Below are 72,089 nucleotides of genomic sequence, written 5' to 3'. Positions count from 1 at the left end.
CAAGAAAACCCAGCCCAAAGCCAATGTAATAGCTAAACTACCTCTCCACACATATGCTGTAGAGTAATAACTAACTTTATATTCAGTAATAACCTATCCACATGTTAACAAAGACACAAGCTAAGTGTTTAACCAAGAAACCCAACCCAATCCCAATTTAGAGAATCTGAAGAAGGGTCTTGACCTGAACGTCACCCATTCCCTCTCTCCTAGATGCTGCCTGACCTGCTGAGTTACTCCAGCATTTTGTGATACCTTAGAGAATCTAAAATGCCTTTACACAGTTAAACTATAGGACAACAACAACTAGGTGTAAAGGAGCTTGAATATCTTTGGGGTTATCAAGTGGGTACCTCCCTTCACTGGTGTTTCATTGAGATAGGCGCACGACACCTCGGGAAGGATCAACAGTTAGTTCTGGTGTCCCAGAACCAACCCCCTCAATATCTGCTCTCACCACCTATGCCACCAGTATGCACTACGAAGCAACTAACTGTGTAAATATCTACTAAGCAAAAGAAACTTAGATGATTGGTTCAACAATCAGGTCTCCCTGCAGTCTTTGTCATTCCAGAGGAAACAAGTTCACAAGTTACAGGAGTAAAATTAGGCCATTCAGCCCATCGAGTCTACTCCGCCATTCAGTCATGGCTGATCTCTGCCTCCTAATCCTATTTTCCTGCCTTCTCCCCATAACCCGTTCTAATCAAGAATTTGTCTATCTCTGTCTTAAAAATATCCACTGGCTTGACCTCCCCAGCCCTCTGTGGCAATGAGATTAACTACCCTCTGACGAAAGATGTTCCTCCTCACCTCCTTTCTAAAAGAGCTCCCATTAATTCTGAGGCTATGACCTCTGGTCCTAGACTCTCCTACCAGTGGAAACATCCTTTCCACACCCACTCTATCTATGCCTTTCATTGTTCTGTGCGTTTCAATGTCCCCCCTCAACCTTCTAAACTCCAGCGAGTAGAGGCCCAGTGCTGTCAAGTGCTGTCAAGAGCTCAATTCAAATTTGTGCATCCTCTCTTTATAGATTATACCCTCTAATCCAAGCAGTGTTCTGTAACCTACTTTGACAGTAAAGGTTTTCTTGCTGTCTGTAATGTTACAGTGCGTACAGTGTTCAATGTGACAGTGAGTTGCAAAGGTTCATGCATTGCACATCTCAGCAGAGGCAACTCGCAGGGATCCTTCCGTGCTGCATGGAATGGGGCACCAGTTTAGTTTAGTTAAGAAATACAGTGTGGAAACAGGCCCTTCGCCCCACCAAGTCCGTGCCGACCAGCAAACCCCAGACACCTGCCCCATCCTACACACTAAGGACAATTTACAATTTTTTGCCTAAGCCAATTAACCTCTAAACCTGTACTTTTTTGGAGTGTGGGAGAAAACTGGAGAACCCGGAGAAAACCTACAAATTCCGTGCGGGCAGCGCCCGTAGTCAGGATCAAACCCGGGTTTCTGACGCTGTAAGGCAGCAACTATAGCACTGCACCATCCTGCCACTGTCCAAGCATTAGGCAGGACCTCGAAAAGCTCAGTTAACTCATTTTCTCGTTTTCCCATTTGACTGGAAATATTGGTCACTGCCACTTGAGAAGAGAAATACGGGAAGTGATAATAAAAAGGATTCTCTGCACTGTGCAGACAGGTTCTATTCGGCTTGTAGATATGCGAGTTCCATAGACACACGATTACTGCTAAAATGCTTCAGGAGATGGAACATGAGAAAGGGAAAACGGAAGTTGAATATTTTAATGATAACATCTGTGTGCAATTTGGATATGGAGAATTTCAATTTTCTGTGCACAATAGTCTTGTCCAGACTGTCACAGAGTGATAGGTTTTGGATCTGCAGTCGCTATAAGAGGCTATCTAAAGTTATGCTGTAGATATCAAAGAGAAGGACAGCTCTTCATGTAAACAAATTATTTCAGAAGAGGATGGTTAGCAATTTTGTTGCCTTGCACCCAACAATATTCAGGAAGAGAATTTTCAATTTTCGACAACAATCTGTGAATGGAGGACTTTAATACAACCTTTTATATTGTACTTGAGAACATTCGCTGTTGTCCTTGAGTTGTTTGGAAGGTCACAGCTCCAAACTTTCACTTCTAAAATCCAGGCTCAAATTCTGATTCATTTGATGGGGATTATTTTTTTTAATTCCAGAGGAATTAGAGTCATAACAGCGTGGAATTAGGCCCTACATCCCGACTTGTGTGGGAAAGAAGTGCAGAAGCTGGTTTAATAACAAAGATAGACACAAAGTGCTGGAGTAACTCAGCAGGTCAGGCTGCGTCTATGGAGAAAAAGGATGATGTTTTGGGTCAGAACACTGCTTCAGGCCTCAGTCTACCTTCAGCCTAACTTGCCCATGTCAACCGGCATGCCCCAACTAGGCTAATCTCACCTGCCTGCGTTTGGCCAATATCCCTCTAAACCTATCCTATCCATGTACATATCCAAATGTTTTTTAAAGGTTGTGAGAGCACCTGCCTCAACTACCTCCTGTAGCAGCTCGTTCCATATACCTGCCGCCCTTTGTGTTAAAAAAAGTTGCCCCCCAGGTTCCTATTAAGTCTTTCCCACTCACCTAAAACCTTTATCTTTGATTTGATGAGGATTGTTGACAAACTGTAATTATGTTATGGAGTCATAGAGTGCAGATAAAGGCTCTTTGACCCACAATATCCACACCAAACCTTTTGCATATCTGTATGAATCCAATTTGCCACCTTAGGTTAAGGAAAACTGGAGCACCGGACGAAACGCACACGGTCACCGAGATAACATGCAAACTCCACACAGCCAGTACCAGAGGTCAGTATTAAACCCAGGTCCCCAGAGCTATGAGGCAGGTTCCCTAATATGTAATCAAAGTCAGTAGAGGCATGATAGATATGAGTAAGAAGCCTTGCCAAATGGCTACAGTGTGCTGATGTTGGGAGGGATAAATGTTTTGGGTGGAGAACAGGATCAGAATTATTTATAATCTCAATTTGTTCTTAGGTAACAAGAGGGTTCATCTTATTTTTTTTTGCTGAAAGAAATGGAGAAATCTTATCTGTTCAACCACTTTGTATCCAATCTAAAGGAACCTGAAAATGACAATATATTAATCATGCAGCATATAGAGATATGAAAATATGTTCCTCTCCCTCTCCCAATTCTGATGGAGGGTCTTCAACCTGAAACGTGAATTCTGTTTCTCTTTCCACAGATACTGCTTGACCTGCTGAATCAGAGGATCTATTCTCTACTATTCTTGTATATGTTTTATCCTACGTATAGTGCAGTTTTTCTCCAACCTACCTCGTGGTTGACATTTAACCTTTTCTCTGGAACTATTATGATATAATACCAAGAACTACATTCAATAGACAATAGACAATAGACAATAGGTGCAGGAGTAGGCCATTCAGCCCTTCGAGCCAGCACCGCCATTCAATGCGATCATGGCTGATCACTCTCAATCAGTACCCCGTTCCTGCCTTCTCCCCATACCCCCTCACTCCGCTATCCTTAAGAGCTCTATCCAGCTCTCTCTTGAAAGCATCCAACGAACTGGCTTCCACTGCCTTCTGAGTCAGAGAATTCCACACCTTCACCACTCTCTGACGGAAAAAGTTCTTCCTCATCTCCGTTCTAAATGGCCTACCCCTTATTCTTAAACTGTGGCCCCTTGTTCTGGACTCCCCCAACATTGGGAACATGTTTCCTGCCTCTAATGTGTCCAATCCCCTAATTATCTTATACATTTCAATAAGATCCCCCCTCATCCTTCTAAATTCCAGTGTATACAAGCCCAATCGCTCCAGCCTTTCAACATACGACAGTCCCGCCATTCCGGGAATTAACCTCGTGAACTTACGCTGCACGCCCTCCATAGCAAGAATATCCTTCCTCAAATTTGGAGACCAAAACTGCACACAGTACTCCAGGTGCGGTCTCACCAGGGCCCGGTACAACTGTAGAAGGACCTCTTTGCTCCGATACTCAACTCCTCTTGTTACGAAGGCCAACATTCCATTGGCTTTCTTCACTGCCTGCTGTACCTGCATGCTTCCTTTCATTGACTGATGCACTAGGACACCCAGATCTCGTTGAACTCCCCCCCCCTCCTAACCTGACACCATTCAGATAATAATCTGCCTTTCTATTCTTACTTCCAAAGTGAATAATCTCACACTTATCTACATTAAACTGCATCTGCCATGTATCCATCCGCCCACTCACACAACCTGTCCAAGTCACCCTGCAGCCTTATTGCATCTTCCTCACAATTCACACTACCCCCCAGCTTAGTATCATCTGCAAATTTGCTAATGGTACTTTTAATCCCTTCGTCTAAGTCATTAATGTATATCGTAAATAGCTGGGGTCCCAGCACCGAACCTTGCGGTACCCCACTGGTCACTGCCTGCCATTCCGAAAGGGACCCATTTATCCCCACTCTTTGCTTTCTGTCTGTCAACCAATTTTCTATCCATGTCAGTACCCTACCCCCAATACTATGTGCCCTAATTTTGCCCACTAATCTCCTATGTGGGACCTTGTCGAAGGCTTTCTGAAAGTCGAGGTACACCACATCCACTGACTCTCCCCTGTCAATTTTCCTAGTTACATCCTCAAAAAATTCCAGTAGATTTGTCAAGCATGATTTCCCCTTCGTAAATCCATGCTGACTCGGAATGATCCTGTTACTGCTATCCAAATGCTCAGCAATTTCGTCTTTTATAATTGACTCCAGCATCTTCCCCACCACTGATGTCAGACTAACTGGTCTATAATTACCCGTTTTCTCTCTCCCTCCTTTCTTAAAAAGTGGGATAACATTTGCTATCCTCCAATCCACAGGAACTGATCCTGAATCTATAGAACATTGAAAAATGATCTCCAATGCTTCCACTATTTCTAGAGCCACCTCCTTAAGTACCCTGGGATGCAGACCATCAGGCCCTGGGGATTTATCAGCCTTCAGTCCCATCAGTCTACCCAAAACCATTTCCTGCCTAATGTGGATTTCCTTCAGTTCCTCCATCACCCTAGGTTCTCCGGCCCCTAGAACATTTGGGAGATTGTGTGTATCTTCCTCAGTGAAGACAGATCCAAAGTAACGGTTTAACTCGTCTGCCATTTCTTTGTTCCCCATAATAAATTCCCCTGCTTCTGTCTTCAAGGGACCCACATTTGCCTTGACTATTTTTTTCCTCTTCACGTACCTAAAAAAACTTTTGCTATCCTCCTTTATATTATTGGCTAGTTTACCCTCGTACCTCATCTTTTCTCCCCGTATTGCCTTTTTAGTTAACTTTTGTTGCTCTTTATAAGAGTCCCAATCCTCTGTCTTCCCACTCTTCTTTGCTATGTTATACTTCCTCTCCTTAATTTTTATGCTGTCCCTGACTTCCCTTGTCAGCCACAGGTGTCTCTTACTCCCCTTAGAGTCTTTCCACCTCTTTGGAATAAATTGATCCTGCAACCTCTGCATTATTCCCAGGAATACCTGCCATTGCTGTTCTACCGTCTTCCCTGCTAGGGCCTCCTTCCAGTCAATTTTGGCCAGCTCCTGCCTCATGCCTCTGTAATCCCCTTTGCTATACTGCACACTGTATCTTTCTAGTTGCTCCACCTACTAGTTTAGTTTAGAGATACAGCGTGGAAACAGGCACATTGGCCCACTGAGTCCGCGCCGACCAATGATTACCCTTATACTAGTTCTATCATACACACTAGGGTCTATTTACAGAAGACAATTAATCCACAAACCTGCAAATCATTAGAACGTGGGAAGAAACCGGAGCATCTGGAGAAAGCCAGAGAGCTAGATAGAGCTCTTAAGGATAGCAGAGTCAAGTCAAGTCAAGTCAAGTCAATTTTATTTGTATAGCACATTTAAAAACAACCCACGTTGACCAAAGTGCTGTACATCTGATTAGGTACTAAGGAAAAAAATGAAACATACAGTAGCACGCAAACAGTTCACAGCGCCTCCTCAATGAGCCTCAAACGCTAGGGAGTAGAAATAGGTTTTGAGCCTGGACTTAAAGGAGTCGATGGAGGGGGCAGTTCTGATGGGGAGAGGGATGCTGTTCCACAGTCTAGGAGCTGCAACCGCAAAAGCGCGGTCACCCCTGAGCTTAAGCCTAGACCGCGGAATAGTGAGTAGCCCCAAGTCGGCCGACCTGAGGGACCTGGAGTTAGAGAGGGGGGTTAGAAGATTTTTGATGTAGGGGGGGAATGTCCATTTAGGGCTTTATACGTGAATAGGAGGAGCTTGAAGTTGATTCTGTACCGTACAGGGAGCCAGTGGAGAGAGGCCAGAATCGGGGTGATGTGGTCCCTTTTACGGGTACCCGTCAGGAGTCTCGCTGCGGCGTTTTGGACCAGTTGCAGGCGGGACAGGGAAGATTGGCTGATCCCAGTGTATAGGGAGTTGCAGTAGTCTAGGCGGGAGGAAATGAAAGCGTGAATGATTTTTTCTGTGTCGTCGAATTGGAGGAAAGGTTTGATTTTAGCTATGGTTCGAAGTTGGAAGAAACTGGCTTTTACCACAGCGTTGACTTGCTTATCAAATTTTAATGCAGAGTCAGGGGGTATGGGGAGAAGGCAGGAAAGGGGTACTGATTGAGAATGATCAGCCATGATCACATTGAATGGTGGTGCTGGCTCGAAGGGCCGAATGACCTACTCCTGCACCTATTGTCTATTGTCTATAAAGCCCACGTGGTCACAGAGAGAATGTACAAACTCCATGCAGATAGCACCCATAGTCAGGATCAAACCTGGGTCTTTGGCGCTTTAAGGCAGCAACTCTACCACTACACCAATGTGCTACCCCTTGATTATATATAGCTTGATTATATTCATGTATTATTTTATCTGGGTTGACTGGATAACATGCAAAATTCTCACTATACCTTGGTACACATAACATTAATACGCCTAAACCTATACCTAAACTAAACTCACACTTCATCACCTCACACTATTAGCACTAACCTCCATGTTCAATTGGCCTGCCCAATTTACCAACTGATCACTGTCATTCTATAATTTGGCACTATCCCCCTTAATATTAACAACACCACCTGTATCATCTTCAGATTCATCAATCATATCTCCGAAATTTACATCTAAGTCGTTAATGCATATAACAAACAACATGGGTCCCAGCACTGAACCCTGCAGTACATTGCTGGTCACAGATTTCCAATTACAAAAAAACTCCACCATCATCCTCTATCTCCTGTTACCAAGCACGTTTTGATCCTAATTTGCCAACTTGTCTTAGATTCCATAGGCTCTAACCTTTTGGACCAGCCTTCCATGAGCGACATTGAAATCAGCTACTGAAGTCCTTGTAAACCACATCATCAATAGGGCGACACAATGGCACAGCTGGCATTGCTGCTGACTCACAGCACCAGAGAGTCAGGTTCAATTCTGACCTTGGGTGCCGCCTGGATGGAGTCTGTACATTTTCCCTGTGCGTGGGTTTCCATCGGGTTCCTTTCACATCCCAAAGACGTTCAAGTTGGTAGGTTTGGTCACCTCCCTAAATTGCCCCTAGTACATAGGGAGGGAATGCAGTAAAGGGATGATATGGAACTAGTGTGAATGGTTGATTGATGATCGGAGTGGACTCTGTGTGCCACGGGAGATAGGTATAAAATGCTGAAGTGACTCAGCGAGTCAGGCACAATCTTTGGAGCAAAGGAACAGGTGACGCTTCGGGGCAAAACCCTTCTTTGGACTGAGGGCCACAGGGCCTGTTTCCATGCTGTATCTTTCAATCAATATCTTTTTTTAATCTTTTCAAAAAGTCAGGATCTTCCAACCAACAAATCCATGCTGACACTTCCTAATCAATATCTGTCTTTCCAAGCATAGAATTATTCCATCACTTAGACTTTTTCCCAGCAATTTCGTGGCCATTGATGTATAATTACCTTGCTTATTCTCTTTGAATAAAAGTACCGCATTTGCTCTTTTTCAGTCATCTGGCATTTTTCAGGCATCTTTTTCAGTCACCCATGACCAGAAAAGATTTAAATATCTAAATATCTACATCAGCAGATTCCAGCATTTTCTGTTTTTATTTCAGATTTCAGCGTTTTTTGATTTCCAATTCATTACTCGGTGGGAATTGGTCCAGAGGTTGAAATGAAAGACCTTTGGGTCATTTTCACTTATTATTTATGGCAACACACAGCTGAAACCATTGATCCTTGCCTGCATTGTGCTATTTTAAATGCAGCTTTGCTAATATTGGCTGGTTGGCGAATGATTGAAATCTTTTTTTAAATAATTGAGACTAGCTGTGAGATTTATGTGCTGACGGGGAGACTAAAAGGGCATGGATTTAAGGTGAGAGGGGAGAGATTTAAAGGGGGTCTGAGGGTAGGTTTTTCACACAGGGTGAAAAAGGTCTGTGGAAGGAGTTGTGAGAGGAAGTGGAAGGGCGGTATGATGGCGCAGCGGTGGAGTCGCCGCCTTACAGCGCCAGAGACCCGGGTTCGATCCTGACCACGGGTGCTGTCTGTACGGAGTGTGTACGTTCTCCCCGTGACCTGCATGGGTTTTCTCCAGGTGCTCTGGTTTCCACCCACGCTCCAAAGATGTACAGGTTTGGAGTCTAATTGGCTTGAAAATTTTGTAAATTGTCCGTAGTGTGCATAGGATAGTGTTAGTGTGCGGGGATCGCCAGTCGGTGCGAACTCGATGGCCGATGGGTCTGTTTCTGTGCTGTATCCCTAAATGGAACTAAACTAAATGGTGAACTTGGGAACAATTACAATGTTTAAAAGACATTTGGAGGAGTACACGGAAAGGAAAGGTTTATAGGAATAGGGGGCAAATACAGTCAAACTGGATTAGAATAGATAGGCATTTTAGTCAGCATGGATGATCTGGTATGAGGGACCTGTTTCTGTAAAACTCTATTTGTAACTCGGAAAAAAACTTTGCATTTATATCGTGATGCACAAATCACAAGGCAATTTCAGCTGTTGAAGTGCTTTTGAAGTGTAACGTTGGGGACTAGTATACGTCAAGCTCAAAGATCAGATAGAGTATAGAGTCATACAGTGCGGAAACAGGCTCTGTGCCCAACTTGTCCGCACCAACCAACATGTCCATCTACACTAGTCCAACTTACCTGTGTTGGCCCATATCCTATTTAGGTGATTAACACAACATTAGCCAAGGCTAGTTGATTAGACTCTCTGACATAATGATGATTGCCTGAAATTTTTGTGGTGCAAATTTTCTTGTTATTTCTCATTTTCTTGCCTGAAATCTGTTTGAGTTTTGGTGCATGCAGGCATGGGCTATTTCAATTAGTCACAGAGTCATGTCATACAGCATGGAAACAGGCCCTTTGGCCCAATGTACCCATGCCGAGCAACGTAGCCCATCTACACTGGTCCCACCTGCCTGCGTTCGGGCCATATCTTCTAAACCTATCCTACTCAGGTACATTAAACATTGTGATAGTGGCTACCATACTCTATCTAGTTGGTGACAGGATGGTTCAGTTGCCTGATAACAGCTAGGAAGAAACAGTACCTGAATCCGGAGGTGTGCGTTTTCAGATTTCTGTACCTCTTGCCTGATAAGAGAGGGGAGTAGACTGGGGCGAGACTCATCCTTGAATATGCTGATGGCCTAATCAAGGACGAGTCTCTAAGTTGCAGATAGAGTCACCATGTCTGATTGACAAAGTCATAGCTTTTCTTAAGGTTATCCTGATTGTATCTACTTTGTTCATGTACGGTCTTCTGTTCCTGCTCTTATTATCTCACATGACGTTAATAAATGAACGCATTTGACTTGATAATTGTGTTCTGCGCCTTCGTTATTTTGAGATTATTCAAGATAATTTCAATCATCCGCCATAAAAAGGTGATGTCCCTACCTTTTATCTCAAACCAGCTCTCAGGGACAAGAAGGCAGGTTTGCCAACGTTCCGTTGAAATTATGATTGTAAGTGTAGGTTTTCAAGAAAAATAGCAGCAATTTGAAGGCTTTGACAGTGACAGATCCCTTGTGCATTGGGATTAACATCTGGAAGGCCTTCACATCCCTGTTAACAGTAACCTAACTGGAAAAAATCTTTAGCGATAGTTTATCAGTGTAATGAACTGTGTGACAGGTAAAAGGTCACTGTCTATCAATAAAGATTACGGCGATGTATATTTACTGAGGAGGTTTTTCAAATTATCTTTCAAGGGTTTTTTGCCTTTGCTGAAAACTGTTCACGCACTGATGGTTGATCTACATACAGGCAAACGTTACTGTTGTCAACTTTACTGTATGTTTGCAATGAACATCCAAACATTGTTTGTTGTGGCACACATTAAAGTCACAAAATGAGATGACTTCCAAAGTTTTCAAAGAATAATCACAAATTCAGAAGATCCTTTCAAAAGCTTTTTTTGTTGTTCTTGTCAAAAAAAGACAAGACATGATTACATTCAAGTCGTCCACAGTGTACAGAAACAGGATAAAGGGTGTATCATTTCGTGCAAGGATAAATATAGTTCAAAGGTCTTCAAAGCATTAGATGGGATGTCAGGACCGCACACTTGCTGGTGAGAGGACGGTTCAGTCTCCTGATAAGACAGTCCATTTGACTCATCTGAATTTTTGCATTGAGAGTAAATCTACTCAACTCATTATTGCTCCTTGACTGAACATAGCAATGAAAAAAGCAATCAAGCCTTCAAAACCCATCCCTTCTCCAATTCTATGATTCTGTGATCAGAAACTACTTTCTCATACATTTGTTTACATGAAATCTGGAATTTATTCACCCAAAAATCTGTTGTAATATGAAAATAAAATACTAAATGGTTGTGGAAGCTAGATCATTGGGGATACTTAAAAGATAAAGAGTAATATTTGGAAGATCAAGCATAGTTCCAGATTTAGGGACAGTTTCTTTCCTGCTGACATCAGATCACTGAACCATCCTCTCACCAAATAGTGTGCAGCCCTGACCTCCATGCACCTCTTTGGAGATCGTTGAACTATCTTTAATTGGACTTTATCTTGCACTTGAATGATATACCCTTTATCCTGTACATGCATTCATTAGCAGTATCAGCAGCAATCAGCAGTAGCAGCAGCAATCAGCTGTAGCAGCAGCAGCAATCAGCAGTAGCAGCAATCAGCAGCAGCAGCAGCAGCAATCAGCAGTAGCAGCCAGCAGCAGCAGCACCAAGCAGCACCAAGCTGTGTTGCTTGGGAAGTAGTGTGTAGGGATTGTGTGGGGATAGTAAGGAATAAGACCTGTGTGATCTCCCGGACTAGTTTCGATCGCCTAGCTTGGGGTCAGAGAGGAATTTCCCGGATTTTTTCCCAAATTGGCCTGGGTTTTTTATCTGGTTTTTCGCCTCTCCCAGGAGATCACTCAGTACTTTTGGGTGGGCGGTTGGAGCGGTTGGAGTAGCGGCCGGGCGGTAGGTTTAGTAACCGAGCGCGGGGCTTTGTTTGGAGAGTATGACTGCCAGGGCAGTTTTCTGTTCTGGGTGTCGGATGTGGGGAATCTGGGAGTCTGATAGTCTTCCAGACATCCACATCTGCGCCAGGTGTGATGAGATGGGGCTCCTAAGGGACCGTATTAGGAACCTGGAGCGGCAGATTGATGACCTCCGTCTGATCAGGGAGAGTGAGGAGGTTATAGATAGGAGTTACAGAGAGGTGGTCACTCCTAGACCACGGGAGGTAGACAAGTGGGTCACTGTTAGGGGGGGCAAGGAACAGAGGCAGGGACTAGGGAGTACCCCGGTGGCTGTACCCCTTGGAAATAAGTACTCCTGTTTAAGTACTGTTGGGGGGGACAGCCTACCTGGGGGCAACGACGGTGCCCGGGCCTCTGGCAAGGAGTCCGACCCTGTTGCTCAGAAGGGTAGGGAAAGGAAGAGGAGAGCAGTAGTAATAGAGGACTCTATAGTGAGGGGGTCAGATAGGCGTTTCTGTGGACGCAGTCGGGAGACCCGGATGGTGGTTTGCCTCCCTGGTGCCGGTGTCCGGGATGTGTCTGAGCGTGTCCAGGATATCCTGAAAGGGGAGGGAGAGGAGCCAGAGGTCGTGGTACATATAGGTACCAACAATATAGGTAGGATAAGGGAAGAGGTCCTGAAAGGAGAATTCAGGGGGCTAGGAAGAGAGTTAAAAAAAAGGACTTCCAAAGTAATAATCTCAGGCTTACTGCCTGTGCCACACGATAGTGAGAATAGGAATGGAGTGAGGTGGAGGATAAATACGTGGCTGAGGAACTGGTGCAGGGAGCAGGGTTTCAAGTTTCTGGATCATTGGGACCTCTTCTGGGGGAAGTATGACCTGTACAAAAAGGACGGGTTGCATCTGAACCCGAAGGGAACCAATATCCTGGCGGGGAGATTTGCTAAAATAACTGCGGAGACTTTAAACTAGTACGGTTGGGGGGAGGGACTCAAACACAGATAGCTAATAGGCAGTGTGTGAGGCAGGAGGCAGAAAAGGGAAACACTCAGACCCAATATGTAGGAGAGAAAGAAGTGAAAAGAAATAAACTGAGAATAAGAAATGATGGGTCCCTTAAATGTGTATATTTTAATGCTAGGAGCATTGTAAGAAAGGTGGATGAGTTTAGAGCCTGGATTGACATCTGGAAGTATGATGTTGTGGCGATCAGTGAAACATGGTTGCAGGAGGGTTGCGATTGGCAATTAAATATTCCAGGATTTCATTGTTTCAGATGTGATAGAATCGGAGGGGCAAGAGGTGGGGGTGTTGCATTGCTTGTCAGGGAGGATATCACAGCAGTGCTTTGGCAGGACAGACTAGAAGGCTCGATTAAGGAGGCTGTTTGGGTGGAACTCAGAAATAAGAAAGGCTTAGCAACACTTATAGGGGTGTATTATAGACCGCCAAATAGGGAACGAGAATTGGAAGAGCAAATATGTAAGGAGATAGCAGATATTAGTAGTAAGCACAGAGTGGTGATTGTGGGTGATTTCAATTTTCCGTATATAGACTGGGAATCACATTCTGTTAAAGGGCTGGATGGTTTGGAGTTTGTAAAATGTGTGCAGGATAGTTTTTTGCAACAATACGTAGAGGTGCCTACCAGAGAAGGGGCAGTGTTGGACCTCCTGTTAGGAAATGAGATGGGTCAGGTGACGGAGGTATGTGTTGAGGAGCACTTTGGGTCTAGTGATCATAATGCCATTAGTTTCAATATCATTATGGAGAAGGTCAAATCTGGACCAAGGGTTGAGATTTTGGATTGGAGAAAGGCTAATTTTGAGGAGATGAGAAAGGATTTAAAAGGAGTGAAATGGAAATTGTTGTTTTATGAAAAGGATATAATAGAGAAATGGAGGATATTTAAAGGTGAAATTTTGAGAGTACAGAGTCTTTATGTCCCTGTTCGGTGGAAAGGAAAGAATAATAATTTGAAAGAGCCGTGGTTTTCCAGGGAAATTGGACACTTGGTTCGGAAAAAGAGGGAGATATACAATAAATATAAGCGGCAGGGAGTAAATGAGGTTCTTGAGGAATATAAAGAATGTAAAAGGGATCTTAAAAAGGAAATTAGAAAAGCGAAAAAAAGATATGAGGCTGCTTTGGCAAGTAATGTAAAAGTAAACCCCAAGAGGTTCTATAGATATGTCAATAGCAAAAGGATAGTGAGGGATAAAATTGGTCCATTAGAGAGTCAGAGTGGACAGCTATGTGCTGAGCCGGAAGAAATGGGGGAGATATTAAACAATTTCTTTTCTTCGGTATTTACCGAGGAGAAGGATATTGAATTATGTGAGGTAAGCGAAACAAGTAGAGTAGTGATGGAAATTAGGAAGATTAAAGAAGAGGAGGTACGGACACTTTTGAAGAATATAAAAGTGGATAAGTCTCCAGGTCCTGATAGGATATTCCCTAGGACATTGAGGGAAGTTAGTGCAGAAATAGCAGGGGCTATGACGGAAATATTTCAAACGTCATTAGAAACAGGGATGGTGCCGGAAGATTGGCGCATTGCGCATGTTGTGCCTTTGTTTAAAAAAGGTTCTAAAAGTAAACCTAGCAATTATAGACCTATTAGTTTGACGTCTGTGGTGGGAAAATTAATGGAAAAGATACTTAGGGACAATATATATAATTATTTGGATAATCAAGGCCTGATTAGAAACAGTCAACATGGATTTGTGCCTGGAAGGTCATGTTTGACTAATCTTCTTGAATTTTTTGAAGAGGTTACCAGGGAAATTGATCAGGGCAAGGCTGTGGATGTTGTCTATATGGACTTCAGTAAGGCATTTGACAAGGTTCCACATGGAAGGTTGATTAAGAAGGTTAAATCATTGGGTATTAATAGTGAGGTTGCAAGATGGATTCAACAATGGCTGAATGGGAGATACCAGAGGGTAACGGTTGACAATTGTATGTCAGGTTGGAGGCCAGTGTCTAGTGGAGTGCCCCAAGGATCTGTGTTGGGTCCACTGTTGTTTGTCATTTACATTAATGATCTGGATGATGGTGTGGCAAATTGGATTAGTAAATATGCAGATGATACTAAGATAGGTGGAGTAGTTGATAGTGAAGTAGATTTTCAAAGTCTACAGAGAGACTTGGGCCTTTTGGAAGGGTGGGCTGAAAGATGGCAGATGGAGTTTAATGCTGATAAGTGTGAGGTGCTGCATTTTGGTAGGACAAATCAAAATAGGACGTACAGGGTAAATGGTAGGGAATTGAGGAATGCAGTGGAACAGAGGGATCTGGGAATAACTGTGCATTGTTCCCTGAAGGTGGAATCTCATGTGGATAGGGTGGTGAAGAAGGCGTTTGGTATGCTTGCCTTTATAAATCAGAGCATCGAGTATAGAAGTTGGGATGTAATGTTGAAATTGTACAGGGCATTGGTGAGGCCGAATCTGGAGTATGGTGTGCAGTTCTGGTCGCCAAATTATAGGAAGGATGTCGACAAAATGGAGAGGGTACAGAGGAGATTTACTAGAATGTTGCCTCGGTTTCAGCACTTAGGCTACAGAGAGAGGTTGAACAGGTTGGGTCTTTATTCTTTGGAGCGTAGAAGTTTGAGGGGGGACTTGATAGAGGTTTTTAAAATTTTGAGAGGGACGGACAGAGTTGACGTGGGTAGGCTTTTCCCTTTGAGAGTGGGGAAGATTCCAACTAGGGGACATAGCTTCAGAATTGAGGGACAAAGGTTTAGGGGTAACATGAGGGGGAACTTCTTTACTCAGAGGGTTGTGGCTGTATGGAATGGGCTTCCGGTGGAAGTAGTGGAGGCTGGCTCGATTTTATTATTTAAGAGTAAATTGGATAGGTATATGGATGAGAGGGGATTAGAGGGTTATGGTCTGAGTGCAGGTAGATGAGATTAGGTCAGGGAGAATGGTCGGCGTGGACTGGTAGGGCCGGACAGGCCTGTTTCCATGCTGTAGTTGTTATATGTTTTGTTATATGTACACTGCAGATGGCTTGATTGTAATCATCTACTGTCTTTTTGTTGACAGGACAGCACGCAACAAAAGTTTTTCACTGTACCTCGGTACATGTGACAATAGTAAACTAAACTAAACTAAACTGAGTGCTATGGGGAACTGGTACAGAGGAAAAGAAACCCTAGGGCAGATCCGCTATGATCATATCGACTTATAGGGTGGGTTTGAGGGACGGAATGGCCTAATCCTGCTCCATTTACTTATGTATTATATCCTTTCATTAATACTTGATGAAGGTGTTAGAACTTGGTGTAGCTGATAGAGCAGCTACCTCACAGCTCCAGACACCTAGGTTTCATCCTGTCTCTGCGCAGTTTGTAAGTTCACCCTGTGATCGCGTGGGTCTCCTCCGGGTGCTCCGGATTTCTGCCACATCCCAAAGATGTGCGGATGTGTAGGTTAATTGACTTCTGTAAATAGCCTCTATAAGGTAGGGAGTGGATGAGAATGCAAAATAATATAGAACTGGCGTGAACAGGTGATTGATGGACGGCATGGACGGTGGGCCGAAGGGCACTGTTTCCATGCTGTATCTATAAACTATCCTTAAACTTATTCCCTGTGACCATGTGGGTTTCCTTTGGGTTCTGCAATTTCTTCCCACATACCAAAGGCGTGAGTGTTTGTAGGTTAATTGGCCTCTATAAAATTGCCCCGAGTGTGCAGGGAGTGAATGAGAATACATGGAACCTGTGTGAACAGGTGATCGATGGTCGGCATGGACTCGGTGGGCCAAAGGGGCTGTTTCCATGCTGTATGTTTCAAAAAAATCAATCAATCAATCAATCAAGGTGTGTAGGAAGGAACCTGCAGATGATGGTTTACACTGAAAATAGACACAAAATGCTGGAGGAACTCAGCGTTTAGGTGGCATTTTGGGTGGAGACCCTTCTTCAGAATCATGGTGATGGAAAAGGAATAAGCTGTTTTTGCTCCAGTATTTCTGGATGTGAGTTATGATGCCTGATTAAAGATCCACATTGTTTTTACTTTCCCACCCACAGTTTAAGGTCATTTAATCACCATGGTGAAACCATCGGAAGTGCTCAAAGCAGCTGTAAATGACTCACCATCGTCTATGATGGACGAGAGATGTTAATCATTAGCATCACAATAATAGATTCACACTTCCAGGCTGCATCAGGATATTCATCCTTCCGGCAAGCATTATTTTTGTGCATATTTTACATTATTAACAATTGCAACATGTATTAAGTAAATCTTTTTGACAGATACCACAGTGGCACAGCGGTAGAGCTGCTGCCTCACTGCGCCAAACGCCCAGGTTTGATCCCGAAGTTGGGTGCTGTGTGTGTGCAGAGTTTGCACCTTCTCCCTGTAACTGTGTGAGTTTTCTCCGGATGCTCCAGTTTCCTCCCACATCCTGACTTAGGGTGCTGTCTGTACAGAGTTTGTACATTTTACCTATGTTCACCTGGGTTTTCTCCGGGTGTTCTGGTTCCTAACACATCCCAAAGACGTACGAGTTTGTAGATTAATTGGCTTCTGTAAATTGTGCCTATTATGTGCAATAGAACGTGAATGGGTGATCGCTAGTTGGCGTGGACTCAGTGGGCCGAAGGGACTGTTTCCACACTGTATATTTAAGCTAAACTAGACAGGTTTAAAAGAGCAACAGAGAGTCCAGCAATGATCACCCAGCACCACTTTAATAGGAGGTCGCTCATTGATTTTAACTTTGAACCACAAATCTATATTTAAGTCCATAACTCTCAGTCTCCCAGAAGGAGGTCACAATGGTTTTACCTACTCCAAAATGCCAGAAAATGCACAATATCAATTATTATAAGCAAACCTGGTGGCCGAAGTGCCCGGCGAGAACGAGGATGGCCGGGACAAGAACCACTGAGAATAAATCATGGCTGATCTTTACTTCTCAACCCCATTCTCCTGCCTTCTCCTCATAACCCCTGACACCCATACTAATCAAGAATTTCTCCATCACCGCCTTAAATATACCCATTCACAGCCTCTGCAGCCTTCCGTGGCATTGAATTCCATAGATGCACCACCCTCTGACTAAAGAAATTCTTCCTCATCTCCTTTCTAAAGGTATGTACTTTTATTGTGAGGCCCTAGCCTCTGATCATAGACTCTCCCACTATGATATATCAGACAAAATATGAACATAAAGATGAGCTGATAAGCCATTAATTTATTGTTAGTTAGCGAGGATTGCTGCACATTATGAGCTGATAAGCCATTAATTTATTGTTAGTTAGCGAGGATTGCTGCTCATTGCTACCAGTGGGTCTGAAGTTTCAGGAACAGCTATTTTCTCTCATTCATCTGGTTCTTAAACAGACCAACACAACTGGCACAGTGGCGCAGCAATAGCGTTGCTGCCCTACAGTGCCAGAGACCCCGGTTTAGACCTCGGGTGCTGTCTGTGCAGAGTTTGTACATTCCCCCTGTGACCACATGGGTTTTCTCTGGGTGCTCCAGTTTCCTTCAAAGATGTGCACGTTTGTAGGTTAATTGGCCTCTGTCGGTTAATTGGCCCCTCGTGTTTTGGATTCAAAACTGGGTTAACATAAAACTAGTGTGAATGGATGATCGTTGGTCGACGTGGACTCTGTTGGCCAAAGTGCCTGTTTCCACACTGTATCTCTAAGCTAAATTAAACTAAACCCTAACCCTCAAGTAAACCCTAATCTTGGCCAAGGGACACTATGGACCACAATCCAGCTGCCATGGACTTGTTTTCTAATCGTGTTTTTGCAATAATGTCCCGTATTCTTTTTTTTTTCCACAGTATTTTTCTTGTCACTGTGTTGACAATTCATGATTTTGAGTGCTGTCTAAGTCTGTGTCCTTATGATGCTGCTGCAAGGAAGATTTTTATTGAACCTGCGCTTCATCGTACTTGTACAGATGACAAACAAAATGGCTGAAGGAGGCTCTCGACCCAAAAAACTTACCTATCCATGTTCTTCAGGGATATTCCACTTTTACTGTCCAATTATTTGTCTGCTTGCTTTGTAGGTGTGTGTGTGTGTGTGTGTGTGTGTGTGTGTGTGTGTGTGTGTGTGTGTGTGTGTGTGTATATATTATATATATATATATATATATATATATATATATGTTTACATATCTGTTGTGCTGCTGCAATTAATAATGGCACTTTTCCATTTCGGAACATATAACAATAAAACACTCTTGACTCACCTGACTCTTGACCTGCTGAGTCACTCCAGCACTTTGTGTCCTTTTGTGTTTTAACCAGCATCTGCAGTTCTTTATTTCTACAAAAGTCCTGAACCTAATAAATACTTGACTTGATTTTAAAAATGATTAGCCGTTCTCTCATTCAATAAGATCACATTGGATCTTATACCTCAGCACCTCTTTCCTGCATGAACACATCCTTTGATGTGCCTAATATCTAAAAATATAAAAGCACTGAGTGCAGTCAGTTCTGCATTTTCATATTATTGATTTTTACTGTAAATCTCCATCCTCCATTTGAATGGATTTTTGATTTCAATTTTTTCCTAGCTCTGATTTACCTCTTTGTCTTCATAATTGCCGCTGATTTCCTTTCAACACAAAGGTTTATTTTTCCCAACATGTCAGTGATATAGGATTTTAGACTTTACAGATACAGCACGTGAACAGGCCCTTCGGATCATCCACTAGTATTATACTACACACTGGGAACAATTTACTATTTTACCGACACCAATTAAACTACAAACATGTACGTCTTCGGAGTGTGGGAGGAAATCAGAGCAACCGGAGAAAACCAACACGGTCACAATCTCCACACAGACAGCACCTGAAGTCAGGATCGAACCCGGGTCTCTGGCGTTGTAAGGCAACAACTCTACCGCTGCGCCACTCTGCCGCCCTAATGACCCTCAGTCATAGGTCATAGTAAAACATTGATACTTGCTATCCAACCATTCAAAAATCACAATGGGTCCATGTGTGGTTCACCTGGTGCTTTTATCACTGGTTTGAAGTTAGAATATTACAAAGTACAGCACAGAAACAGCCCCTTCGGCATACAATGACTGCCGAACATAATGTCAAGATTAACTACGGTAAATTTCCTGCATACCATTTATCCATACACTCCATATCGATGAACCTATATAAAAGCCTGTTAAATTCTACTATCATATCTCCACCACTATTCCTGGAAGCCGTTCCAGGCACCCACCCCCCTCGATGTAAAAACTTGCCCTACACATAGAGTCATAAAGTAATACATCATGGAAACAGGCCCTTCAGCCCAACTTACCCATCTACGCTAGTCCCACCTGCCTGCGTTTGGCCCATATCCTTGTAAACCTTTCTTATTCATGTACCTGTCCAATTATCTTTTCATTGTTATAGTACCTGCCTCAACTACTTCCTCGAGCAGCTCGTTCCATTTACCCATCAGCCTCTGTGTGAAAGAAGTTGCCCCTCAGGTTCCTATTACATCTTTTCCCAATCACCTTAAAGATAGAAGAGTAGAGCATGGAACAGGTCCTTCAGCCCACAATGTCTGTGCCAATCATATTGCAAGATGAGCTAAACACATATGTCCTCACAAGGTCCATATCTCTCCATTGCTAAAAAGGGCGGCACATTGCAGCAGTAGAGTAGATCCTGACCACGGGCACTGTCTGTACAGAGGTTGAACATTCTCCCTGTGACCACGTGGAATTTCACCGCATGCTCCAGTTTCCTCCCACAATCCAAAGACGTGCAGGTTTGTAGGTTAATTGGCTTTGGTAAAATTTTAAACTGCCCCTGGTGTATAGGATTGTGTTAGTATATGGGGATCACTGGTCAGTGCAGACATGGTGGGCTGAAAGGCCGTTTTCTGTGATGTATCTCGAAAGTCTAAAGTCTAAAAATCCAAATAACCGTTTGTCTATTGAAAAGCCTGTTAAACCCCCCTATTCTATCCACCCCCATCAGCACTTGAGGAGCATGCTCCAGGTACCCCCTATTCTATCCACCCCCATCAGCACTCAAGGAGCATGCTCCAGGTACCTTCCACCCTCTGTGTAAGAAACACGTCCTGCACATCCCCTTTAAACTTTACCCCTGGCACCTACTAGTCCTTGACAATGGTTTCCAACGTAATGTAAATGGCAGCTATTTATAATCAGTTACTAGACCAAGTGGACTCGTTGGGCCCAACCCTCTCCTGCATTGGTGCAGTACCCTGTCCTCCCCCATCCCCTCAACCCACCCTCCCCTCTCCCCTCTCCCTTCTCCCCCACTCCCCCTCCCCCCCTCCCCCTCCTCCCCCTCCTCCTCCCCTCCTCCCCTCCTCCCCTAGCCCCCATCTCCCCCCCTCCCCCACATCTCCCCCCCTCCTCCCCTCCCCCCCCCCTTTTAAACTTTAAAATGTGAATAACTTTAAAAATATAACACCGATTTCAATAAAACTACTTGCACAATCACTAAAGTGACAATGGTGAGTAAGGTGGGCCTAAAATTGTCGCGCTATCATGTACCGTTTTGGCTGAAGTTCAGTCACAAACAAGATAACAAACGAGAGTTTTAGTATACAGATGGTTCCACTATGTTGTAGCGACCATAAAGAGTGGTCCCGGTCGTCGAACCCTCAGATTGGCCGGAAAGGTCACGTGTAGGCGCGACCGTGGGGATTGGTCCAGAGAGCGACATCGCTGATTGGACAGTGATGTCATGTGCGCTTTTGGCGCCCAAAAAGAGTAGTTCAGAGAAGTCTTCGAAGAAGACAGTGAGTTTTTGATGGTTGTCCTTTACCTTGTTGTTTAACCTTTGTATTCGAATATTGCTGTCGCAATAAACTTCTTCTACAACCAACAAGTTTCCGGACTCGCCATATTGGTGACCCCGACGTGATCTGGACGATCACCGACTATGCAGGAACACGACGCCCCGTTGTTGGATGCTGCGCCTGGCACACCGGAGTTAAGCGCAGTAAGCGTTCACCTTCCGTCGTTTTGGACACATCAACCGCAATCTTGGTTTGTCCACACCGAAGCCCAATTTCATTTAAGGAACATATCGGCCGACGCGACGAAGTATTACTATCTCGTCAGCGCTCTATCACTGGAAACGACCACACGCGTGATGCGGTTTATCGTTAATCCACCTGCGGAAAGCAAGTACGAGGCAATGAAGACATTGTTACTGCGAACCTTCGGGTTTCATAGGCACGATCGCGCTAAAAAACTTCTGCACCTACCGGACCTCGGAGATCGACTGCCGTCCGTTCTCATGGCCGAGATGATGATGCTAGCCGGTGAGCATATGGATTGCCTCATGTTCGAACAGGCATTCTGAGAGAAGCTTCCCGAAGATGTCAGACTTCTGCTCACGGATTGTTCTTTTAAGGACCCCGAAGCATATGCAGAGAAAGCGGACGCGCTCATAGCGGCTAAATCGAAGGCAAGCGGTTCAATCAACAAGGTCTCGACATCAGTGACCACGCCACAGCGACATCAAGATGGCGCCGCGTCTCCCGCCAGTTCTCCAAAAGCCCGCCAAAAAGATCCGCACAAGCGCGGCTGGTGCTATTATCACCTACGATGGGGTAGATAATCCCGCAACTGCCGCTCACCTTGTAATTTCGCGGGAAATGCCTCGGCCGATCGTACATAGGGGCAGTTGCGATTGGCCAGAACCGACGCCTCTATGTCCGAGATCGATTCACGGACACAGAATTTTTGGTGGACACGGGAGCCATTGTCAGTATCGTGCCGCCAACCGACCTCGAGACCAGATCGGGTAAGACAGGTCCCACCCTCATCGCGGTTAATGGCAGCCCCATTCGCACTTTCGGTACACGGAAGATGTCCCTTGTGTTAGGCCTCCGCACGTATGAATGGCCATTCATTATAGCAGACGTCAGACAAGCGATCCTAGGCGCAGATTTTCTCTGGTCCTTTTCACTGGTCCCTGATGTCCGCGGTAACGACCTCCGACCCTCTGCCAGCGAGGAGCCCGTCGCTCCGACAATTGCCTCCCCGTCCAGCCCTACTGTCCAGGCCGTCGTCGCGGCCCCTGACTCGTATGCTGAGATCCTGGCGGAGTTTCCAGAGCTGCTCATCCAACGTTTTGACACTCCTTCGGCCAAGCACGGCGTGGTCCATCACATCCGCACCGAGGGCCCTCCCGTTTTCGCTCGGGCCAGGATACTACCGCCAGACAAACTGGTGGTGGCACGGGCGGAATTCAGGAAAATGGAAGAAATGGGCATTGTCCGTCAGTCCGACAGCCCGTGGGCCTCGCCTTTACATATGGTCTCCAAAGCATCTGGGGGGTGGAGACCATGTGGCGATTATCGGCGTCTCAATGCTGTCACCACGGCTGATCGCTACCCCATACCGCACCTGCAGGACTTTTCGTCTGGACTGGAAGGGGCGGTGGTTTTCTCCAAGATCGATTTGGTGCGAGGATACCACCAAATTCCTGTGCGGCCGGAGGACATACAAAAAACTGCCACGATCACTCCGTTCGGGTTGTTCGAATGGTTGCGCATGCCTTTCGGTTTAAAGAACGCGGCACAGGCTTTCCAGCGACTGATGGACCATGTGGGTCGGGGTTTACCCTTTGTGTTTATTTATTTGGACGACATCCTGGTCGCCAGCCCCTCAGTGCAGGAACACCAGGTCCACTTGCGGACTGTGTTCCAGAGGCTCCAAGACCACGGGCTCATTATCCAACCCTCCAAGTGTCAATTCGGCCTCCCTTCTCTTGATTTTCTAGGGCACAGAATCACCCCTGCCGGCGCCACCCCTTTGCCCGAGAAGGTGGAGGCTATCCGGGCATTTCCCAGGCCCACCACAGTAAAAGGGCTGCAGGAGTTCGTAGGTATGGTTAACTTCTACCATAGGTTCGTTCCGGCAGCTGCGCGGGTTATGCGCCCGCTCTTCCAGTGCCTTGCGGGAAAACCGGTAGAGTTGATATGGTCCCCGGCCGCAGAGTCGGCTTTTACAGCAGCTAAGGCAGCCTTGGCAGACGCCACCATGTTGGTCCACCCGAGCCCCTCCGCCCCCACAGCCCTGACGGTTGACGCCTCTGACGTGGCGGTGGGTGGGGTCTTGGAGCAGCAGGTCGGTGGCCGTTGGCAGCCCTTGGCGTTTTTCAGCCGGCAACTAAATTCGGCTGAGCTGAAGTATAGCGCATTTGACCGAGAGCTTCTGGCCCTCTATTTAGCTGTTCGTCATTTCAGGTATTTCCTTGAGGGCCGCCCATTTGTGGCCTTTACGGACTACAAACCATTAACATTTGCATTTTTCAAATTGTCTGACCCATGGTCGGCCCGCCAGCAGCGGCACCTGACTGCCATCTCCGAATTTACCACCGATGTCCGTCATGTCGCGGGTAAGCTTAATGCCGTTGCTGACGCCCTGTCTAGACCTGCTTGTTCCCCTATTTCGGCGGTGGACTGCGAGGTGGATCCCCAGGAGCTTGCGGAGGCACAGCTTCTAGCGGATACCGCCTCGGCATACCAGTCCACCACTTCGGGATTGAAGTTGGCTCAGGTAGCCTGCGGGTCGGAAGGCACAAAAGTCTGGTGTGATGTTTCCCTTCCCCGTCCCAGGCCGGTAGTGCCGCCCTCCCTTCAGCGCCGGGTTTTCGATGCCATTCACGGGCTGGCGCACCCGTCCATCCGCTCCACCTCTGCTTTAATAGCAGCTCGGTTTGTCTGGCATGGCCTACGGAAACAGGTAGCGGGTTGGGCACGTTCCTGCGTTCCCTGCCAGACCGCTAAAGTCCAGCGCCATGTCCAACCTCCCGTACAGGAGTTTGAGGTCCCAGCAGTTCGTTTTTTCCACATTCACGTGGATTTAGTCGGGCCCTTGCCTTCCTCCCGGGGCTACACCCACCTCCTCACGGTGGTGGATCGGTTCACCCGGTGGCCAGAGGCTTTCCCATTGTCTGATATCTCGGCAGCCTCTTGTGCCAGGACTTTGGCCCTACATTGGGTGGCACGTTTCGGGGTCCCGGCAGTTATTACCACTGACAGGGGGCCGCAGTTCACTTCGTCCCTCCGGGCCGCGCTCGCAGAGCTGTACGGTTCCAAGTTACAACCCACTACTGCATACCACCTCCAGGCAAATGGACTTGTAGAGAGGTTCCACCGTCAACTTAAAGCGTCCCTCAGTGCGAGGCTTGGTAGGCCCGGACTGGGTGGACCAACTCCCCTGGGTCCTTCTGGGCATCCGGACTGCTCCTAAGCAAGATCTCGGTACTTCGTCCGCGGAGCTAGTATATGGCTTGCCACTTAGAATACCCGGAGATTTGCTTCCGGACCCCCCCGACCAGCTGCCTCCAGTTCCATCAGTTTTTGCTTCGCTCCGGGCACGGGTGGGTTCCCTGGCCCCAGTTCCGACTTCACGTCATGGGTGTCCCAAGGTACACGAACCACTTTCCCTGAAGGACTGTGAGTTTGTGTTTTTGCGAAAAGATTCCCATCGTGCCCCGCTGCAGAAGGTCTACGAAGGGCTGTTCCGGGTTTTGCTTAAGGGGACGGCTACCTTCACCTTAGACGTGGGCGGCAGGAGTGAGCTCGTCTCGGTGTCCAGGCTGAAACCTGCACACTTGGATCCAGACCAACCAGTCCTGGTCGGCCAACCACCTAGGAGAGGCCGGCCTCCAGCAGTCCCGATCAGTCCAGAACCCCCCGCTCAGGCTGTTCCACCGAGCACGGAATCCCAGTCTCCTGTGGTTCAGGCTGCTCCTCTCCTTACTCGTTCGGGTCGCGAAATCCGGCTCCCTACCAGGTTCCGTACCTCGGGTTCTGGGGGGGGTCATGTAGCGACCATAAAGAGTGGTCCCGGTCGTCGAACCCTCAGATTGGCCGGAAAGGTCACGTGTAGGCGCGACCGTGGGGATTGGTCCAGAGAGCGACATCGCTGATTGGACAGCGATGTCATGTGCGCTTTTGGCGCCCAAAAAGAGTAGTTCAGAGAAGTCTTCGAAGAAGACAGTGAGTTTTTGATGGTTGTCCTTTACCTTGTTGTTTAACCTTTGTATTCGAATATTGCTGTCGCAATAAACTTCTTCTACAACCAACAAGTTTCCGGACTCGCCATAATGTAATGAATTTGGTTTTGAAACCCATTATTCTTTTCAAACTGAACATCCATGTGAAAGCAGGGAGAAGGTGCAACTTATGCCTTTTTGCCTCCGCTGATGCTGCTTGACCCACTGAGTTCATTCAAAATTCTGTTTCTTACTCCAGATTCCAATCTTTTTTGTCCTCTTTGACACACCTCTGTGGCAACCAGGGGCGGAACAGTCACGCGGCGGTAGAGTTGCTGCTTTGCAGCGCCAAAGACCCAGGTTCGATCCTGACTACGGGTGCCGTCTGTACGGAGTTTGCACGTTCTCCCTGTGACTGCATAGGTTTTCCCCAGGTGCTCGGTTTCCTCCCACACTCCAAAGTGGTGAGATAATTAGCTTCGGTGTGGAGGATAGTGCTGGTGAGCAGGGTGATCGGTGGCCAATGTGGACTAGGTGGGCCGAAGAGCCTGTTTCCATGCTGTATCTCTAAACTAAACTAAATTAAACTAAACTAAACTGAAGGAAAAGGGACACAGGAACACTCCCACATTTTTTTTGCTTCTTTAGATCAGTGATTATATTGTCATGGAAATATACTGATATAGTCTGAAGAAGGGTCTCGACCCAAAACGTCACCTATTTATTTTCTCCAGAGATGTTGCCTGACCCGCTGAGTTATCTACCACTTTGTGCCTATCTTTGGTGTAAACCAGCATCTGTAGTTCCTTCCTACACACATTGTCATTATTGTTGTGTAGGAAAATAACTGCAGATGCTGGTACAAATCAAAGGTATTACAAAATGCTGGAGTAACTCAGCAGGTCAGGCAGCATCTCTGGAGAGAAGGAATGGACCCATTCCTTCTCTCCACTCTTAGACCCCTTTCCTTCTCTCCAGAGATGCTGCCAGACCTGCTGAGTCACTCCAGCATTTTGTGATATCTTGTCATTATTGTTTGGTCTTTGCAACTGAGGGACAGACCAGGTGTGGAAGCTGGTCTCTCTTCATCTCCTGGTGCATGCTGACCTCTGCACACTGGACTCACTGCAGATAGCTGAGGTTTCATTGGAAATGGAATCGCACTGACATTTGGGGGCTTAGTGCCTGCCTATCAGCTTGATAGTTCATGGCTGTCTCTCTCTCTCCCTTGAAAAGGCAAATCTTTACAGAAGAATGCTTACACTATATTAGTTCATAAATAAAGAATGCCGATAGTTCAAAAGCCAGGCTTCGTTTGCCTTGCTATAAGCCCATCGCTCATGAAATGTGTATTGTGCCAAGACGCTGTCACTCAATAAAATTACAGCTTTGAGCATTAAAATAAACTAATTGTGCCTTTTCGCCTACTTAAACACAAATCGGTCATTTCCAATTACCCAGAGAACAAAATGTTATTCTGGGTAACAGAAACGTGATTACATTCCAGCAGAAATATTTAATTTTCCTGTAAAAAGAAGATGGATTAAGGTTCTGCTCTGACTCAGTGAATAAATGTCTCTCTCTTCCACCAGTGTGTTGTGGCTGTGTGGAGGAGAGAGACATTTATTCACTGAGTCAAAGCAGAACCTTAATCCATCTTCTTTTTACGTTGAAGGATTGCAGAGAAAGGTCTTTTACTGATACCGTTCATCTCGCTCCACTCTTAGAGTCAGAGTGTCATACTGCATGGAAACAGGCTTTTCGGCCCAACTCATCCATGCCAACCAAGATGTCCCATTTAAACTGTGTTTGGCCCATATCCATGTAAACTTTTCCTGTCTTTTTAGTTTAGTTTAGTTTAGACATACAGCAGGGAAACAGGCCATTCGGCCGACCGAGTCTTTGCAGATCCCTGCACGCTAACACTATCCTACACACACTAGGGACAATTTACAATTTTACCAAAACCAATTAGCCCACAAACTAATATGTCTTTGGAGTGTTGGAGAAAACTAGAGCACCCAGAGAAAACCAATGCAGGTCACAGGGAGAATGTACAAACTCCATACAGGCAGCAACCGTAGTCAGGATCGAACCAGAGTCTACCACTGCACACCGTACAATCCATGTGCCTGTCCAAGTGTCTATTAAATGCCATTATAATACCTGCCTCAATTACCTCCTCTGGCACCATGTTCCATACCCCCACCTCCCTCTCAGTGAAATGGTTACTCTTCAGGTTCCTGTTAAATCTTTCCCCTCTCACTTAATCCTCTGCCCATTGGTTTTGATTCCCCCACCCTGGGAAAATTACTCTGGGCATTCAACCTATCTACTCCCCTTATGGTTTTGTACACCTCCATAGATTATCCCTCAGCCTCCTGCACTCTAAGTAATGAAGTCCTGCCCTCCTAAACGTACCCTATAGCTCAGGGCCTCGAGTCCCCCCAACATCCTCATAAACCTTCTCTGCACCCTTTCCAGCTTGACAACATCCTTCCTATAGCAGGGTGATCAAAACTGAACACAATATTCCAATTGTGGCCTCACCAACGTCTTGTACAACTGTAATATAACGTTCCAATTTCTTCATTCAGTATCCCGACTGAAGAAGTCCAATGTACCAAAAGCCTTCTTTACCACCCTATCTACCTGTCTTAGAAAACTTCACAGCAATAGTTTTTTTTGTTTAAAGTGCAGTTTCAGGTGTATAGCTGGAAACATGACTCTCAACAAGTTCCCATCAATAGTCATATATTATTTTTAACAAATCTTGCTGGATTCATCAAATCTGGCAGACTCCACTGCAACATTGACAGTGATAGTGTAAAGAACAGAGCGCTGGAAGAACTATACAGCTCAAAGAGCAATTGTGCATCCAAAAATTATATGTCAAGATTTTGGGTCACAACTCTGCGTTGGGGCTGAGAAGCAACAGGAAAGATTTCCAGTGTACGGCAGAAGCACTTTGGGGAATGGGGGTACGATTCGTGAGCCCAATGTGCATATTTGTGTACACTTATGTGAGATCACACACATGTGCATGCATGCACATTTGTGTGTGTGTGCGTGTGCGTGTTTGTCTGTTTGTGTGTGTGTCTGTGTGCGTAGTGAGTGCGGGCATGTGTTTTGTGACGTTACTTGCATTCTTGCATTTATGTGTGTGTGTGCACAGTTATGTTTAATTCACATACAAGTTTACACACATGCACGTTTGTGTTTGTGTGTGTGCGTGCATGTGTGCGCGCATGTGTATGTGTGTGCATGTGCGCATGCGTGTATGTGTGTCTATGTATCAGTGTCCATGTTACCTACACATGTAGATTGGGCAGCATGAAGAACTCTAGAACACCTTTACAAGAATGAATATTTTCAAAATAAAAGGAAAAAAAATTCAAAGAAAAAACCTTTGTCAATGTAGTAATCCCAGTGAAGAAAAACTAAGCTAATACCTGGTTAAAACTAAACCTTGTATAGTTCACTACAACTTTTAAAATACTGTGATCACAGTAGCTAAATCCAGGAGTGGTTTACTCAAAAATTACATATCTCTTTCCAGCTAATGCTTGATAGTTATTTTATGGAAATGTCTCCTCTAAGTAAGCTGCCCAATTTATTTGTGCTAATATGATGTTGTGAGAAGAGCAATGTCATTTAGTGGGAAAGAATCACAGTTTATAGGATTAAACCATTTCATGCATTCCCAACGCGGCCATTTCACATCAGTAATGAGCGTTGCTCCATTAAGCAGAACAATGGGCTATTGACCGAGTGGCACAAGACAGAAGTTCAAGGACCCAAGGCCCACTCTGAAACCACATTCTCTGCTGGAACCTTGCTGCAGCACTAAACGATCATTACGTGGTCAGGACTATTTGGATAAAAAGTCATCTAGTCCTGATTTCAAGTTGAGGCTCAATGCACTTAGCAGTCAGCCATATCGCAAGGCCACAGAATCATTCATGACTTGACCTTATGCTTTCATATGCATGCTCTGGGAAGTTAATATTACCGGGCTGATCAACAAAACTAATCGCACTTGCATCTGGCCAATGGTTCTGTGGAGATTAACATTGCCCTTCACACGGGTCAACTTATCTTTGCCTTCTGTACTTGTGCATCGATGAACAATGTGAAGCAAGGAACTGCAGATGCTGGTTAATATACAAAAGGACACAAAGTGCTGGAGACCCAGCAGGTCAGTCAGCTTCTCTAGAGAACATGGACATCTCAACCCGAAATGTCATCTATCCGTGTTCTCCAGAGACGCTGCCTGACCTGCTGATTACTCCAGCACTTTGTGTCCTTCTGTGCTTTTATACTTCAGCTCTGCCTCTGTGTGCAGAGCAGACTGAATAGTGTAGGAAGGAACAGCAGATGCTGGTTTAAAGTGAAGATAGACACAAAAAGCTGGTGTAACTCAGTGGGTCAGGCAGCACCTCTGGAGAAAAGGAATAGGAGACCTTTCGGCTCGAGACCCTTCTTCAGACTGCAAGTCGGGGAAAGGGAAACGAGAGATATAGATGGTGATTATAGAGTGATATAGAACAAATGAATGAAAGATATGCTAAAAGTAACAATGATTAAGGACATGTAGAGCTCACCATGGTCCACTGTTGGCTGTGGGCTAGGTGATAATGTTAGACAGACAGTGACAATTTTGGTTTTAGTTTTAGGGTTAAAGCATGGAAACATGCCCTTCGGTCCATGCCAAACATCAATCACCAATTCACACTCATTCTATGTTATCTCACTTTTGCATCCACTGCCAATGTGCTGCCCTTAATGGGTAAACCACGAGGCATCTCAGCCTCATAGTGGTATTAGAAGTGGAAAACCCACTCACTTGAATGGATTCATAAGTTCTTAAATTATTGGGGCAGAATTAGGCCATTCGGCCCATTAAGTCTAGTCCACCATTCAATCATGGCTGGTCCATCTTTTCCTCTCAACCCCATTCTCCTGCCTTCTCCCCATAAGCCCTGATACACATTAATGGATCCATGGCCCTAATTTAAAATGTAGGTAAATGCAAACACATTATTTACTTTTATTTTACTTTGTGTGTTAATTCAATTCCAGCAGTTTAGCAAATGTTTTAAACACGCTTATCTTTTTTATTTTAGTTCATCATTTTTATAAAATGTTTAAGCAGGTTTTAGACATTTCCCTGCCAATCAAGAGCATCAATCAACAGTTAAAAAGACCATTTTGCAGTCCAGTATTTATCCTTCAGCTAAAATGATTACTTACAGTCATCTATCACATTGTTGCTTTGAAATCTTGGCTTCACCCCATGTTTTTCCTGCATAATAAGAATGACACCATTTCAAATACACATCATTGCATTTAGATTATTTTAGCTTATCCTAAATTCAGGCGGTTTTATGCAAGGTAAATGATGTTTAACAAATGTGCTCAAATTCTTTCAGGAAGTAACAGGGAGAGTTTATAGAAGGGAAGCTGTAAATGAAGTTTATTTAGCTTTCTGAAAGGCATTTGAAGAGGTGCACCTAAGAGGCTGGTACATATATTAAGAACCCCAGATATTGGAGGAAGTGTGTTAAGAAAACCCCATATGACATGGGAGCAGAACTAGGCCAATCGAGTCTATTACACCATTCGATTATGGCTGATCTATTTTTCCCTCTCAACCCCATTCTCCTGCCTTCTCCCTGTGACTTTTCATGCCCTTACTAATCAAGAACCCATTAATCGCCACTTTAAAAATACACAAGGACTTGTCCTCCACAGTCATCTGTGGCAATTAATTCCACAGATTCATCATCCTCTTACTAAAGCAATTCCACCTCAACATGACAGATATGTCGATGGCAGAAAAATACAATTTTGCATCAGTTCACACCATAGAGGAAACTATAAATATCCTTAAGATAACAAATTGGCTCATTTCAAATTCAAATAACATTTAAAAGTTCCAACCACAAGGGATAAAGTAAAAAGCAACTCACAGGGCTAAGGATGGACGCATCACAGAGACGGCCTTCACTCTGGTGTTTTATAGAGTGTGGCTGCAGAGATCGTGAATGGACATTGTGGGCCAAATTAAGAAGATTATGGGGGGATCTTATAGAAACTTATAAAATTCTTAAGGGGTTGGACAGGCTAGATGCAGGATGATTGTTCCCGATGTTGGGGAAGTCCAGAACAAGGGGTCACAGTTTAAGGATAAGGGGGGAAGTCTTTTAGGACCGAGATGAGAAAGTTTTTTTTCACACAGAGAGTGGTGAATCTGTGGAATTCTCTGCCACAGAAGGTAGTTGAGGCCAGTTCATTGGCTATATTTAAGAGGGAGTTAGATGTGGCCCTTGTGGCTAAAGGGATCAGGGGATATGGAGAGAAGGCAGGTACGGGATACTGAGTTGGATGATCAGCCATGATCATATTGAATGGCGGTGCAGGCTCGAAGGGCCAAATGGCCTACTCCTGCACCTATTTTCTATGTTTCTATGTTTGTAAACAGCCTGTTCGTTGTTCTGAAATGAGTCTGTGCAATAAGCACGTCATATAAAATAGAAAACTAGCCCTGATCACCTGTGCTCTTCTGTCTGTCCAAAATGGCCATTTAATGGATGACTCACATGTTTCAGCTTCTGCGCTTCAGCTTTGCACAGTTTGCTTTTGATCTACTGGAACCTTATAGAGAGGAGATCAACTAACATCTCTGTCCATTTGTCACTGTCCACTACAACTTATATTCCTGCAAAATCTAAAGGATTGCTGTACCTCCAGCTATACAAACCTTTGCAAAATGGAAGTTTCCATAGGAATCTAATCCATCAAACAGTTGACATCACTTCCTGTTTCTATGGTTACACAGGAAGTGTGAAGTCTCCTGCAATGCTCACATGGTCCTGAACTATCCAGTCAAGTCTCTTGCTCATTAGTTTAACTCAATGAACAGGTAAAGAGTCTACTTAACAAAAAAAATCGCTAATCATTTAGTGTCATACTACTATCATATCACCAGCATGTTTTAGGCACTCACCATCCTCTGTGTAAAAAAACGTCCCAATGTATCTCCTCTAAACGTTGTCCCTCTCACCTTAAAGCTATACCATCTAGTATTTGATATTTCTGTCCGAGGAGAAAGGTTCTGACTATCTACCCTGTCCATGTCTCTCATAATGTAATATACTTCAACCTTTTGTATCCAAATCTAAAAGGTCAAAGAAACAGAGTTCATTTTTTTAAGGTAAACTGGAAAATGAGAGGCATTCACAAAGGAAAGAGATGTGGGTGTGGATGTATGTTTTGATGGACACCAGATCAAGGACAAAAATGAGAAATGTAATGCAATGAAGATGATAAAAGAAAAGTTCAGTTGCTAAAACAAAAGACACAAGAGCGGGAGTAACTGGGTGGATCAGGCAGCATCTCAGGAGAAAATGAATAGGTAATGTTTGGATGGTGGTTAGCTTGCTTGTATTTGTCCTACTTGTTGTGAACAGAACATACCCAAGCAATTTTCCACCTTATCAAGTAGATGCCTGTGCTGAACAAGTTCTTCAGTACTCCAGCACGGATGGTGCCGACTCCATCCTTGTGAATCCAATGTTCTCAACTAATTCTTGATATCACAGTGACTGAATCAAAATGGCTGGACCGTTCTTGGTCAGTGGTGATCTCAGGTGGAAGTTAAAGTAGTCCCATATATTCAGCAAGGCAAGTTCAAAATGACTGAGTGCTTTGGCTTTGTCTTTGGTGTCCCCTTCCCCCACCCCTCCTCCTCCCCACCCGCACTCTGTCCTCGTCCCCAGTCCCACTCTTCCTCCCACCCCCCTTTCCCCACTCTCTCCTCCCCCCACCCGCCCATTCTACCCTCCCCCAGCCCCACTCTCACTCTCCCCCACCCCCCCTTTCCCCACCATCCCCCGTTCCACCACTCTCTCCTCCCCCAGCCCCACTCTCACTCTCCCCCACCCCCTGCTCCTCTCCTCCCCGACCCTCACCCCCTCCTACCCCCACCCTCCCCTCCAAACATGCGCCCCACCCCCATTCTCACTGTCCCGCTCCCCCCCACCCCCACTCTCCCCCACCCCCAATGTCCCCTCCCCCACCCCCATTGTCCCCCTTCCACCCATCCCCAATCTCCCCCCCCAGCACCCCCCCTTTCCCCCACACCCCCTCTCTCCTCCCCCAGCCTCCCCACCCACTCCCTCCTCCCCCACTGCCTCCTCCCCCCACCCCTCCCCCCTTTCACTCTCACTGTCCCCTTCCCCCCACCCACCTTCTCCCCCTTTCCTTCCCCCCCCCTCTTCCCTGACCACCACTGTCCCCCTTCCCCCCACCCCCACTCTCTCTTTGCCCCACCACCACCCCCTCCCCAGTCCCACTCTCCCTCCCACCCCCACTCTCTGCTCCTCCCCCCACTCTCCCCTCTTCCCCCACCCCCACTGTTCCCCTTCCCCCCCACCCCCACTTTCTCTTCCCCAACCACCCCCCTCCCCGCTGTCCCCCTCCCCAGTCCCACTCTCCCCCTCCCCCCACTCTCCCCTCACCGACTCTCATTCTCTCCCCCTTTCCCCACTCCCCCTTTCCCCACCACCCCCTTTCCCCACCACCCCCTTTCCCCCACTCTCTCCTCCCCCCAACCTCACCTCCCTCCTACCCCCAACCTTCCCTTCACTCACTCGGACCCCACGCCCACTCCTCTCCTTCAAAGAGTCGCGAGGACAGTGGTGATTAAGGTGGCGCTGAAATTGTGGCGCTGTGGTTTACCCTTGTTTATATCTGCATGAATTGTACGGCGGGGGCGGGGGGAGCGCGAGCTCATCTCACAGGCGCACGGGTCCCATTGTGACGTCACACGCTGAAGACCTTGAAGAAATCAGTTCGAAATAAAATGTTTTAACTTTAAAACCTCTCTAACTTAAAAAATATACGACCAATTCAAAATGAAAATATCATCAGCACCAGTGGGGAGAGTGGTGATTAAGGTGGTGCAAAAATTGTGGTGCAACGGTTTACTGTTTTGGCGAAATGACAGACAGACAGACAGACAGACAGACAGACAGACAGACAGACAGACAGACAGACAGACAGACAGACAGACAGACAGACAGACAGACAGACAGACAGACAGACAGACAGACAGACAGACAGACAGACAGACAGACAGACAGACAGACAGACAGACAGACAGACAGACAGACAGACAGACAGACAGACAGACAGACAGACAGACAGACAGACAGACAGACAGACAGACAGACAGACAGACAGACAGACAGACAGACAGACAGACAGACAGACAGACAGACAGACAGACAGACAGACAGACAGACAGACAGACAGACAGACAGACAGACAGACAGACAGACAGACAGACAGACAGACAGACAGACAGACAGACAGACAGACAGACAGACAGACAGACAGACAGACAGACAGACAGACAGACAGACAGACAGACAGACAGACAGACAGACAGACAGACAGACAGACAGACAGACAGACAGACAGACAGACAGACAGACAGACAGACAGACAGACAGACAGACAGACAGACAGACAGACAGACAGACAGACAGACAGACAGACAGACAGACAGACAGACAGACAGACAGACAGACAGACAGACAGACAGACAGACAGACAGACAGACAGACAAAACATGACTAGACTAGACTATAAAATGAACAGTATAAATGTGGTCAGTGATATTGTGGGCTTAGGGCTTATTCCTGCACTGTGTTGCTCTATATTCCAAAGTAATTCAGTAGAAAGGATTTGAGAGGATAGAACTAGTCACGACCAATTAAATTTATTGCAGTAATGTGACTTTTCTTTTGCTATTGCAAGCTTTAAGTTTTTCTTCTTTCTCTTATTCATTGAAAAGTTTGGATCTTCAAGTAGTAAGTGTTTGTAGCAGTAGGGGACCTAGTTTAACCTCCATTCACAACTGTCCAGCGTTTTCACCTCATGCTGCCTCAGCAAGGATGGGTCTCACTCACCCTGGTCAATCCCTCTCTTCCCCTCTCCCATCAGGCAAGAGGTACAGAAGCTTGAAAAGGCCTCCAGACTCTTCCCAGCTGTTATCAGGCAATTGAACAGTCCTCTCACCAACTAGAGAGCAGTTCTGATCTCCCATCTACCTCATTGGAGATCTTCGAACTATCCTTAATCGGACTTTATTGAACTATATCTTGCACTAAATGTCATTCCCTTTATCCTGTATCTGTATAATGTGAACGGCTTAATTATAATCGAAGGTAGACACAAAATGCTGGAGTAACTCAGCGGGTCAGGCAGCATCTCTGGAGAGAAGGAATGGGTGATGATTTCGGGTCAGTCTGAAGAAGGGTCTTGACCCGAAACGTCACCCATTCCTTCTACCTGGAGACGCTGCCTGTCCCGTTGAGTTACTCCAGCATTTTGTGTCTCTCTTAGGTGTAAACCAACATTTGCAGTTCCTTCCTACACATTAATAATGTGTTTGGCACAATCAGGTTTTGAAGCATTTTGTCTTGGGTGCAATTTAAATAAATGAACAGAAGCCAATTTAACTTCAAGCTATCTTCTTCTGCCTTTGCACATGGAGTTTCGCTGCATGACCTGCAGCCTCAGAAAAACAGCGTAAAAACAGAAATGATACATCTGTCAAGTCTGAAAGCGACCAGCACCGTAAATGGAAGAAGTTCTATCCTAGTAAAATGCTTCTTCACAATCTCCTGCTGCCCAGTTTAATGTAAAGTAGACACAGACATAAAATAAATCTCCTTTAATGCTGTAAGCATTTGTTTCTTATTCCCCTTTTATTAACTCTCGAAGAGTACCAAAATCCATTACGAGTGGAGTTCAGAGTTGTATGATCACACATACATCACACAGCGGAGATGGACACAAAATGCTGGTCAGCCGGTCTAGCGACCCTTCATCTGAACCCAAACGTTACCTGACCATGTTCTGCAGAGACCCAAGTTTTCAGCCTGACCCGCTGAGTTACTTCTGCACTTTGTGTCTATCTTTGGTATAAATCAGCATCTGCAGTTCCTTTCTATTACATCACACAGCGGATCCTTTTTAAATCTAAATGCAGGGTCATCAGTGAAGACTATAAAACCATAAGTCATTGGAACAAAATTTGGCCATTTGGCCGATCAAGTCTGCTCCACCATTCAATCGTGGCTGATCTATTTTTCCCTCAGAGCAACACTTCACGCCAGCTCGGATTAAACTCCATCTAACATTTCTCTGCCTATATCTGTAGCTGATCTATGTCTTGTTGTATACTTTTACAGCCTTCCTCACAGCCTGCAATTCCAGCAATCTTGGTGTTACCAGCAAACTTACTAACTTACCCATCTGCATTTATATTTATCACAAGATATAGACACAAAATGCTGGAGTAACTCAGCGGGTCAGGCAGCATCACTGGAGAACATGGATAGGTGATGTTTCACAGAGTGCTGGAGTAACTCAGCGGGTCAGGCAGCATCTGTGGAGAAAAGGAATAGGTGACATTTTGGGTTGAGCCCCTTCTTCAGACTGAGTGTCAGAGGAGAGGGAAGCTAGAGGTTTGAAAAAGTACAAGTTCTCCAGGAATGCTGCCTGACCTGTTGAGTTATACCAGCATTTTGTAAACCAGTGCCTGCAGTTCCTTCCTACACACACACGCACACGTGCGCACACACACACACACACACGCACACACACACACACACACACACACGCACACACACACGCGCACACACACACAAACTACAGAGGTTCCAGCACAGATCCCTGTGGAACTCCATTGGTTTTAGACCTCCTGCCTGAATCAGGCTCTTCCACCACAACCCTTTTCTTCTATCAGTAAGCTGGTGCTGAACCCGTGCAACAAAGTCACTGTTAAACCCTTACGTCTTAATCTTTTGGATCAGCCTACCCTGAGGAACTTTATCAATTGTCTGACTAAAATCCATGTGGACAACAGCCATCGCCCTACCCTCATCGATCACCTTTGTCACCTCCTCAAAAATTAAATTAGTAAGACATGAACTGCCATGTAAAAAACCATGCCGAGTGTCTCTTATTAATCTGCGCTCTTCCAAATGGGGGTTAATCCTATCCTGAAGAATCCTCTCCAATACCTTCCCTACCACTGATGTGCGGCCCAGTGGCCTATAATGTCCTGGATTATCCCTGCTTCCATCTGGAGGGTGGTGGATAAATTGATGGGAATGTGGGACTGATATAGGATTAGAGTAAAACAATGGTTGATGATCTGTGGTGGGTGGAAGGGTCTGTTTCCAGTGTGTGAATATGTCGGAAATCTGAAATATAAATATTTGAAGTGCGTGGAGGCGTGATGAGTGTGCAGGGGTGATTTAAGTAAGGAATCAGAATGGGGAAATAATTATGGAGAGAAAAGAGTTTTCCGATCCCAAGGGAGACGGGGGCTAAGGAAGATTTAAACCCTTCCACATTATGCATTGCCAAGATTTCTTGTTTCTGATTCTCAATTTCAGATCTGAACATTTAATCTTATACATTAAGAAGGTGAAAGATTTCCTAATACTACCCAAGGAAGTCATTACACACTGAAAAGTAATTTAAAGTATGAAAGACTTTTGACATTTTGACAATTTGATAGTATTATATATATATGCTGGTGTCTTTTTAATATATATTTTTAATAATACCATAGGAACTGCAAGCAAAGTTATTACTTATTGCAAATAACAATGCACTTTTAAAACATTCTTTTTCCAAGATCTCTCCAAATCCACAGTTAGTATTTAGTTTATGATTATTTGTTTTCTGCATTGTATACTTTATAATATTTCTTGCTCAGGTAGTTATATATTTATAATCGTGCTCCTTTTTCTCCTTTATCTCCATCTCCACCTGCCCACTCCTCAATTTTAGTACTATGGCAACAAAAGGAAATGTACCCACCCTTGCCACGTTCTCTGGCCACTTAATTCACGTATTGCCCATTTTATGTGTGAGGTTTTTGCCCCAAGGGACTGCTTTTAAATCTTTCCCTTCTCACCTTAAACCTTTGCCCTTTAGTTTTAGTCTCCCTTCTCCTCCCCTCCCCAAAAAGACTGTGGTCGTTCACCTTAACTATGCTCCATGTCATTTAATATGCTATTATTACAGGGATTTAATGCTGAGGCTTTGTAAGGCAATGGTCAGACTACACTGGGAGTATTGTGAGCAGTTCTGGAGCCTATGTCTGAGGATGTGCTGGCATTGGAGTGGGTCCAGAGGAGGTTTACGAGAATGATCCCAGGGATGATTGGGTTAACATATGATGAGCTTTTGATGGCAATGGGCCTGTACTCGCTGGAGTTTAGAAGGATCAAAGGGACCTCATTGATACTTACAGAATAGTGAAAAGGTTGGATAAAGTGGATGTAAAAAGGATATTTCCACTTGAGGGAGAGTCTAGGATCAGAGGCCATAGTCTCAGAATAAAAGGACGTACTTTTAGAAAGTAGTTGAGGATGAATTTATTTAGTCAAAGGGTGGGGAATCCAAGGAATTCATTGCCACAGATGGCTGTGCAGGCTGTCAATGGATATTTTAAAGTTGGAGATTGATAGATTCTTGGTTAGTACGGGTATCAGAGATTAAGGGGAGAAGGCAGGAAAATGGGGTTGAGTGGGAAAGTTAGATCAGCCATGACTGAATGGCAGAGTAGACTTGATGTGCCGAATGGCCTTATTCTGCTCCTACAACTTATGAACGAATGAACATATAGTGTTAATAATAAAACAAGATCCCATCCATCCACTTGGACAGGCATAGATGTGAATGGAGTAACATTGATCTCTTTGCCATGCGTTGAATCCTGCAATGTCATGATTTGTTGTTGTATTTTCTTGCAATTCAACAGGGGTCCCCTTTTTATAGCATTTGATGGTCACTGCATCTTGAGTAATCTTGAGTAAGTCTTAGGAAAGCCTTGGATCCTTGTGTACGATAATCCAAAGTAAAATATTGTGGACATTTGAAATTTGAAAACAAAATAGATATTACAATTCAGGAACGACCAGAACAGAAACAAACAGAGTTAATATTTCATATCATTGATCTCTCAGCATGCACGGCAGATTCATGTCCAATTAACCTCCAGTTATCTCACATAAAATAGGTTCTGTTTTATTTCCAGTTGCTTCTTTGGAGTTGTTCTGAGGAAACTCCGCATTTCCACACGGGGGTGTCAAAGACTGCGGGGAGAAGGCAGCAGAATAGGGTTGAGATGGAAAAATAGATCAGCCATGATCGAGCGGACTCAATGGGGCCAAATGGCCTAATTCTGCTGCTATGTTTCATGATGTTTGATCTATGTAAACATACACTGTTTGTTTTAACCGGGTTGTATCTGGAAAGTCACTGATGATTGTTCTTCATGTCTTGTGCTTTGGGAAATGATTAAGAACAAAAAAACAAGCCAGAAGTCCAAATGGTCCCTTTTGACCCAATGCAACAAATGAGCGATGAGCAGGGTTACCAATGCTCCAGGATACCCTGTCTTCTCCAAGAATGAAGGGATGATCTGCATGTCCTAGGGACAAGCCCAATCCTGCAAGGAAGTCCACCTATATCAGTAAAGTGCTGGAGTAACTCAGTAATCAGCATCTCTGGAGAAAATAAATGGATGACGTTTCATTTTCAAACCCTTGTTCAGAGATTACAACCCAAAACATTACCTATTCCTATTCTCCAGAGTTGCTGCCTGATCCGCTGATTTTCGGTATAAATCAGCATCTGTAGTTCCTTCCTACACATCTTCTCTCAGTAGAACGCCTGGAACAAAATGCATGAGCTACACGAATGGACTCCTCATGGACTCCAAAATGGGAAAGACAACCTCTGTAAAATTCCCGGAACTCATGATGGGAAACCCATTTGATGACTCCAGGGTAGAATGAACTGAGCACCAATACAACAGTCCATGGAAATGAATGGAGAAATAAGTGATCAAAAGAAATGTGAATACAGGTATAATTTGATTTAATTCTTAGCATACGTTATTTAATTATTTTTAAACTTGTTTGCATGTGGCTATGTGCATGACGGTGTGTGTGTGCAAGCATTGGTGAGTGTGTATGTGCATGTGTATACATGTGTGTATGTGCATGTGTATATGTGTGTGCATCTATGTGCATGTGTGTGAATATTTGCAATACTGCAAGTCTGCGTGTAATTCTGTGAATTTAAAATGGAGGCATGCCTGCAAACCTACAAACCTACAGCCTTTGGAAAATGGGAGGAAACCAAAGCACTCAGACCAAAACCATGTAGTCCCAGGGAGAACGTAGAAACGACACACAGACAGCGCACCTGGTCAGGATTGAACTCGAGTTACTCCAACACTATGTGTTTTGCTCACTGCTGTGAGAGCTTACAGGCTCTCATCACACGGATCACACAGATAGGGCGGTAGAATGGCACAGCGGTGGAATTATTGCCTTACAGTACCAAAGACCCGGCTTCGATTCTGACCTCAAATGCTGTCTGTGCGGAGTTTGCGCATTCTCCCTGTCTCCACATGGGTTTTCTCCGGAGGCTCCAGTTTCCTCCCACACTCCAAAGACATAGGTTAATTGACTTCTGTAACTTGCCCCTTGTGTGTTGGATGCAAAACTGGGATAACATAGAACTAGAGTATGGGTGATCTTTGGTCAGCATGGACTCGATGGGCCGAAGGGCCTGTTTCCACACTGTATCTCTAAACTCAACTTAACTAAATCAAAAATATAAAGCTCATCAGAATTCAAGAGAAAGGGCAAACTATAGTCAAGTGGGAAATTATATATTGCAAAGCAAAAAATAGCACTAACAAGGCACAGTCAATAATTGAAGTTTACTGTTTAAAAATAATAAATAAATGTAATTCCCTTTCACAGACTGACACATTTAACAAATAGGCATTTGGATGTTATCAATGTAGACTGAAAAACACCAAGTGGTATGAGAAATGCTAATTTCAGATCCTGTTATGTTTACTGAAGTGATGGATTTGAAGCCGCAGTGACTTTGAAAGCCGATGGAGTCAGGATAATCGATATCCATCCCAAATATCACACTGGCAGCCTTTGGAATTACTGGTAAATGTCAGGTTCTCACCATGTGTTGCGGAGTCCAGTCTCTGTGGATTTTCTGTGTGATCTGTGACCTTTGCTGTTGTGAAGTGCAACTTCACAGCCTTCGCTGCCACCTGTGATATACAGAACCTCCAGCAGCAGTGCACAGTGCCTGGACCCTGCTGTGAAAGCAAGCAGACTTGATCTTTGAAGATATGCTTTTTTTTTTCCGCGGGGAGACGCAGCAAGTCTGCACTGCTGGCGATTTGTGTGTGAAGAGGGTATAGGACTCGGACACAAGCAAAAGGAGGGCGGCACTGTAGCGCAGCGGGATAGTTGCTGCCTCACAGAGCCAGAGACCCGGGTTCGATCCTGACGACGGGTGCTGTCTGTGTGCAGTTCGCATGTTCTATCTGTGACCGCAGGGGTTTGCTCCGGCTGCTCCGGCTTCCTCCCACATTCCAAAGATGTGCAGGTTTGTAGATTGCAGTTCTGGTCACCCCTTTACAGAAAAGATGTGGATGCTTTGGAAGGGTGCAGAGGAGGTTTGCCGGAATGCTGCCTGGATTAGAGAGGCTGGATCAACTTGCATTGTTTTCTCTGGAATGTTGGAAGTTGAGGCGAGATTTGATAAAAAATATATAAAATTATGAGAGGCATAGACAGTCAGAGCCTTTCTCCCAGGGTGACAATGTCCAACACTAAAGGGTGACATCAGTCTGAAGAAGGATCTCGACCCGAAACGTCACCTATTCCTTCTCTCCTGCGATGCTGCCTGACCTGCTGAGTTACTCCAGCATGTTGTGAATAAATACCTTCGATTTGTACCAGCATCTGCAGTTATTTTCTAACTAAAGGGCATAGCTATAAGGTGAGAGGTGGAAAGTTTAATGGAGCTGTATGGGCAAGTTTATTTAATGCAGAGGGTGGCAGGGGCCACCATCAATGACCCCTGTTCACACTAGTTCTATGTTATTCCACATCCTCACCCACTGGCTACCCAAGTGGAGTATGAGGCGTTGTTTCTCCAGTTTGCGTGTAGTCTCACTCTGGCAGTGGAGGAGGCCCAGGACAGGAAGGTGAGTGTGGGAATGGGAGTTAAAATGGTTAAGATTAAAGATGGTAGGCAAGGGTTACAGCAGGGATTCAACCAAACAGCACAGATCAATTGGATCACTGTACATCACAACAGAATCAAAGCAAGGATGCATTTGATCCAGTGGAAAGAAAAATGTGTACTTATGGGGTACCAGATACTCTATAGTTTAATTTAGTTTAGTTTAGTTTAGTTTAGTTTATTTTAGAGATACAGGCACTTCGGTCCACTGAGTCCGTGACGACAAGCATTCCCCATGCACAAGCTTTATCGTACACACTAGGGACAATTTACAAAAAAAATTCTCAAGCCAATTAACCAACATACCTGCAGGTCTTTGGAATGTGGGAGAAAACCGGAGCATCCGGAGAAAGCCCACGCGGTCACGGGGAGAACATATAAACTCCGTACAGACAACATCCATAGTCAGGATTGAACCTGGGTCTCTGGCGCCGCAAGGCTGCAATTCTACCGCTGCGCCACTGTGCTGCACAAGCTTAGGTTTAGGTAAATATAGGTTTATTATTGTCACATGTACCAAGGTAAATAGACAAGCTTTGTTTTGCATACTATCCAATTAATTCAGATAATACATAAATACAATCAAACCCAGCTCAAGTGCAATATGTCGAGCAAAGGGAAAGATACATTGTACAGAGCATAGTTCTCAGCATTATAGCGCACCAGTTCCAGAGACAAAGTCTAATGTCTGACATAACGTAGAGATGAATTGGGGCTGCCCCCTAGCTTATGGAAGGACCGATCAGAAGCCTGATAACAGAGGGGAAGAAGCTGTTTCCGAGTCTTGTGGCGTGGGCTTTTAATCATAAAATTCTTTGTACACAATAAATTGCTTTTTAATGTGAATCAGTTGCAATTAGCTCTTGTGAACAGGACATGGACCAGTGCTCTCAAACAGCATTAAAGATATATCTGTAAATTCATCTGTCAGATGGGTGTTGGCTAAGGGGACAGGCTGTACCGACCCACGCATCCAATGCAGATCAACTTCAATTCTCTTCCATATAACACAAATCATCCAGAGGCATGGTGGTGCAGCGGTAGAGTTGCTGCCTTGCAGCGCCAGAGACCCTGGATCGATCCTGATTACGGAGTTTGTACATTCTCCCTGTGACCTGCGCGGGTTTTCTCCAGCAGCTCTGGTTTCCTCTCGCACATCAAATACGTACAGGTTTATACGCTAATTGGCTTGATAAAATTGTAAATTGTCCTTCGTGTGTTTAGGATAGTGTTAGTGTACAGGTGATTGCTGGTCGGCACGGACTCGGCGTGCCGAAGGACCTGTTTCTGCGCTGTACCTCTAAACTAAACTGAACTAAACCACACCCCCCATACTCACATACACACATCCAACATAACCCGAGCTTTGAAAGACAATTTGATGTTAATGAGTCATATAATACAATATTTTCCTTACTGTAAATCACAAAGGGTCCATTTCCTTCCACTAATTGTGATTTGATATTTTATTATGAGCTTGTAAACTATAAATGCCATTTTAAATTATAATATCTTCTCTTGGTTCCTGTAATCAACAGCCCATTTAGTGTGTGTTCTTGTCTTATATTCTATCTTCATAGCACAGAAGTATTAAAATGGCTCTAATCATATTCTGATTCGTGTAACAAGAGTCTGCCACTGCATACAGAAAGCTGGAGAATAGTCAATAAATGTCCAAAGGTCTCTTGTTTTCCAGGACAGGTAATTATTAATTTTAAGAGCTCCTGACATATTGGCTTTCACTGATAAGCTGGCTCAGAATAACTGAGCCACAACTCTGTAAAAAACACATTGATCAGCTAAGTATGAACTGCAGCAGAATAAATTCTGCTTAAATATTTTAGATGTATTTACCATCAATGGGCATTAGGTGTTGCTCTAAATAAACAAGTACAGACTTAATCATATCCAGTCAGAAAATTGACTACATCATCTCAGATATTTTTTAATGCCCTGCAAGGTCAAAGTCACAAATCCTTAAACAGCATTTTTAAATCAAAGGTTGAGGTTTTTGACGCACTTCCTGACAACCGAACAGCCTCCCACATCTATAATGTGTTTTTCAAATTTAGTTTAGTTTAATTTATTATTGTCACATGTACCAAAATACAGTGAATAGCTTTTGTTTGCATGCTGCCCAGTCAATGAAAATACTATATGTCAATACAGCCGGTCGTAATGTCAAGACTAAAACCCCCGGGCACTTTGCCCTGCAACCGCACGAGATGCAACACCTGTCCCTTTACCTCCCCCCTCAACTCCATACAAGGACCCAAACAGTCTTTCCAGGTGGGACAAAGATTCACCTGCACCTCCTCCAACCTCATCTATTGCATCCGCTGCTCTAGATGTCAACTTATTTACATCGGCGAAACCAAGCGCAGGCTCGGCGATCGCTTCGCTGAACACCTGCGCTCGGTCTGCATTAATCAAACTGATCTCCCGGTCGCCGAGCACTTCAACTCCCCCTCCCATTCCCAGTCTGACCTTTCTGTCATGGGCCTCCTCCAGTGCCATAGTGAGGCCCACTGGAAATTGGAGGAACAGCACCTCATATTTCGCCTGGGCAGTTTGCAGCCCAATGGTATGAACATCGACTTCTCCAACTTTAGATAGTTCCTCTGTCCCTCCCGTCCCCTCCTCCTTCCCAGATCTCCCTCTATCTTCCTGTCTCCTCCTATATCCTTCCTTTGTCCCGCCCCCCTGACATCAGTCTGAAGAAGGGTCTCGACCCGAAACGTTACCCATTCCATCTCTCCCGAGATGCTGCCTGACCTGCTGAGTTACTCCAGCATTTTGTGAATAAAAACCTTCGATTTGTACCAGCATCTGCATTTATCTTCATATACTAGATGGCATAGCTTTGTACAGTTCATATTTACATTTATTCACATTTATTCATATTTGAGTATAGTTTGGTATAGTGTACAGTGAGAAGATTTTGTTGCATGCAAACCAGTCAACGGAACACATGATTATAATCAAACTGCCTGCAGCGCACAGGATAAAGGGTACAACATTTACTGCAAGATATAACATTAAAGTCCGATAGTCCAATTAAAGATGGTTTAAAGATCTCCAATAAGGTAGATGCAAGGTTAGGACTGCACTCTAGCTGATGAGAGGACCGTTCAGTCGTCTGATAACAGCTGGAAAAAAGCTCTCCCTGAATCTGGCGATGTGAGTTTTCACACTTCTGTCCCACTTGCCTGATGAGAGATGGGAGAAGAGGGGGAGAGCGGGGTGTGATTGGTCCTTTGTTATGGCATTGCCGAGGCAGTGTGAAGTGGGAGTGCGATGGAATGCTCCCTGCCTAATCTAGTTTAGTACAGTTTAGTTAAGAGATACAGCACGGAAGCAGGCCCATTGGCCCACCGAGCCCGCACCCACCAACAATCCCCGCACATTAACTCTATCCCACACACAGTAGGGACAATTTACAATTTTACCAAGCCAATTAACCTGCAAACCTGTACGTCTTTGGCGTGTGGGAGGAAACAAAAGCACCTGGAGAAAACCCACACAGGTCACAGGGAGAACGTATAACTCTGTGCAGATGAGCACTCGTAGTCAGAATCATACCGAGGTCTCTGGCGCTGAGGCAACAACTCTACCACTTCTCTCTGGTCACCTTGAAGTATGCAGCTCCAACAACTTGAACTATCCAGTGCAGAGCTCCCTTGAAACCTGCCTATGGTACAAATGTTGATTTCCTCCACCACCAACCTAAGGTGGCTGCACTGTGTGTCATCTACAAGTGCACAGCAGTTCCTCACCAGCGACTCCCACAACACTTCCTAAACCCATCACCTCTACCACCAAGAAGAATAAAAGCAGTACATGCATTAAAGTACATCACCAATTCTTCATTATTGTTGGGTCTATATCCACGAGCCCCTTAATCAAAAACTTTGTGGAACAAAATCCCCCTCATCCTCCTCAACTCCTTTCTCCACTCAAACCCCCTCTCCAACTTTCCACACCCCACCACCCTCCCCACCCAGACTTGCACCTATTTCTCTCCTCCCCCCCACCCCCCCTTCAACCTCAATTCCTCTACCTTCACAACTAACAACTCTTCAATCCTTTTGTATCGCATCTTCTGTCTTTTCGTCTCTGGCCTTTGTCCTCCATTTCTCTATCAATCCCCCCCCCCCTCATTTACATCAACCTATTACCTTCCAGGGTATGTTATAAGAATTGCGGAGAATTTATGGGCACAGCCCAGACCATCGTACAAGCCAACCTCCGTTCAATTGACTCCATCTATACTTCATGCTGCCTAGGCAAGGCCACTAGCACAATCAAGGACAGGTCTCACCCCAGTCACTCCCTCTTCTCCCCTTTCCCATCAGGCAAGAAGTGTGAAAATGCACACCTCCAGATTCAGGGACAGTTGCTTTCCATCTGTTATCTGACAACTGAACCATCCTATCGCCAGCTAGAGAGTGTTCCTGGCTTCCCATCTGCCTCATCAGGGACATTCAATCGATCTTTAATTGGATCTTGTCTGGACTTTATCTTGCACTAAATGTTAATCCCATTATCCTGTATCTGTACACTGTGGGTGGCTTGATTGTAATCATGTATAGTCTTTCTGCTGACTGGATAGCATGCGACAAAAAATCTTTTCACTGTACCTCACTCAGTACACGTGACAATAAAATAAAAACAAAACCAATTATTGGTGTATACACTCTTTGTATGGGTACTGATTCAATTTATCTAAGCCTTTAAGGGGCCATCTACTGAGAGTCCAGTGGTTGAGATGAGAGGAACAGAAGACAGTGTGGGACTTAATAAATAGATGTTTTATCTACTTAGTGAGAGAACTTGAGCCAATGTTCTCATCTGCCATTTGCTCGATGGCAAAGGTCCCAGTGGAGACCTGCCATTAAATCCAGCTAGTGTGAAGAGTTACTTCCACTTGGCTCTTCCCAACAACTGGCATTACCAAATCTGGCAAGTTTATATCAGGACTGGTGCCAGTTGTACATGAGAGTGAATTGGCATCAACACTGAAACCAGTACAATGAGTAATGTCACTAACGAGGTTATGAGACTCAGCTCCGAGCCACATCCATTTTATTGCAGCCAAGCTACCTAGCCTCAAATTACCTCAGACCTGGCGTGGGAAAGCAAGGAACAAAAAAATAATAATTCAACCTGCTGCTCCCCGTGATATCCATTCACTTCAGCTGGGAAAGAAATCTTAGTAGACACAAGAAATTGCAGATTAGTTTAGTCTAGTTTAAAGATCCAGCACGGAAACAGGCCTTCCAGCGCCAGTCTATGTCGATCAAGTCTATGTCAAGTCAAGTCACCAAGTCTATGTCGATCAGTGATCCCCATACACTATCCTCCACACTAGGGACTATTTGCAATTTTATCAAAGCCAATTGACCAACAAACCTGGAAGTCTTTGGAATGTGGGAGGAAAGCGGAGCGCCCAGAGAAAGCCCTCGCAGACACAGAGGAGCGTAGAAAATCCGTGCAGACAGCAACCATAGTCAGGTTCAAACCCGTGTCTCTGGCGCTGTAAGGCAGCAACTCTACCGCTGCCCCACCGTGCTATTTACTCAATAGGACAGTGGTGGTTTAGTCACCGAATATAATGATAAAAGTTTATAGATTTTTATCTGCGAAAAAATATGAAGAACTGCGGACTAGTTAGTCTGCAGTCGGCACAAGTAAGTGGTGCTGAGGTGAAGGCTGAAAATGAATCAGCACATTGGACAAAGCATGTATGTTATCTGGTGAGGCAGAGGCAGAGACAGAATATTTATTCTGGCTACCTCTAGTTCTTTTGTACTGCTTTTATGCTTCAAACAGCCTAACAAAGGATGATTTCCTTTTCATACATTCACAAATGTTTAATATTTTGTAAAGTCTGATCTTTTAAAAAAAAATTTAAACAGCATCATTTTTTTTGTTAACCAAGGACAATATTGAGGTATGCCTGGCAGAGATGGAAGTAGAACATAATATACTGCCCAAGTAAATAATTCTGTTGTTGATGTCTTTCAATATAAAATATTCCAATGGTGCATGAGGCAGGAACATCACCATCTGACCTACTCTAAAGTGTAGGAAGGAACTGCGGATGCTGGTTTAAAACAAAGATAGACACAAAAAGCTGGAGTAACTCAGTGGGGCAGGCAACATCTCTGGAGGGAAGGAATGGGTGAGTGTCTGAAGAAGGGTCTCGACCCAAAACGACATCCATTCCTTCTCTCCAGAGATGCTGCCTGTCCCACTGAGTTATTCCAGCTTTTTGTGTTAATCTTCTTTTTTGACCTACTCCAACATTTATTTCTTATGTTCTTTTGTTGCTAAATTCTGTTGTAATGCATTTAATAAATAAAATGTAGGCATACTGTTCTTATTTAGTGATACACAGGGAGTTCTGCTAAAATGTGGTTTTTCATAAGGCAAATAGGAAGGAACTACAGATGCTGGTTTACACCAAAGAGAGACACAATATGCAGGGGTAACTCAACGGACCAGGCAGCACCTCTGGAGAAAAGGAGTAGGTGACGTTTCGAGGTCGAGATGTTTTGTTCAGTAACTTTTCATACCTCTGGTTTCCCTCTCCCCTGACTCTCAGTCTGAGGAAGGATCTCGACCCAAAATGTCACCTATTACTTTTCTCTGGAGATACTGTCTGACCCACAGAGTTTCTCCAGCATTTTGTATTCTCTCTTTTCATAAGGCAAGCGAGATATAGCACGATTGATCAATCAGGGACACTATTTGTATTATGTGGGATGCATTGGTTGTAACGATCATTTTATCGGGAGCTAGAGAATCACTTAAAAGTTAAGTTAGAAATTGACAGACAAAAAAAGCTGTTTTGGAAAATAAACAGTTTCGGCGGGAAAAAATGTTTCCATGTAACTTCCAAACAGTAATCAGACATCATTGACTGAAAATCAAATCTGTCTGTTTCACCACAGATGACCATTAAAATTGACAAGCACTCACTTCTGTTGACACTTGTGGAATGGTTAAATAATATAACATACGGATGTTAGTATGTTTTTATTAACAAAATAAGCTCATATTTATTCAAAATATCTTTATTTTTGAAAATCCTTTGGGTCTGAAACTCTCTAGTCCATTATCCCCTTTGCACTCTTGCCCCAATTGTTCATCTAACTTAGTCTCCTATAAGCGATGTTTCTTAGTAACACAACTCTTCCATTATTACAGAACTACCTGCACGTGATCCCAATGTATTCCATGGTGCCTTTGACAGCATCAGGCAAAGACAAGGCCTCCACTGACTGGAACAGCAAAGGAAATATGGCCAGAACATTGCCACCTGTTTAGCTTAGTTTAGTTTAAAGATACATCATGGAAGCAGGCTCTTCAGCCCATTGAGTCCACACTGACCATTGATCACCCGTTCACACTAGTTCTATGTTATCCCATTTTCACATCTACTTCCTACACGTTAGGGACAATTAACAGAGATCAATTAACCTGCAACCCTACGTGTGTGTTGGGATGTATAAGGAAACCAGATCACCCGGAGTAAATCCACGTGGTCCCAAGGAGAACGTGCAAACTCCAGAAGTACCCAAAGTCAGGATCAAACCCAGGTCTCTCACACTGTAGGCAGCAGCTTTACCAGCTGCACCACTGTGCCGCCCATTTCTTAACAGGCCCTTCGACCCACCGAGTCCACTCCAACCATTAATCACCTGTTCACACTAGTTCTATGTTATCCCACCTTCTCATTTACTCAAGATTGACATAAAATGCTGGAGTAACTCAGTAACTCTAACATTTTGTATCTATTTTCGGTATAAAGCAGCATCTAAAGTTCCTTCAGGAACACATATCATCCACTCCCTATGTGCTTGGGGCAATTTATTTTTAGAAGACTTGTTAACCTACAAACCCACATCTTTAGGATGTGGAAAGAAACTGGAGCACCCGGGAGAAACCCACACAGTCATCGAGAGAATGTGGAAACTCCATAGAGACTGCATCCATGGATAGGATCGAATCGAGGTCTCTGGCACTGTGAGGCAGCAACTCTACCAGCTGCACCATTGTGCTGCCATGACCTTTACAGGCATTTTGGCCCACCGAATCTATGCCAACCATCGATCACCGATTCACACTAGTTCTATGTCATCCCACTTTGCCATCCATTCCCTGCACATGAGGGGCATTTTACAGAGGCCAAGTAGCCTAGAAATCCCCCTGTCTTTGGGATGTGAGAGGAAACCGGAGCACCCTGAGAAAGCCCACACACGGCCTGTGCAGGTGCTGTCTCACAGCTCCAACAGCCCAGCTTTTATTCTGACCTCTGAGGCTGACTGCGTGGAGTTTGCATGATCCCAATGTAACCGTGTCCATCCCTTGTACTGTATGCTCTGATTTCCTCCCACATCATAACGAGTGTCAAGTTATTAAGCCACTGTATAGAGAACATTTCTATCGAACAGTACTAGCAGGGGAACAGTTTAGTCTGATTTAGTAAATTGCAGAGAACTGTGTTCACGCTGAAAACTGCACGTAGACAGCATCCAAGGTCAGGCGCGAACCCGAGTCTCTGACGCTGTGAGGCAGCAGCTCCACTAGCCGTGCCACTGCACCAAGCTATACAGTTATAGATTCCCCTCCGAGTCACACACCATCCTTTCACTGTCCCTGGGTAAGGAACCTGGAACTTCCTATGCAGTCACTCTGTCAGAATACATCGACTCACAAAGCCACAAAATGAAGCTCAACATCATCTTATGAAGGACGACGAGGCTTCGGCAATAAATGCTGGTCTTATCAGTGATGTCCACATACCTTTAAAAACTTAAAGAATCCTTCAATATGACAGGCAAAGAACGTGCTGCCAGGCTTATGAATGAGTAACAGGCTGCCAGACACTAATTTACAGCACTCTTTGCTGGTGCCCCATGCCCTTTATATTGCACTTTGGAACACTTCAATTTGGCAACCAGCAGCACAAATGTTATCTGAGAGAGAGAGAGAGAGAGAGTGAGAGAGAGAGAGAGAGAGAGAGCAGGCAGCACATTGGACCTGGTTCCCATCTCCTGCTGGTACTGATACAACACTGCCCTCTGCAAACAAGGCATTGAAGAGAACAATCCCTTTCCTGCTGCCGAACCTCTGCCTCGCCGGATAACTCAGCACCTTTGTCTGCTCAGCTGCCTCATATTCTGCACAGATTTGTTTTTCAGTTCAACATTTAATTTGAATGCCACCGTTGCTATTGTACCACATTTTCCACTTCATACATCCCTGTAAAGGATCAAATATACATTTCCATGCATTGATAATGGTTTAATATTTTATGAATTTTTTAGAGTCTGGTCTTCTGGCCTTTAAAAAAAAAAATCCACACTGCGAATTTTGATCAGCAATCAACTAACTGCCTGTAAAGGTAGAGGCACAGAGATTGTTGAAATGTGCTGTGTCCACTCATCTCATGTGTAACAAGTTTATTTCATTGGTGCCTGAAAGTGCTAATTCCTACCTCAAAGATCTAAGCAGCTTTCTCTCTTTCTTTTATCTGTTCTTTATCTTTCTTTCTTCGTATTCTCTCCTTTGTTCTAATTTCTTTCTCACTTTTTCTCTTTCCATTCTCTCTTCTTTCTAGCTTCGGTTTCCAAAGGGCATCAGGAGCAGGTGCCACCTACATTTTGTGGATGCAGCCCAGTCCATCACACAAAGACCCGCTTACCCGCCATCGACCCCATTTACACCTCGCTGCCTCGGTGAAGCCGCCAGCCAAATCAAGGACCACTTGCACCCCACGCACTCCCTCTTCTTTCTTCTCCCTTGAGTAGAAAGCTTGAATGCAGATTCAGGAGCAACTTCTTCCCCGCTGTTGTTAACCAACCGAACGGTCCTCGCATAAGCTGAGGGTGCAGTGCCATTCTTCCAACCTGCCTCGTTGTGGCCCTTGGACTTTTTTAACCTGTACTTCCTCTGCAGTTGTAATACTGTAAATTATATCCTGCACTCTGTTTATTTCACCCTGTTGTACTTGCATATGACTTGACCGTACTCATGTATGGTATGCATTCACTGGAAAGTACGCAAACAATACTTTTCACTGTTCTCGGTACATATGACACTAACAAATCAATACCAATACCCACCTGTGCCATTGTTCTGATCTGAAATGTTTTCTCTGACTGCCTCAGGGAATGTAAACAAACCTAGTCTGCTACGTAAATGGACAGGGAATAAAATTGCTTGTAAGTTTGTAATAATCGGTAGCCTCAATGCATTTATGTGCATTTTCATTCTCACTAATTACCGCCTCTGAAAGTAAGGTGTCTAATTTGTGTTAAACCATCACCTTTGGGAGGAGTCGTATCTTTCAGACAGAGATGAGGCTTGTTAGTGTAGCCTGGAGCACGGTGACCAACCTTCCTCAATACAGGAGGCATAGAATGCCATTATATACTGCCAATGGGAACAAATTATTAATGTGCCCTGTTATTCTCAATGATAACTGAACATTTACAGCACAAGACATTTTCTAATGATGCTGACCTCAGACCTAAGATGGACACAAAATGCTGGAGTAACTCAGCAGGTCAGGCATCATCTCTGGAGAAAAGGAATAGGTAACCTATCGGGTCCAGATCCTTCTTCAGACTGACCCTTGACCCGCTGAGTTACTCCAGCGTTTTGTGTCTATCATCAGTGTAAACCAGCATCTGCAGTTCTTTCCCACACATGAATTCTGAGCTATTTGTCTTCCAAAAATCTCCAGATCATATTTGGCACAGTGGTGCAGTGGTAGAGTTGCTGTCTTACAGCTCCAGACCACAGGTGCTGTCTGCTCGTTCTCCCTCTGACCACATGAGTTTTCCCCAGGTGCTCCTGTTCCCTCCCACGTACAGGTTTGTAAGTTAATTGGCTTCCGTAAAATTGTAAAATTGTCTCCAGTATGTCGGATAGTGCTAGTGTTTGGGAATCGCTGGTCGGCGCAGACTCGGTGGACTGAAAGGGGCTATTCCTGTGCTGTATCTCAAAACGTAACTAAAACTCAAACAAAATTCTCTAATGACATCTTGTTCTGTCTTCCTCTCTTTACTAAGCTCATATTTAGTTGAACATTCACACATTGCTGGTTTCTGATGCTCTCTCCACTCCACTGCAACTCATCGACACTGATCAAGTTGGCTCCCTGAGATAATCCCATCTGGCTGCATTGGCTCCTATCCCTCTAAACCTTTCCTACCCATGTACCCAGCAAGTGTCCTGCCTCTCCTCTCTCCCAGGCTTCTTCCCCAACCCGCACTGCAATCAGTCTGAAGAAGGTTTCAAGGTCGAGGTTTCAAAGTTAATTTACTGTCACTTGTACCAGTTAAGGTACAGTGAAATTTGAGTTACCAAATAGCCATACTAAGTGAAAAGCAACAAGACACACAACCACATAAAAGTTAACATAAACATCCACCACAGTGGATTCCACATTCCTCACTGTGATGGAGGGTAATAAAGTGCAATCTTCTTCCACTTTGGGTCCTGACCAGAAACATTTCCTATTCATGTTGTCCAGAGATGCTGCCTGACCCGTTGAGTTACTCCACGACTTTGCATTTTGCTTATGAACAGGTTCCTTGTCTTTGAGAGACACCATTGAGTCATTTGGATGTGTTAGACATTTTTGAACAGCACTTTTGTGTTAATGATCTAGCACTCTAACAATTGTCTAAAAAGTGAGAACAAACACAATAAAGCTACCAGACTGAATATATAGCTGCAATTGTGATTATAGTGACAACATAGAATGTTTTGCTGGACCAGAAAACCTGTTTTTGAAAACAATAAATTTTAGTTTCAATTGATTGTCGATGTTTGCACAAAGGCAGCTTTCATTCCCAAAACTCTCTCTCATCCAGGGCTCACGTTAGTGTTTTGGATCTGAAAGATTGAAGGTTCCACTTCTTTCTAAAATCAATTTTTAATTCTTCTTTGCAAATACACTCAATTATCAAGTGTTATGGTTTTGGTCATGGAGTCAGAGAGCCATGCCACCTGCCTGCATTTGGCCCATACCATAGAAACATAGAAACATACAAAATAGGTGCAGGAGGAGGCCATTTGGCCCTTCGATTCAGCACCGCCATTCATTGTGATCATGGCTGATCATCCAAAATCAGTAACCCATGCCTGCCTTCTCCCCATATCCCTTGATTCCACTAGCCCCCAGAGCTCTATCTAACTCTCTCTTAAATTCATCCAGTGACTTGACCTCCACTGCCCTCTGTGGCAGAGAATTCCACAAATTCACAACTCTCTGGGTGAAAAAGTTCCTTCTCACCTCAGTATCCCTCTAAACCTGTCCTATCCATGTACCTGTCCAAATGTTTCGGTAATGTTCTAATACTACCTGCCTCACTACCCCCTCAGGCAGCTTGTTCCATACACCCACCACCCTCCGTGTGAAAAAGTTACCCCTCAGGTTCCTATTAAATCTTTCCCACCTTACCTTAAACCTATGTCCTCTGGTTCTCGATTCCCCAACTCTAGGTAAGAGACTCGATCTATTCCTCCCATGATTTTGTACACTTCTATAAGCTCACTCCCCATCCTCCTTCACACCAAGGAATAGAGACCTAGCCTGCTCAACCTCTCCTTACTGCTCAGACCCTCAAATCTGGCAACTTCATCGAAAATCTTATCTGCACGGTTTCCAGCCAGTATTAATTTATCTCTTCTACCCACTATATCCGCAGCTCCAAATTATCCTTTCAATCAAATTGTGTTCTTCTTGTATTCAAATAAATTCTAATATTCCTCATCCCAAAGATTTACTTTCATTCTCAGATGGAATAACTTCTGGCCAAATCACTTTCTGTAGTGTGGATACAGACTATAGCAGGTCAGGCAGCATCTCTGAAGAAAAGGAATAGATAATGTTTTGGGACAAGACCCTTCTTCAGACCTTTTTAGTAAAGATGAGGGAACGGAGGCCTGGAAAACGGAAGTCATTGAAGAGACGAAGGGCATGCGAGGAGTTGCTGGGACATAGTTCAGAAGGTATTGGACCAGGTGGGATCGGGTGGAGTCGAGGTATGTAGAAATTAATTCAGTCGGACAGAAGCAGTCAGAAACAATGGGTCTGCCAGGGCAGTTCTGTTTGCGGATTTTGGGGAGAAGGTTAAAGGAGAAGGCTAAGAATGATAAGGTCGGAGGCTGTGGAAGGCAGATAGCTGGAAGTGATAAAATCGGAGATTGTCTACAAAACTGTTGTTGTAGTTTTTATGAGAAAGAGGAGTCATGAAAAATAAGATCCTGAAGGATCTTGCTTGACAAAGTGGCTATGAAGATATGTCCTCTTGTGGAGAGTCCTGAACGAGGGGTAAAAACAAGGAATTGCAGATGCTGATTTGGAGAAAAGTGCACGGTCAACATATTTGGGTCTGTAAATTTGTCAGAAGGTTTGACTGTTGCCTTTAAACAGGTACATGGAAAGGAAAGGTTTAGAGGGATATGGGTGAATGTGGGTAAGTGGAATTATCTTAGATGGGGCATCTTGTTTTGGAGGGAAGAGTTGTTTTGAAGGCCTGTTTCCATGCTGTATGACTCGAGGACTATGTTTCCCTTTCCACAGATGTTGCCTGACATGGTGAGTTTTATCAGCATTTCTGTTTTTGTTTCAGGCTTTAGTCTTTAGACTTTAGAGATACAGCGCGGAAACAGATCCTTCAGCCCACCAGGACCATGCCAACCAGCGATCACCCCGTACATTAACTGATTAGAACAGGTGTCAGAGGTTATGGGGAGAAGGCAGGAGAATTGGGTTTGGAGGGAGAGATAAATCAGCCATGATTGAATGGTGGAGTAGACTTGATGGGCAAAATGGCTTAATTCTACTCCTATTCCTTATGACCTTATGACCTTATGACTAACACTATCCTACACATCAAATTACAATTATACTCATGCCCTTTGACCCACAGACCTGTACGTCTTTGGAGTGTGGAAGGAAACCGGAGCACCCGGAGAAAACTCACGCAGTCACGGGGAGAACATGCAAACCCCGTACAGACAGCACCTGTAGTCAGGATTGAACCGGGTCTCTGGCGCCGTAAGGCAGCAATTATACCGCTGTGCCTCCTTGCCTCCCTTTGGAAATGCAGTTACTGTAGGAGGTAGGTATTTACGTTTAACATCTTTTTCCTCAAAGAAAAAAATATATAATGAACTGTAAATAAAAAAGATCCAGTGCTTAAAATATAATGGTTCAGTAGAGTTAATTGGCTGGGTAAATGTAAAAATTGTCCTTAGTGGGTGTAGGATAGTGTTAGTTTACGGGGATCGCTGGGCGGCACGGACTTGGTGGGCCGAAAAAGCCTGTTTCCGGCTGTATATATATGATATGATATGATATGATAGAGAGAGAAACAGAATTAACTGGACCAAATGAACCCATTAGGCCCAAACCTCTCCTGCATTGGTGCAGCACCCTCTCCTCCCCCCTCCTACCTCCCCTCTCCCCTATGAGCACACGTGAGAGCACAGGTAAGCCCCAAGCCCACTCACCAGCATCTTTATTTTCTACCATCCATGCCGCCATCTTGAAACTCATCTTCATCTGGACTGAAAGAGTAGGGGGGTGGGAGGAGATAGGTGATGTAAAGAGGTGAGGGTAAGGCAAAGGTTGGCAACCTACAGATAGATGAAGAGGAGGTACAATTTATCGGCAGATGGAGTCAGATGGGGAATGGAAGGGTGCAGATGGTTGAAGAGTTGGGGAGGTGATAAGTAAAGACCATAAAGGACTGCAGAAAAGATCTGATTGTTGTTCGTGCCATTGAGTTGGAGACTACCCAGGTGGTGTATGAGGTGTTTCTTCACAAGTTTATGTTTGGCCTCAGCTTGGCAGTGAAGGAGGACAAGGACAAACAGGATAATGTGGGAATGGTGAAAGGAATTAAAATGGCCGACAACCAAGAGCTCTGGATGGCCACTGCGGACAGAGAACAGGTGTTCAATGAAATGCGTACCTTGTCTGTGCTTGGCCCTACCAATGTCGAGTGACTCAGAGGGTAAGGCAGCATCTCTGGAAAACATGGATAGGTGATGTTTCAGGTTGGGACCATTCTTCAGACTCCAGAAAGTGCTGGAGTATCCCAACAGGTCAGGTAGCATCTCTGGAGAACAAGGAAAGGTGATGTTTCAGGTTGGGACCATTCTTCACAAGTGCTGGAGTAACTCAGCGGGTCTGGCGCCATTTTTGTAGAACATGGATGGGTGACATTTTGGGATGGTACCTTACCATCAGAAGTCGAACTATCTGTCCGTGGGAGAAGCATGGGGGAAGAGAGAAGATTTTTTTTTGCCTTCCATCACAGTGAAGGGGTGTCTGGAGGAGTCACTGTGATGGATGTTTGTGTTGAAATTGTGTGTCTTGTGTCTTTTACTCTGTACTGTTGTGGCTGCGTGGCAAATGATTTTCGTTCAATTCATTTTGAATGACAATAAAGGTCATTCAGATACAGATTCAGATACTTTAGACTGATTTTGAAGAAGGGTCTTGACCTGAAACAACCATGTTCTCCAGAGCTGCTGCCCGACCTGCTGAATGGCTCCAGCACTTTTCTTATAAAGAGTCTTTTCTTTTCAACCAACATCCGCAGTTCCTTGTTTCTACAATACAGCGGTCGAGCTAAGGGTTGGTGACTGTTTGGAAATACGGTAAAAGTCCGCTCCGTAGGCAGATATCCGAGAATATTGCAGAGCAGGAGTTTTCCTATTTCCACCTGTTTCCACCTTTAATTTCCGCAAAGAATATGCTTCAAGATGTTCTGATCTGGGATCTTATGAATCCCATCTTTGTTAGTGTGTTTTGTCACTGCTAAGAGTAGCCTAATTTGTTGTTGAATACTCAGCAGGGCATTGTTAATATTTTATGTTGAATTCAGAATGTATGGGTAGCCAGCATGGAAGGACGCCTGACCAGTTTGTTCAGGCTGATTAGTGCTTTTGTTATTCAGCTACTCTCTCACCAAGACTACTAAATAAAACATGGCTGGAGCCATATTTTAAATACAAATGAATCAGATGCAGCTCATAAAATGTCAACAGAGAAAAAGGAATATTTAAAAACAAATCATTTTCTGCAAGCAAGCTGGGATTTCTTGGTACATGCGGAAAGCAAGATGAAGAAAGAAATAATGTAATTCATAACTGTTCAGCCCACCAGATCCACCAACTACTTCCGATAAGAACTACTTTTAGACAAGGAACTAATACCCATGTATGGGTGGAAAACGTCAATGGTTCAATGCTACAATACAGTACAAGAGGCCCAGTGGTAGAGTTGCTGCCTGAGATCTGGGTTCGATCCCGACCATGGGAGTTGTATGTACTGTGTTAGTATGTTCTCCCCTTCACCTGCGTGTTTTTTTTTCGGGTGCTACAGTTTCTTCCCACACTCCAAAGACGTGAGGGTTTGTAGGTTAATTGGCTTCGGTAAAATTGTAAATTGTCTCTACGGTGTAGGATAGTGGGGGGGGGGGGGGGTGTTCTGGGATGCCAGAACTAACCACAGGTTTGTGTACTGAGCCCCGTTCTCTACTCCCTCCTCACACGTGACTGTGTTCCTGCGTTCGCCACCAACACCATCGTTAAATTTGCGGATGACACAACGGTGATCGGGCTGATCTCCAACGGCGATGAATCAGCCTACAGAGCGGAGGTGCAGAACCTGACGAGCTGGTGCTCAGAGAACAACCTGTCCCTTAGTACAGCTAAGACCAAGGAGCTAATCATCAACTTTAGGATGATGAGTACGCTCCAGTCTTCATCAACGGGGACAGAGTGGAGAGGGTGTCCAGCTTCAGGTTTCTGGACACACACATTTCAGAGGACCTCACGTGGTCCAGTAACAACACTGTGCTGGTCAAGAAAGCACAGCAACGGCTGTTTTTCCTGAGGAAACTGAAAAAGGCTGGTCCGTCCCAACAGATGCTGGTGACTTTCTACCGCTGCACCACAGACAGCATCCTAACATACTGCATCTACGTGTGGTATCTGAGCTGCACGGCAGCGGATTGGAGAGCTCTTCAGCAGGTCGTCTCCAGAGCACAGATGATCACTGGGATACAGCTCCCAGCCCTGGAGGACATCTAGAACACACGTTGCCTCAGAAAAGCCAACAGCATCTGTAAGGACTCCACACACCCATGCCACCGTCTGTTTGAACTACTTCCATCTGGCAGATGTTATAAGGCCTTCAATGCCGGCACCTCCAGACTGAGAAACAGCTTTTTCCCTAGAGCTGTAACTGCACTGAATCAGTCTGCTAAGTGCCCCCATAATACCTATTTGTACTTTTACCTTATTTTTATTTATTATTTTTACCTTTTTTTATAGCATCGATACGGAAGTTGCAATCTTAATCTCATTGTACCTATACAAAGGCAATAAAGATATTTCATATTTCATTTCATTTCATAACTGTTGAGCCTTCCCGAGGTCTTGTGGGCCTAACTCAATGAAACAGCAGTGAAGTGCAGTGCCTACACGATAACCCCAATGATATACTTGCAACTACATGATCAGCTTTTAAAAAAAGCTTGTTGACATGTAGGTAGCTGTTTATTGCATACAGAATTGGTTATTACTCTGAGCATAAGTTGGTATATTCAGTTTAGATAGTGCTTTGGTTTTCTGAGTTGAGCGCTTATCCTGGTGTTGTAGCACAAGTGCTTTGTGTTTTAATTGCAATTCAAAAAGACAAAACCAATCTCCCCAAGTCTATGTAGTTCAGAGCTTATTTGGAGGGTGTAGTGTTTAATAGCCTGATGGCTGTTGGGAAGAAGCTGGACGTTGCAGTTTTCATGGTCCTATATCTTGTTCCCGATGGCAGGAGTGAAATGGGCATGTGGCCAGGGTGGTGTGGGTCTCCGATGATGTTGGCTGCCATTTTGAGGCAGCGACTCCTGTAAATCCCTTCGACGGTGGGAAGGTCAGTGCCCGTGATGGACTGGGCAGTGTTCACCACAATTTTTGCAGTCTTCTTCACTCCTGGGTGTTCAAGTTGTCGAACCAGGCCGTGATGCAACCAGTCAATATGCTCGCAAGTGGGCACCTGTAGAAGCTCAAGAGAGTACTCTCTGACATATCGAATCCTTCAGTGCCATATATTTTAGTCAATCAATAAACTGAGGCACCTTGCTCCAGTTTCATACCTCTTCAGGACCAAATCAAGGACCGCATGTTATGGTGTTGATAAAGAGCAGGAAAGATATCCAAACATTCATGGGTATTATTTCCCTGTCAAAAATTAGTTATTTTTGGAAACAATTGGTGTATCTGGTGGGCTGGATTCAACTGGAGGTTGAATTATTTATGTTATTAAAGATTGAAAAGAAAGACAACAGTTGCATTTATTTGATTTATGTGATATCAAGACTTGTTACCTTGGGAAGATTTTTGTTTTATAGAGAGAGGAGCTGAGTAGGATTGCCCATTATTCTCTAGACTTTAAAGGAATGAGGAGAAATTTCTGTTGAAACTGGAAGAAAAAAAAGTTAGACGGGTATGACATATCCAGCTGCCAATTCTAGAGTCCAAGATCGTAGTCTCAAAGTAAAAGGCCGGACACTCAGGTTGGTGACGAAGAGAAATAATTTCACTTTTAGGAAAGCGAAGCTTTGGAATTCACATGCAATGTACATACTCTATCATGTGAGATCAGGTTAAAAACAGAGGCAGAATTGTGGTGGGCGATCAATTTATCCTTATTCATACCTCTATTTGGTGTTCTTATCCAGGCAAATTTAACAAGCACAGCTCATACAATCTTCTTTGGTATCCAAGCAGTGTTTTGCACACCTAACAGTATCTCAAGTATAATAAACTGCATCTAATAGGGAGAGATATGTTCAGGGATACTTAAACATTGCTAAAATAACCTAAACCAATGAGAAATGTGAGGTGCTGCAATTTGGGAAAACTAACATGGTGGGCAGGACCGACATGGTGAATGGTCAGGCTCTGGGGAATGATGTAGAGCAGAGAGAACTGGGAGTGCAGGTACATAGTTCCTGGAAAGTGGCATCACAGGCAGATCGGGTGGTCAGAAAGGCTTTTGGCACATTTGCCTTCATCAGTCAGAGTATTGCATATATAGAAGTTGGGAGGCCATGCTGCAGTTACGTAAGATATTGGCGAGCCCGCATTTAGAGTACTGTGTTCAGTCCTGGGCACCTAGGAAAGATGTTGTCAAGCTGGAAAGGGTGCAGGGAAGATTTACGTGGATGCTGGCAGGACTCGAGGGCCTGAGCTATTGGAGGAGGTTGAGCAGGGTAGGACTCGATTCCTTGGAGCGCAGGAGAATGGGGGGTGCTCTTATAGAGGTGTACAAAACCATGAGAGGAACAGATTGGGTAAATGTGCAGATCCTCTTGCCCAGAGTAGGGGAATCGAGAACCAGAGGAAATAGGTTAAGATGCTCGGGGAAAGATTTAATAGGAACATGAGGGGTAACTTTTTCACACAAATGGTGGTGGGTGAATGGAGTGAGCTGCCAGAGGAGATGGTTGAGGCAGGTACTACTGCAACATTTAAGTGATATTTAGACAGGCACATGGATAGGATAGGTTTTGAAGAATATGGACAAAAGGCAGGCAGGTAGGACTAGTGTAGATGGGACATGTTGGTTGGTGTGGGCAAGCTGGGCCGATGGGCCTGTTTTCACGCTGTATGACTATATGACTCTAGGACTCCATGACTCTTTGCTTTCTTGAGAGGAAGAAAGAAGCCAAATAGTTTTGGCTTCACTTGTCTGGAAGGAGGGTCGAGGAGCAGATCTTAAGTCTGTTGGGAAAAAAAGGCACAAAGTGCTGGAGTAACTCATTGGCCTTCATCAGTCAGAGTATTGAGTATTGAGGTTGGGAGGTCATTTTGCAGCTATATAAGACATTGGTGAGACAGGCTAAATGGAATAACATTTAGTGCAAGATAAAAGTCCAGTAAAGCCCGAATAAAGATAGTTTGAAGATCTCCAATGAGGTAGATGGTGGGTCAGGACTGCTTTCTAGTTAATGATGGGATGGTTCAGCTGCCTGATAACACTTGGGAAGGAACTGTCCCTGAATCTGGAGGTGTGATTTTTCAAACTTCTGTACCTCTTGCCTGATGGGAGAGGGAGAAGAGGGAGAGACCAGGCTGAAACTCATTCTTTATTATGCAGGTGGCCTTGCCGAGGCAGTGTGAAGTGTAAATGGAGTTAATGGAAGTGAGGTTCATTTGTGTGATAGTCTGGGCTACGGCCACAACTCTCTGCAACTTCTTAAGGTCTTGGATGGAGCTGTTCCGAACCCAAGCTGTGACGCATTCCGATAAAATGGTTTCTGCGATATATCTATAGAAGTTGGTGAGAGTTTTTGGGGACATACCGGACTTCCTACAAGATAGCAATGGATGCCATTGAATTGGGGTCAGTTCTCAGCTTCCTGTGATTACCTACATGACTAAATTCAGACCTACAGATAGAAATAGAATTTTGTGTGGCAAATGTCCATACCTATGGTTCAAATGACAAGAACAATTGTGTTTGTATGGATATATTTAGTTCAACTGTTATTTCCTTTGTGCAGCTATGGTGGCCCAACGGCCCCATGGCATCAGAGCCCTGGGTTCAATCCAGACCTTAGGTGGTGCCTGTGTGTAGTTTGCACGTTCTCCCTGTGAAGGCGTGGTTTTCCTCTGGGTGCTCCGGTTTCCTCCCACATCCCAAAGACATGTGGGGATTGTTGGTTAATTGGTTTCAATTGGAAATCGACCCTAGTGTGTACGGAGTGGATGCGATAGCGGGATAACACAGAACCAGTGTGAACCAGTAATCGATGGGCAACAAGGACTCAGCGGGCAGAAGGCTTTCTGACTTGCAATCTGAAGAAGGGTCCTGAGCTGACACGTCGCCCCTCCTTTTTCTCCAGAGATGCTGCCTGACCCGTTGAGTTACTCCATCACTTTCTGTCTATCAGCGGGATGAAAGGGCTGGTTTCCATTCTGTGTCTTTCAATTAATCATCAATCTACACCTTGGCAATGCCCCATTAAAATAATAACATATACAAGATAGTAAAACGTCATCATGCTGGAAGATTGTGAGCATTGCACTACCTAGCCGCCTCATAGAAACATAGAAACATAGAAAATAGGTGCAGGAGGAGGCCATTTGGCTCTTTGAGCCAGCACCACCATTCATTGTGATTATGGCTGATCATCCACAATCTGTAACCTGTGCCTGCCTTCCCCCCCATATCCCTTGATTCCACTAATCCCTCGAGCTCTATCTAACTCTCTTTTAAATTCATCCAGTGAATTGGCCTCCACTGCCTTCTGTGGCAGAGAATTCCACAAATTCACAACTCTCTGGGTGAAAAAGTTTTTTTTTTCTCACCTCAGTTTTAAATGGCCTTCCCTTTATTGTTAGACTGTGGCCACTGGTTCTGGAGTCCCCCAACATTGGGAACATTTTTCCTGCATTTAGCTTGTCCAGTCCTTTTTTAATTGTACACGTTTCTGTAGGATCCCCTCTCCTCCTTCTAAATTCCAGTGAATACAAGCCCAGTCTTTCCAATCTTTCCTCATATGACAGCCCCGCCATCCCGGTGATTAACCTCGTGAGCCTAATCTGCATTGCCTCAATAGAATGGATGTTCTTCCTCAAATTAGGATACCTACAACTACTCACATTTGTAGCACCAATAAAAGATCTTTTAGTGCTTTAGGTGCACGGGTTCCATCCAGTAGCTCCAATCATTTCCGAGACCGTTTACATACGGCACACTTTCTAATCTTCTGGATGCTGTTATCTTGAGGGAGCTTGGTTTCTCTTGGTTAAAAGGGCACATTAATCTCTGTGAAAATGTTGCAAATGCAAAATATTTCCTGAGTAGCAAATTCAGGCAAACACATGACTGATGCAATGCAAACAACTTGCATGCATTTTGCTGAATTAAACATCTTATCCGAGTGGAAGCTTGGGAACACAGCTGGTTGAAGGTAAGTTTGGAGATCAAATATTTAAAGAAACATGCCAACATATTCTAGTTGATTATATTATTTGACTTTTTTCTTGATCTGGGCATGGCAGGTTAGGCCACCGTTTATTACTCATTCCAAAATATGTTCGAGAAGATAATGGTGAGACACCTTCTTGAACCATTAATCTTACTATATATACAGCAGTAGTGTAAGTAGATGGTTGATGGACCCAATGGGCCGAGGCACCTGTGATGTAGTAAATTCAAGACATTATAAGAACATTTGGCAACTTTATTATTTATTTAACCCAAGAGCTTACATACTGGAGAAGCGTGATGGGAAATCACATTGCCAACTGAACGGCACGCAGGAGACGGGTTTCAGAAGTTCAAGAAGGCAGCGCACCACTACTTTATCTGAGGCAATTAGAAAAGTACAATAAATGTCAAACTTCCCAGTAATGTCCGCTCCTATCGTCAAGAATCATGAGTCCAATCAAGTGTCATGCGTACCAAAAATGGAACGATTAATTTTTTATTTGAAGGCACCATAACAGGTCAGTAAACACAGAAACTCAGAGATTGGGTGGCAAGTTTGATCCCGACTAAGTGCTCTGTCTGTATCAAGTTTGTACGTTATCGCTGTGACTGCGTGGGTCTTCTGTGAGAACTTCGGTTTCCTCCCACGCTCCAAAGACATACAGGTTTGTAGGTTAATTGGCTTGGTATAAATGCAAATTGTCCCTAGTGTGTGTAGGATAGTTTTAGTGTGCAGGATCGCTGGTCAATGCGGACTCGGTGGGCCGAAGGGCTTGTTTCCATGCGGTATCTCTAAACTGTAACAAAAAGTTCAATAAATTCAAAGAAAATTTGTACCAAAAAAGCCTGCAGTCCCTAGTGCAATCAAGGCATTTCATAGTTTGCAGTTTGTAGTTAGTTGGTGTTTGCCGTGTTCGAGAGTCTGATGATTATTGTGAAGAAGCTGTTCCTAAACCTGGAGGTCACAGTTTTCAGACTTCTATGCCTTGTTTCTGATTGCAGGAGTTAATTGAGTGGCCAGGGTGGTATGGGCCTTTGATGATGCTGGCTGCTTTTATGAAACAGCCGCTCCAATGGATCCCTTCGATAGTACATGTGATGAATAGCCAAGATGAATAGAAGATGTGCTCTGAGAATATCCAGCAGTTTCTGTTTTTATTTCTGGATTTCCAACATCTAGTCTAGTGCGATTATGTCTACAATTATGTCTAGTGCGATTATAGTTTTCATCCATTTTTACTCCTGGTTATTCATGGCGAAGTTAAAGCTGGAGTCCTACATACAGCAACCATCCATACCTGATATTAAATTTCAACACGAGCATTCAGGTTGTGACTGTTAATTCATGAAAATGCCACTATGTTCTGAGGTATTTATTCACAAAATGCTGGAGTAACTCAGCAGGTCAGGCAGCATATCAGGAGAGAAGGAATGGGTGACGTTTCGGGTCGAGACCCTTTTTCAGTCTGAAGAAGGGTCTCAACCCGAAATGTCACCCATTTCTTCTCTCCTGAGATGCTGCCTGACCTGCTGAGTTACTCCAGCATTTTGTGAATAAATACCTTTGATTTGTACCAGCGTCTGCAGTTATTTTCTTACACTATATTCTGAGGAATTGTTAGGTTACCACTACACACTACACACCTAAACTGGTTTGACATTCCTTTAAAGCAAGCTCACAGTACGTCCACCACCGATTTTCCTGCATCCTTTGTTCCAGAGCCTTTCTGGATCGTCTGTTTTGCTGGACCAACAGAGGACAGGGCCTCCAACGGTACCGAAACATTCTGTCTAGGCCGCTGAGGGGCTGAGATACCGACTTGCGAATTCGGCCTCGGAAGTCATCTATGGGAGCGGATCTGCCGGCTCCAGCCAGGCCAGAGTTCCAGAGCCCCAGCTGCAGAAGGTGAATTCGACCAACCGATCGGCCGTGGAAGTCCCAATGAGGTTGAGATCAGTCTGCCTACCCGGCCCAAGCACTACACTTTCGGGGGCACTTCCAGGAGGATTTTAAATGCGCTCTCATAATTTTGTCCAGATTAAAGGATGTAACGGACCACCAGTAGGTGGAAAATAGCTGGTGGACCTGTAGTAGCAGCTGATCGTTAACCAATGCCAAGGAAACTGCAAGGCATGCACCATCTCACACGTTAGCTCAAGATCTTGGGATATACTTCGTAATTAGCAGATGGAATGTTCATTTGAGAATAATAGCAAGATTTTAATCAATGCTTGACTGCATTTTATGTAGCTTTAAATCCTTAATTATTCTTCTTACAGTCATGTGCATTTTCCTGATGGGATTTAATTGTACATGCTATCAATATGCAATTGCGTCCAGTTATTTTAATGAAACCATTTAATTATTTTAATGAAACCACTTGAAGTAGAGATTATCTTGGCCTGTAAACAACTGAAGATGCAGATAATATCTTCCATTTCATTTTGAGATCATTTCTAAAAGAAAGTTTCGGGGGGATGGGGGGGTGTTGATTGAGGCAAAAATATAAACTTTATCAATAGTCTCAAATACATGATGAAATCACTGGATCCAATTTTCACAACTGAAGTATAATGTGCAGCTGCTACTAATGTGCACACTTAGCTGAATTAATTTCTACTGTTGAGGTTTCAAAGGAGGAAATGAGTTTAGATCAAATTTTATTTGTTGGATTTTATTTGCAACAGTGTGAAGTAGACTTTTTTTTTATCGTGCTGCCTTTAGAAATAAACTCAAAACTGCGATATTCTAGATTGTATTGGAAGGAGTTTTGAGTTGCATGGAATGAACAGGTGAACTGGAAGAATTCAATGTGTGAGAAGGAACTGCAGATGCTGGTTTAAACTGAAGATAGACACAAAAAGCTGGAGTAACTCAGCAGGACAGGCAGCATCTCTGGAGGGAAGGAATGGGTGATGTTTCGGGTCGAGAACCTTTAAATGTAATAATGTCCATTGATGCTGATACAAGTCTCAATGGTATCCTAGCTACCAGAATGTGAGTGAGTTCTTAATGATAGCGGTGTCAGGGGAGAAGGCAGGAATGGGGTACTGATTGTGAATGATCAGCCATGATCACATTGAATGGTGGTGCTGGCTAGAAGGGCTGGATGGCCTGCTCCTACACCTATTGTCTATTGTCTATTGAGTTTAGATGCTGTGGAGGTCCTGGAAGATTGCAGTGGGGATGAAGGATTCATCCAAGTGACCAATGCCATTCTTTCTGGGAAGGGAGACCAGCAACAATGGGAGAACATCTCCATTGCCCTGGATACCCATTACTATTTCCATCACTTGAAGCTCCCCTGAAAATTCCAACCCTCCACTTAACTGGAAGCCACTAAGCAAACAAGAGCCAACTTCTGTGTTGAAAAAAAGGATACAAAGTGCTGGAGTATCTCAATGAGCAGGCAGCATCTCTGGAGAACATGGAATGGTGATCTTTCAGAACCCAAAACCTCACCTATCCATGTTCTCCAGAGATCCTGACAGACCTGCTGAATTACTCCAAGACTTGCGTCTTTTCTAGTAAACCAGCCTCTGCTGTTCCTTGCATCACCAACTTCTGCATTGCAGTAGTGATGTTCACTCCCATTCTTTCACCCTGGAGTGCACTGATGTGACAACTTTCAAATTAGCCCTGAATCGTAAACACAAGATTAGAATTTCAGCGTGGGAGTAGAATCATTGGCGGACCGAATCCATGCTGATTATCAATCACCCGTTCAAACCAGTTCTGTTTTCCCACTTTCTCATCCAGTCCCGAAGCAATAGGGACATTATTTATTTTTTTACAGGGGCCAATTAACCGACAAACCCACACAACTTCGGGATGTGGAAGGAAACCGGACCAACCGAAGTAAATCCGAGCAGTCATAGTGAGATCATGCAAACTCCACACATATAGCATGCAATGTCAGGATTGAACTGGGTCTCTGGCACTATGAGGCAGCAGCTCTACCATTTGCACTTGTCATGAGCTTCCACCGCCTGGAAATCCATTCTAAATTAACTACAATATGTACAAAGTTATATCTTCTTATGAAGTAGTTGTTGTGGCTTAGAGAAGCAATTTTGATTTTAAAAAGATCCATTAGTTAACTCATCCTTTTTATTCCATTCAAGTTTAAATTACTTCAGAACCTTTGGATTCAATCAGGCAATAGAAATATTTATTAAATTATTGAATCTATTAATCTGCTGTTTATTTATTTGCTCAGTGCTTGTGTTTTATTAATTTGTGTTTTAATAGGTTGCTTTGTACAATTATTATGAAGAGTTACAGAATAAATATTTGCAGCAGTCAATAAACTGATTAGCAGATCCATTAAGCCAAAGTATATTTAAATTTGTTAAAAACTTGTTATTAATGTGATGGTAGGTGTCAACATCATTACTTATTTAAACCCAGTGGGGCATTAATTATTTTATTTCTGGTCCCGGTTGCTAGTTTAAATGGCACTCGCTGTGAAGGGACAATGTACTCGAGATTTTTCTGCATCGGAAAAGGCACCATGTGATGTTTGATTGAGCCATCCAACAGCACAGCCCAAGTCTCATTAGAGCAACCCTCTGCATATGGTTCAACTAGTTCTTTAACTAGTTCTACATTTACAATGTTTCGTTTGGTTTAGTTTATTGTTACGTGTACCGAGAGGTACAGTGAAAGGTTTTGCCGCATGCTAATCAGTCAGTGGAAAGACTATCCACAATTACAATTGAACCATCCACAGTGTACATGATAAAGGGAATGACGTTTAGTGCAAGGTAAAGTCTGGTAAAGTCCAATTAAAGATAGTCCGAGGGTCTCCAGTCAGGTAGATAGTAGCTCAGGATTGCGCTATAGTTGATGATAGGATGGTTCAGTTGCCAGATAACAGCTGGGAAGAAACTGTCCCTAAATCTGAAGGTGTGCGCTTTCACACTTCTGTACCTCTTGCCTGACATCACTTCTCCATTGTCGCTAGTGTGTAGTCGTGGCTATCCCTCAAGGTTGAGGATGATGGTCTACGTTCCGATATCAGAACGAAGACGCCTGTGCGTGTGTTCGTTTAACGTGTACTTGATGTTGTACTCCAAGAAGCACACGGTCCTTCACAAATCAATCAACTAATTCCAATGGCAAGGGAACCAAGACGATTGGAGCTGATAGATTTGTTGCGGCCTTCATCCGCCTTCACAAGCATTGAGTTCAAGATAACTTCGTCCGCCTGGTCCGCCGTTGAGGTCTTGTATCTTGTCCATTGTCACTAGTGTGTAATATAGTGCTAGTGTATGGGGATCGCTGGTCAGCGCGGACTCGGTAAGCCGAAGGGCCTGCTTCCATGCTGTATATCTACACTAAACTAAATGAAACCTTTTGAATTTTATTTTCCATTCTATTAACTATCGCACTTAATGCATTGTGCTGCCTTGCAGTATCACTCTATCTCGCAGCAAAGCTTACAGTCAGTCTTTCAGCTGTATCTCAGATAACCAGCACCAAAAATGAAAGCCTTGTAACCTTTCTGAACTTTTAGCTCATTCAGGTAACACAGGATGCAGAGGTGTATGGTTTAATTATAACTATATTGGCTGACCATGTATTTCAAAACTATCTTTTGATGATTTGCATGTTAATTTGCATTCTTGATTGATTGGAAGTGGCAGCACAGAAACAGGGACTTCGGCCCACCAAGTCCGCACCAACCATCATTCAGCTACTCACACTAGTCCTAGTGTAATTCCACTTTCACATCCATTCCCTACACTCTTGGGGCAATTTACAGAGCCTAATTAACCTACAAACACGCACGTCTTTGGGATGTGGAAGGAAACCAGAGCACACGGAGGAAACCCATCACAGGGAGAATATGCAAATTTCACACAGGCAGCAACCAAAGTCAGGATTATACCCGGGTCTCTGGTGCTGTGAAGCAGCAGCTCTATCAGGTGTCCACATCTATGTGAGCTATCTGTATTGATTTTTCAAACTGATCCGAGTGCTTATTTATTTTAAGCCCTGCCCACAACTGGTATCTGATTTGTATAGAAGTCATGAGCATTCTTGGTTCTTGGTTCTTGGTCCTCCAAAATATTCCAAATGGAATTTAAACTGGAGGTGGCGGAGTATGGACTTAAGCAAGAAGGGCTTCTTGGAGAAGAACTGCCTTAAATGTAGTTGAGTCTGGTTGAATAACTATAGTAGGGTGAAGACTATTCCATGCTTTAATTGTGCGAGGGAAGAATGAACTGCTGTACACATCTGTCCTGATAGCTGGTATCTCAAATTGAATCAAATGCCCTCGTCTACTCCTGATAGGTTTGGGTTTGGTGTAGATGTGGTAATCTATGTTGAGCTGACCATTTAACATTTTGTAAAAACAGGTCAAACGGTGGGCTTTACGTCTGTCTTGGAGAGTGTTCCACCCCAATGAATTTAGAAGTTCGGTAACACTTGCTTCTCTCTCAAAACGAACTGTCTGTTTTTGGACACGTTCGATGGAAGAAATGTTTTTAATTGTGTATGGGTCCCATGCTGCAACTGGTTAGTCCAAATGTGTTCTGACAAGGGTGAAGTAGAACTTCTCCTTGATTGTCTTGGTTATTTTGTTCTTCAAAAGTCCATGAGGCTTACGACTTCCCTTGTGAATACTATGAAGAAGCAATCAGTTAAGGGCATGTCCCACTTAGGCAATATTTTAGGCGACTGCCGGCGACTTTCAAAGCCGTAGCAGATCGCCAAAGTTTTCTTTTACCCTACAACAATGACCACGACAATGCCGAGTCAGGTCGATACAATTTACTTTTTTTGTGAAACTAGCACCTGGCTAAGAGATTACACTATCTTCGGAAACATCGTGAAATTCCCACGCTGTCAATGCTTCTCCGGCGTCCTAATTTTCGCTGAAATCATTGACAAGTCTGTATTTACTTGAGAGTTTTGAAATATAACATCTTGCCCGGGTTACTTGAAAACCAAGCTTCACGGTAAAAAGGCATAAACTGGATTGACTACTAATAGCAGTATTAAGAAATTTTCTTTTAAACGTGGTTAAATGGATTTTTGTGCAGAGTGTGGGCATTCTTTGAAAATGTACGGGAGATGCATATCTGGTTTCTGGGTTGCAAATCTGGGTTGGGAGCCGACTTTCAAAGTAATCGCTGATGGCCATAAACATCGCAAAATTCCCACGCTTACCTGACCGTCAAACTGTGGCCTCCATTCTACCTGTCAAATGTCCTGTCGGTAAATAAATTGGTTAAGCACAAGTATTTTATGGTATCTTCAAATGACTTTACTTAATTTAATATTACTTGCTTCTAAATGGATCTGCGACAACCTAGCAAACCTGGGGACAGCATGTGACAGCGCCCGCAATAAGCCCGAGAAATTTCTATCTGGAAATTTTTTCAGTGACGCGCCGAAATCTGCTACGATTCTTGGA

This window comes from Rhinoraja longicauda, chromosome 14 (genome assembly GCF_053455715.1).
Source record: "Rhinoraja longicauda isolate Sanriku21f chromosome 14, sRhiLon1.1, whole genome shotgun sequence".
NCBI classification, from domain to species: Eukaryota; Metazoa; Chordata; class Chondrichthyes; order Rajiformes; family Arhynchobatidae; genus Rhinoraja; species Rhinoraja longicauda.
Note: the sequence above shows the minus strand (reverse complement) of the source record.